This window comes from Pseudorasbora parva, chromosome 5, assembly GCF_024679245.1.
Source record: "Pseudorasbora parva isolate DD20220531a chromosome 5, ASM2467924v1, whole genome shotgun sequence".
NCBI classification, from domain to species: Eukaryota; Metazoa; Chordata; class Actinopteri; order Cypriniformes; family Gobionidae; genus Pseudorasbora; species Pseudorasbora parva.
The window spans coordinates 41,918,880-41,972,838 of NC_090176.1; the positions used below are offsets into that span (position 1 = coordinate 41,918,880).

Sequence of the window (53,959 nt, forward strand, 5' to 3'; positions counted from 1 at the left end):
GTATGAACAAAAATGTGATGATGGTTCAAGGCTTATGTATATTTGTAAATCGTTTTACTATAGGCAAATTATCTGCCCTGAGTAGCAGTCAGTTTTCACATAGACTATGTTAATATAATATGCTCTACAGACTGTTTTATATGTGCTGTGGGTGCTTAGATAAGTGAAGACTAGAATTTAAAACGTATTGCTTTAAAAAAAACTGTTAGGTTGCTCCATTCTATTCTTTAATGTTTTGAACGTTAATGGCCCCACCTAGCGTTGCATGTAGAAATGAATAGCCATGATGAAATGCCCAATGCAAACGATCTTCAACTAAATACTTTTAAACACAACCAAAATTAAATGCAAGTCAGTAATTGATTACCAAAATGACACATTTAAATATTATCCTGTGAAAAATGAATCTTAATACCTTAAAACAGTTAGTGAATAGGGCTATAACACGAGCCACGACTACACCCTTAATTCATTTAAAACCACAACACACCTGCCCAGAGATCCACTCGCCCAACTCTAGGCTACTGTAGGCTAGTAAACGCAGGTGGTTATGGAGGACCAAACTACTCAAAATGAAATAATTTAATAATTAATTAATTTAACAAAACAACAATTAAATGTACAAGTTTATACTGAAATAATTACATTGTTAATTTAATAATTTATTTAATTAAATATGAATTAAATTATTAAATAAATAAATTTATTTTGTAAAATTACATGAAAACACAACAGTTATTGTTTAATATATCACACAATTACCTCTTCCACACACACTATGTTTAAAAATAAAAATAAAATAATTATTAAAAGTCCTTTTTCAAAAAGCCGTTTTTCATAATAATATGCTGCATTTACGAACTTGACAGTGACACGTATTTGACAAATCATGCATTTTCATAGCACGATTTTCCCAAAGATTTTTTTCATAGGCCTAATAATAGAGGACATTTCACAAATGCCAATCAACAGGCAGTGGGCGGTGCTTGGTGCTGATTGGTTTGAAGTTAAACCCTGCGTCCCAATTCGCATACTATCCATCCTAAATAGTATTCGAAAATAGAATTAGTATGTCCCAAATCGTAGTATGTTGAAAAGAGTATTCCAAAGATTCCCGGATGGTTTACTATTTCCGGTCCGAATTCACAGTATGGATCGATGGGCACTCTAACGGCTGATATTGCCCACAACCCACTGCGAGTTGGACGAGGATTCGATTAGAACTACAAACGCGGATAAAAAGCGTTAATAAACTACAAACATGACGGATGTGCGAGTTCGACGGTTAAGTAGAGAAGTTTAGATAAAGGGGTTTGAGTGACCAACTATCAATATTTAACCTGACAAAAATATATTTATTCAGTGTTGTCCACATTATATTTCACCTGCAGCAGCATTATGAACTTTTGTAATGACACGTTTGGCCATTAACTTTTAAGTGCATCATTATATTTAAACTTCAAACAAATGAGGAGAGTCTCTGCATTAAAGACCCACAAATGGCAGATCAACGAGCGGCTACATTTCTCTCCGATACGGTAGGAGATTAAACTGAATGTGGAGGATTTGAACTGTGACGAATCTGACGATGATTGACAGGGCAGATAAACGGTGACGGGATGCACGTAACTAAGCGACAGAGTCCGTTAAAGATGGCGAAGTAGTATGTCCCGAAACTTGCATACTTTTCTGCTACACACTCAAAAGTATATACTTTTTCTTCACAAAAAGAGTACATACTTTTAGGACGTAGTATAAGTAGGCGAATTGGGACGCAGCAGTTGACAGACATGACAGATCGATCCGTGTGTGGTTTGATGACATCACGGAACACCAAAGGTGCTTCTAATTTCTTATTTGTGACTGAAAATGTATTTTGATTCTATTGAATTTTCTCAAAACCTGAAAACTATGAGAACTGTGGCTGCGTTTAAGGCAGTGCGTTTTTATCTTGATCAATTCCTACTGCCATAGGCCTATTAATTTCCAATCAATTCCCCAATTAATTTCTCCTTGCCACTTGCCTGACCCAGACAGAAAAAAGTAATCAATCTGAAAGGATTATCCAATCAGCGCCAAGCACCGCCCACTGACTGTTGATTGGCATTTGTGAAATGTCCTCTATTATTATGAAAAAAATCTTTGGGAAAATCGTGCTTTGGAAATGCATGATTTTGATTTGTCAAATAGGCATCATTCGTAAATGCAGCATAATTATTATGAAAAACAGCTTTTTGCAAAAGTACATTTAATAATGAAAAAAATGATTTTTAAACATAATAGGGTTTTTGTGTGTTCGTGTGGAAGAGTTCATTGTGAAATATATTAAACAAAAAAAAATTGTGTTTTCATGTATTTTTATAAAATAAATAGATACATGCATTTAATTATTTTAATTAATATTTAATTAACAATTATTGAATTATTAAATTAATAAACAAATTGTTGAATTAATTATTTCTGAATAATTGGTAATAAACTGCTGCATTTAAATGTTGTTTTCTGAATTCAATATTTATTTAATTATTTCATTTTGAGTAATTTGGTCCTCAAAGATAGTCGGTCGGTAATTAATTGATATGATTAGCCTTTTACTTGACTAAGTTATCAAACTGCTAATAATGGGTTGGTAATGTTACACAAAAACCATGTTCCCATTCACCATCTCAGTCATGGCAAAGTTTATCAGAAAGTCAGTGGGGAAAAACATATAGTTCATCGTAATATACATCATATAGGCCTACATAATTCACACACTACATTGCTAAATATACCCGATTTCAACAGAAAAAATATACTGGGATAAGCTGGCTTCTCTTGAGACTCCCCTGCTTCAGAGGAGCTGTGCTAAATATGCCCGATATGCTAAAGCCCGCCCATACATTGTCCCGGTGTTCGCGAGGCGTGTGTTTGTATAGCAATCGCTCCAGCGGCCGTGCTCAGCTCCACAACACTCGTTCCTGCTCTGCTTTACACTACAGTAGCGTTAATAACCGCATCCATGAACATGATTTCTGCCCGTGTCCTATTTTCCACCGGCTGTGAGGTGAAGACCACATGTCCCAAGATACTGCGCTCACACTTGGCGTCATCAAACTACACCTTTGTTTACAATAGGCGCCCTCCAGTGGACGGAAAGTTCCATAGTGCACCTTTAATAATAAAAAAGTATACCTATATATGCTGTAGCCACATTGGAAAAGCGGTTTGGAAAAGCAGCGGGCGCCATCTTGTGGTCAGACGCGGGAATTAATTCGACACACGGCACATCATGGATATTCTCTAGCTTTTGAGCTTTCATCAGTTGTACACTAATTATTCCAGTGAATTGTGGGATTGAATGAGTGCACTCAGAATGGCTGCAACTTACAGCCATTCCACCTGTAACCTCAAATAGTGCCCTATTTAAGGGTATTTAAGGTGATTTCAGACATAGCCCAAGTTTGATATTGTCTTTGATAAACTGCAGTTTTAAACAGGAAATACTCAGCAATAATGTTGTCGTGTTGACTTATGAATTTGGTCATTTGTAGTAAAGCATATACATAAAAACTCCACATATACTACATATAAACAATACAAACTTGATTTCCACCACAATGGGTCTTTAACTTTATTTTATCATGGGAACACAAACATTTTGCTAGAGAAGGCAAATCCATTGACAACTTATTTTTTCCTCCTGTCTCATATGTCTTTTTTTTCTCCCATCACCATGTCCCCCTGGGGGCTCTGTAGTTTTCCAAAAATAGAAAGAGATATATTGGGTTGTTTACTGTTCACAAAAAAATTATAAAAAATTGATAGAACACTCAAGAAAAGTTGTTTTCAAATTTTATTGAAAGATTTTGATAAACAAGGGAAAATTGCAGCACTTTATTTGGATATTTCAGTAAAAGGCAAGAACTGTGAAACGCTACTTTTTTAATACAACATAGCAAACGACTAAAACTCTCAAAAGCATTTCCATTTATTTGTGAATGTTTCCCAATAATTCATACTGTTCATGAATACAGTGTATCTATTACATATGTTGAAGTTACTTTCCATCCCAAACCCTCTTTTGATCGTCTTTGGCCCTGCATGTTTTAATTACATGCCTTAACCTCACTTTAATCTGTATCCCACGAAACAAGAATAATAAAAAACAACACAAAGGATATCTATACAAGGATATACAGTAGTACACAAATGCAAAAGTAAATACCAAATTACTGTGCAAGAAATGTAAGTTGTAACAACATGGGTGAATTACATGGGTGTCTAGCCTGTTGCAGTTAATTTTGTTTCTTTTTTTTTTTTAATAAAGCGCGTGTGTTTGATCATAATTTTAGAGCAATATTCAAGAATTAAATAAATTATTATGTAGCCTAATGGATAGTAAACCATGTAGAATGGGATGCAATGTGCAAAAATGGCACTAAATATTTATTTAAATATTGTTTTTTAAATGAATGACTTATAAGCCTCTCATTTTCAAACACATTAAAAGAAAAGATATTTAATGGTTTCATTATATCATTTGGTATTTTTTTGTATTTAAATAGTGGTGTAGTTAAGTATTATACAGTATTTTGCTTATATGTTGTTTCTAAGTGGTTACCTGCAAAAAAGAAAAGAAAAAAAATCAGTTAGTCAGCAGTCACTTGATAAACACTCAACTGGATACAAATCACATGGCCCATGCTATTGGTATCAAGTTCTTATTAAAACAAGTCCAGACTCCATGTCTAAGAATAGGCATCAGAAACATCTCCTATATTCAGAGTTAAGGTAATGATATATATACAGTATATATGTACAGTATATAAACCAATATAAATGTAAATTTCAACTCTGTAACATATAAACATGCATATTGTCTATAACAAAATTATGACTTACTCATGGATACGCAGATTTGCAGTGCTTTTGGTTTTTCCTGTGACAAAGCACACAATGCCGCTCATGTCTGCGGATGTTTGTTTAAGAGTGAGCCTGTGAACGGTTCCCATTTTCTCCACCACAACTTTAGGACCAGGAAGCAGTGCCTCTCCTTTCAGGGTCCACGTAGGTGCCTTGGCCACAGGCAGGGAGACTTCACATTCAAAGCATGCATCTGCAGGAGCAGTTACATCCACATCCTGCAGCTCTCGCACCATCAGGACTGACTGAGCTGTTTAAACAGGGAGAAAGTGCTAATCCACAATGGCATGATGTGTTATATTATGCCAGTTATGTACATGAAATGTTTTACCCTGCAGTACAATGTAGACCACAGACAGTCCTTTTCTCGTTATAAACCAAAAACAAACAATCAAGCCGTTTTCTTTTAAAATAGCATGCTATTAATATCTGAAACGCTTTTCTATTTGCAAAATCAAACTCAGAAACTTGCAGGTAGGTTTAGCTGTTTTGCTGTCATCACACAGATTGAAATCCTTTATGGTTGTCAATCACATTTATTTTTCCATATTTTAAACACACACACACACACACACACACACACACACACACACACACACACACACACACACACACACACACACACACACACACACACACACACACACACACACACACACACACACACACACACACATTCAAGTGTTCAATTTCAATATTTTACTATTGCCAATGCTATGACTGACAGTAAAAAACATGCTTACACACAATGTTTCTGTTCAAGTTCAATGACACACACATCAGTTATATCGACAAAGTCAGTGTTGAATAAAAAGCTTTCAAAATATTTTTTTTGTCATAATCCTTATTTCATTATGTAACATATCACCCCAGTGGATATCATAATGTTACATCTCACTATGTTACAACTAACTCGGACTAGGGTGAATTGTAACTTTCCACTCCTCGTGTCTGAAACTAAACCATGCATTTTCTGTTTGTGTCGCAAAGATAATAGTTATCAAATTTAATAGCAGACACTTGTAAGTAGTTTGAATCACATTTTGAACACACTGGCTTAAAAGTACTTTTCCAAGAAAATATATAGACAGAAAGGTCAAAAATGTTACAACTATCCCAGGTCTCCTATGAATCCTTATTGAACACAGTGGCTCGTGATGACACATTGATGTCTTAAGACACGATACTATCGGTTTGTGCGAGAATCCGAACAGTATTTATATATACATTTTTTTTTTTTACCTCTATGTACAACAGCCATGAGTGTGCCATCATTAATTACTAATATTAAGTAATATATTAAGTATATTAATACACAAAAAGTGTGTGTGTGTGTGTGTGTGTGTGTGTGTGTGTGTGTGTGTGTGTGTGTGTGTGTGTGTGTGTGTGTGTGTGTGTGTGTGTGTGTGTGTGTGTGTGACTCTTACAACTAACCCAGAGTCATGTAGCCATGAACTAGCTCACCTACAACTAACAGCTAAAACATTAGCACTAACAACTTGAGTGAAATGAAAAAATATGTCTAATGAAAAAATATCTACACAGACACACAATAAACATAATTTAAATTGGATGAGTTTAACAAAAATAAACAAAGTAAAAAAAGTTACTTTCTTACATCAAATTTTTATTTATTTGTTTGACTCTAACATCTAGGCTACTATGTCTGCAACAGAGCTATACTTTATGGAGAATATGCTAAGTGAATTAGGTGATTTGTAACTAGTTCCTGATTGGACAGATTGGAGTTGTTACAACTGACCTGTTACAACCATCCCCGGTCTCCCTATATGTATGTATTTTTACTCTCATGGCTCTCATACTCTAAAATGTTACCATTGACATGCATTATACGGCTGGCACACTGCAACGGTTGGAGTTAAAAATCTTAATTTGTGTTCTACTGAAGAAACAAAGACACCTACATCTTGGATACCTTGGGTGTAAGCAGATAAACGCCAAATTTTCTTTTTGGGTGAACTATCTATTTAAATGCCATTTAAATGCCTTAATTGAACTAGGCTATAGGGCATTTCAAAGCCTAATCCTGGTTTAGTCGCCCTGTCTGTGAAACCAGGACATTATACTAAATTACACTTTATTTTTATTTAAATTGGTTTTTTAATAATGAAGAAAAAAAGTGTCTCCATTGTTTGTGGAAGTACAGTCCATGATACAATCCGCGTACTGTAATGAATGTGTAAAAGGAAGGGAGACATCGCCACCTGCCGGTTATAGTAGTAACTGCATTTAAAATTTGGATGCGTAATTGCAGGTGGCTGTGACGACGGTAAGTTGGACGCCCAGAGGTCCTGAGATTTCTTATTTTAAAGTAGTTCTAAAAGCAAAATCCTTGATTGAATGTGCTCCGAACATTTTGAGAAGTATGTGTCAGGTATTTGGTATAGAATAATACTGAATATTAAGACAGCGCGGTAATTTTTCACGGGACTAGATGTGTCTGTGAGACGGTTTCGTGACTGATTCATCTTGTTGCTAAGTGCTAACTAAAATACTACTTTGTTTTTTATTGAGAATACCCCACATAACAGCGAAGTGAGTGACTGATTGATTTATTGAAGTTGTCAAAACATTTGGAAGACTTCTTTACTGTGCTGATTTTTCTTCTAGACATTTATTAGTAGCCTAAGTAAAGAACATCAAGGTATTGTTGATATAGTGAGGAATGCATATAATATACATTTCTTTCGAATAATAATACAAATAATAGAGATAAATTAACTTATACAACAAAAATTGTTTATCCATCGGTTTCACAGACAAGGCATAGGTATAATTCACTAAAAATTATGTCATTACTCACCCAAATTGTTCCAAACCTAAAATTCACTCTTTTTTTTCTTTTTTTCAATGTTTGGTTACCAACATTAATCAAAATATCTTTTGTGTTCAATTTCTCTGAAAGTAAAAAATGATGTACCCCCTCATCAACTATTGACCCTTCTTGTAACCCCTTGCTGGTTTGCCAAACTGGATTTAACCGGATTGGTTTATCAACGGTTATTTTTGTTTCCTGTCCTCCTGAGTGAGAAATTGAGGTGATCTTCCTGAATAACTGTTTGTATTCACTTGTATATCAAGCAATTACTGTATAGACAAACATCTGTAGTTGCAACTTTTTAAAAAAAATGTTTGCTCTGCTAAAATTTCACATCTGCAAGGTTTGCTTACATTGCAGACAGAGTGAGAGATTCTATGTGGCTGCCGGCTATATTGAAGTATCATCTGCAACAGTGTTACAACAACAGCGTGACGTGTTTCAACAAAACCAGAGATAAAATCAGCTGCCACTGCCATACATACATTGTTGATTTATAATGGGAGCAGCACTGATGCCCCGTGTTTGACAGGAGGTGAGAATGCAATGTCCAACAGTGGGGACAGAAAGCATTTTTTCCCTTTAATATCACTTAGCAAACACAATATATTGTCTTCTGTTGAACCAGAATAGACCGTTTTTCTTCTTCCCACAGATGCATTCTGCTGCTCCTGCCACTTCCTAAATGTTTTGTTGTTAACTTGCTATTAAATAAATGTATCTAGACTTTGTTTAATGTCCATTAATTTCTTAAATATACACTTTTTATCTGTATATTATATATAATTTATTTAAATTAAATATACATAACATTTGATATAAAAAAACCTGAAAAAATAAATATTTATGAGGTAAAAATGAACCCAGCTTTTAGTCAAAATTAGTAGAAATCAGGATAAAGTGTGCAACCCAGGCTGCTGAGTTAAAATATGTAACCCAACATGCTTTACAAAGGTTACACAATGTTTGCTGGTAGTACTATGATTAAAATTGTTCTATACAATATTTACCCAGTGCTGGGTTGCCAATTTATTTGTAACCCAAATAGTTAAAGAGTGTAAGGCATGGTTATAAAAGCTTGAATGTCCTATAATGTACAAAGGTCAAATCCTGGCTTAATCTGAGCCCTGTCTGTGAAACCAGGCTGTGAAGTCAGAGGAGTGTCCAGTCCTGCAGATTTCAGCTCCAACCCTTAATTAAACACACCCGAACCAGCTAATCGAAGTCTTACTAGGCACACTGGAAACCAGTTCTAGGCAGCTGTGTTGAGGCAAGCTGGAGCTAAAATCTATAGGACAGTGATCCTCCAGGACTGAGGTTGGACACCCCTGCTATAAGTGAATTTGAAACATCACAATTATATATATAATATATACCCCATTACCATATCCGGACCATATTATTTTATGTTTTATTCTATATTCTGTATGAGAGAGCCTTGTTCCGTCTCCGGCACGACGACTCCGATCTTTCAAATATTCATATTCTTGTGTAATCGACGTGCCATACTCAATAAACCCGTCTCTTGCGTGATACCCAGAAATATCGAATATTCCGATCTACTATGATTTCTGACCTGTAAGGTTGCCAGAATAATAATCATACACTGCTAATAATAGGCCAGAGGAGAATTGGCACCCCGACTGAGCCAATCATTTCAATCATTTCAGGTTGTCGTGCGATTCTTGTATAATTAGTTTGAAAGGACTGAATTTGCCTCACCTTCAACAGTTAGTTTTCCTGAGGATGTGTAGTTTCCAACTTGAACACTATATGTGCCCTCATCCTCTAGCAACACCTGCTGAATCACAAGTTTTCGATAGCATCCTTCACTGCAGATCTCAAAGCGCTCTGAGGGCAGGATGACATTAGGTCCTTTATACCAGCGAATGCTGCAACGAGGATTGGTCACAGTGCAGTCCAGTATGACACGGGTTTTTTCTAGAGCCGTTTTATCCTGAAGTGGTTTCACAATGTTTGCTGGTAGTGCTGTGGAGATGAAAAGTTTTAGTTTTAAGCCTTTTGATTGTGATTTGTTTATATATATTTCTGATGTAATATGTTCAGTTATTTTATTGTTGCTCTGCCAACAATTGTATTAGAAGTTGTTGAAATTGTGTGTAGTGAACATGGACAATGAAATGCAGCATTACTTTTATATTAGTGATCATCACTCTTGGAATGGAACTTGTCTAACACAAAGCATAAACATTTTCAAAACATTAGCTGTTCAACAGTATGTAATTCTGTGCATACAAGGAACATTTATTGCTTTATGCTATTGCACATTTTATACAATTAATCACTGACTGTGTGTGTCAATTGTAAGATCATTCTCATCCCCCATAGGTATGATACTGAACTTTCAAAAACAAATGCATATAGTAACGTGAAAGTTAATTCTTGCACAGAATGAGAAAAAAAAATCAAACATATAGATGAAACAGTGCTTGGAAATACCTAATGTCTGGTTAGCCAGATTTCAAAATCGTTTAAAATGTCATAGCATCTAGTCATCTAAAGCCCTATTCGGACGGGATTAGATTAACATGGGGACATGGGGGTAAAGTCATTTTACCTCAGGACGTCTGTAATATTAATGGCCAATTTGCACGGGATAAGACATCTCAGTAAAACTAGCAGGAGTGGGAGGAGTAACTCGCTTTACGCACCTCCTTGACGTCATGTGCGTATGACGTTACCGTTATAACGTGAGCAAACAACACACAACCTGAGCGCCAGTCTGAACTCCGTCTCCAATATATGTGTGTTTTAATAAACAGTTAGGTCCAGTCTAACGATTCTGATTGGATTATGTTGGTAATAGACACTTTCTTAGAGCTAAAATTTGTTATGCCTCTAATAAGTGCTTTTGATCTTCTTTTTGCTTTAAATCATATGTGGAAAATACTGGACATTTTCCACAGATTTGTCCCACCACCTAGGCCTACATTGCAACCGAATGCTTCAAGCGCCTCCAAGGTCGCAAAATGCGCTTTTTTTAAAAACTTTTAAACAAGAAATGACGGCATTTTACCATACATTTTTACAGCAGGTCTATTCGAACGGGATTAGTATTACCCGAGGTCATTTTTCCAGACCTTTTTACAGAAGGTAAAAGTCTCGGTAATCTTTACTGACATTGTCCATAATGATTACCGAGATGGCACATTCGGACGGGACTAAAATCACCGAGAACCTCTGGTAATAATTACCTTACCCCCACGTCCCCATGTTAAAGGGGGGGTGAAACACTCAGTTTCAGTCAGTGTCATGTCAATCTTGAGTACCTATAGAGTAGCATTGCATCCTGCATATCTCCGAAAAGTCTTTATTTTTTTTATAATTATATAAGAAAGATGCGCTGTTCCGAGTCTTTCCGAAAAAAGCCGAGCGGGTGGGGGCGTGTCGTGTGAGCGGAGCTAAATAATGACGTGTGCAGCAGCGCGCTGCTATTGTGTTGAGTGCGTCGAGTGCGTCGTAAAGCTGTCATCCCTAACAGCGGGGAAAAAACTTTATTCAAAATAAAAATATGGCTTTTAATCAGATACAGCCATACATCTATGATCCGGAATCAGACCCAGAGGCTGCAGTTGAACAGGAGCAGCAGCAAAAACGACTAGAGCAGGACGTCTCTATGTGGTACGATAAACACTAACTATATAATATGCTTAGCGGCTTGTGTTATTTACATATTTATACTTGAATTATATCGTCGTATTTTTGTCTTTGAAGGTGTACATGTGGGAAGTGCAGTTGTGCACGTGTGTTTGTGTGTTTACGCGTGGTTTGTGTAGACAGGTTAAGTTAGTGTTTACATAGATAGACACGGAATAGTAGCGCATTTGAATGAAGAAGCGTGCTTATTTAGTTCAACATATTTCCCCCCTCTTTGTGTATTGTTGAGTGCTTTTACAATACACAAACATAAAGTTACACATATAGTGGCCAGCTAAACAAATGTACACGCACTACACATCGCATGCTCTATTGATCAATTTCTATATATAGTAATATATATAGTAACTATACGTGATCATGTTTGGGCTACTTGATGAGCATAGACACAGACATTTGAAGCAGTCTAACTCACCGCCCGCGGTTCTAACGTTGGGACTGCTCCATCCTTCAGCATTAGGCTATTGGAAAATCCTGTGTCGAGCTGGGCCTTGTGAAACAGTCGGCACCGAAATGCAGCGAACAGATATAAACATTCGCGCAACTCAGTTGCTGATCCGGAAAAGCAAATTACATCCACTGTTGCCTTACCGCGGGGTTTTGGGGGAATCTGTGCAGGACTGTCTTGGTCTGGCAACCAAAAACGCACTTTTTGATGTCATTGTTAATTGTGCACATTACCTGTGCAGCGCAGCCTACGAGCGCTTTGATGGGCATAGCCTGTTGCTTTCGCTCTCTCCCTCTCTCTCTCTCCCTCTCTCTCTCTCATACGCTTCTGGTAGAATTGTCCGTAAGGCCCATACAAGGAAATTCCGCCCCCACTAACGTCAATGGGGACGCATGATCGCAAAAAACTTGCCGAAACTTATGACTAACCGGAAGTAGTATTTTTGACAAAGAAATACTCCCATCAAACGTCCACCTTAACTTTTGAAACTTTGTCTATGTTTAGTATGGGATTCCATGTCTTTAACAGTGTAAAAAGATCAGTATGCATGAAACAGCATTTCCCCCTTTAAACTAATCCAGTCCGAATAGGGTTTATGTCTATCAAAGAGGGTGACAAGCTTTGGTTTTGTAGTGTGTGCTTGACTTAAACATACAGACCTTGCACCTCAAGGTAAGCTGTGGACTCAACATTCTTGGCAACAAACTTGATTTCTCCAGAGTCGTCTCCTTTAACATTGCATATGAGGAGGAAGTGCTTAGTCCCTAAGAAAACATGGTACAGAAAAGTCATGATCAGATATTGATATAAATAATCACTGGTTGAGTGATCAATTTTTGGAAAAGAGTCAAGTTTAGCAACGGGCGCTAGAATAACCTTCCTGGCGGATCTTAATGGTGCTTGTTGGTTTTATCTTCTCTCCGTTCTTAAACCACTCTCCTGGCACATCATCCAGTGTAACTTCACACATGAACACTGCATTTTGATCTTCTTGAATATCCAGATCGTCTAAGCTTTGTAGTATCTCAAGTTCCCGCTCTGTTGAAATGTTATTAAACATAAAAAGGTGTCGCATAATTCCATAATATATTACAAATTCAGTTAAAGCAGTAACCACTAGATGGTAGTGTTGTAGTTAGAATGAATTATTTCAGCAGAATTAAGATTTAGATTTAAATAATCAGTTTAGCACCTGGAAAGTATACAATCTGCAGGTAATTGTGATGATAATGTAACAGACTCTTTGTTATTACCATAGATTTCCACTGAACAGGATGTTGTAGCTTCCCCAGCATCACACACATATAAACCAGAGTCTCCCAGCTCACACTTCAGTATCTGTAGAAAGCACTTTCTTCCCAAAGAGTAAATACGATGATTTTTTCCTGGTTTGAGCTGAACTTCATTCTGAAAGTGAAAGACATCTGCTTTATTTTGTAGACAAAAAAATGACACTTCAAATAATAAATATAATAATAGTGATTTTTACACCAAGAGGGTGTGGTATGTGCTGTAATTTTACCTTTGTCCATTTTATGTCTACATTGTGTCGTGACAGCTCACATTCAAGGGTTAGACCAGACCCCTCTGGTTGCCTGATATCCTCAAGCTTTTTCAAGACTGATACTGGGATTTCTGAGGAGGCAAATGAGTTCGCATAAGGGAAAACATTAATTTTGATATAAAACATACATTGAACAAAAAAAAAAAAAAAACTGTAATTAGGTCAATATAGAAATTGAGCTACATATTCGTGCTGTGAATTGTAAGGTTGAAAATGGACAGGAGTAACTGCTGAGAGTAGCCGAGAGCATAAAAAATGTGGGCAGTTCTCGACTTTATACAAATATCAAGTAAAACCCGCAGGCTCCAGCCAATAAATGTGAAGTTTTACAGTTTGACATTTCATTTAGTAAGGTTAGGCAGTTTTTATTTACATGCTGTTTAATGTTTGATGATCAATCAAGCAAACTTTTATCGCTTGTTTCAGCTTCTTCTCCTGTATATTGATCTGGAGATTCTGTACTAGATGTCATAGCACCCCCAACTGTACTTTTTATTTATTTAATTAGATTAACTTTAATTAGAAGTTTATTAAATAAATTCCTATGTACACTACCGGTGGACTACACATTCAGATATGCAGAATTAGGAACATGTCTGTTTTCTATCAATATTCTAATCAATATTTTCAAAAAGTATATTTAATTGTCTACTCAATCAAAAGATTAAACAATTACAAGCCAAATATACTTTGAATACTTCATTATACTTTTAAATATCTCGATCAAAAGATTTACTTTTCTGTCAGTATAAGTCATTTTAAGTATTTCTGAGAAGTATATAAAAAGTTGACTGAAAGTATACTTATTTTTAGTTTAAAAGAAGTATAATTAGAACATTTATATAAAAGTATTTTTCGTAAGGGTAGGATATGTTGCAGTTTGCATGCTTTCATTGTTATACTGGCTAGTTTTACAGAAGTTCATAAAATTGGCATCAAATCTTTACATCATCAGGAAACAGAATTAACACACTTGCTACAGACACATCCCTAAATGCCGGGGTTTTGCGTAGTTTGCTTGGAGTTTTGCCACTGTAGTGAACATTTACTAAGTAACTTCATTAGACGTTGATCTGCTTATCAATGGAAAAAACATTTTAATCACATTTCAAAAGGCTGTGATCTTAAAAGCAAGTCACTATTTATTATTATTATTAATTATTATTTACCTCTGGTTGCCCTTGTTTGACTTTTGAGATCACATAGTCAACTGTGTACATGTCAATCTGTCTAGAACAACAGGAGCTTATCATTTAACCATACCTCAGCTTTGTGCTTAGAGGATTTTGAGAAGAGTCCTTTGTTGTAGTGGCATTTAACAAGTTATTGTCATCCTCAATGACAGCTCTGTGACTCCAAAGGATAAGCCCTATTGAGTGACTTGGCATAGAAGAGATTGCCTTACACCAGCACCTTATGCTTGTGAATGTTTGAAATGTTTCGGTAGCTGGAGTCTGATCATGTGATCCATATCTTTTTATATGTGTAACCTGACACATGGTAAAAGCAAAACTGTCTGCCCATGCCATTGTACTGTCATCAGCATCAGAAATTTACCAGTTTGAGAACTTACATCATTGCCCTGGACCCTCTTACCTCTCGCAACTAAGATAAACATTGCCAGATTTCAGCCCTTATAAGTTAGTCTTAATTGTTTTCAAGGGAAGTAAAAAACATAAAACAGATTACTGCAAGCATTGCCCTGTATGACTTGTCATAGTAATGTGAGTATTTGCATGACCTTTATGATTTTTTATGATTTTGGTCATTTCTTTGTTGTCATTTTGGATGTCTGTTATATATTGGGTTTCAGGTTCAGGTTAGCTGAGATACGTGTTGGGTTGTAGTGTGTTGGAGAGGTGTGTGATTGATAATGGCTGGATCACTTGCAGCATCTTTATTGGTGATTTCTGTAAATGTTGCACAACTAGTTTTCTAAACTAACTCTTCTCAGGTTTTCTCTAACCTTGCAAACTGAGAGTTGTTATGCCCCAAACGTATGCCATTGGTATAGGAACCAGCAGTTGATGTGGCACACAGCTGAAATAAACTTAGTAATGTTTTAACCCTCATGTGGTGTTCAAAACCCTATAACACCTGAGGTGTTCCCAGTCAAAAATGACAGGCCCATAAAAATAGCTAATAAATCACTCATTATACCATATTTTCACCCAATCTTGAATTCAATCTTTTTGTCAACTTGTTCTCTTTCAATTAGGACTGGTTTTATATTTCTGTTTGCATCTGATTGCATGGGCCTCATTTATCTGAGAGTAGGCATTTCATTTTTTGAGTAATTTAAAACAATTTTTTGAATAATTTTGGAAATATTAAATAAAATCTGATGAAAATTGGTATTGTTGATCACACTAGTCTACTCTAATGTTTCACCAGGAATTTTGTTTTAAAGCTTTTATTTTGTAAAAAATATGACACATAGTCACACTTGTGGTGTTCCCGGTCAAAAATGACCGGCCTATAAAAAATAGCTTATAAATCACTCATTATACCATATTTTCACCCAATCTTGGATTCAATCTATTTTTCAACTTGTTTTCTTTCAATTAGGACTGGTTTTATATTTCTGTTTGCATCTGATTAATCGTGGGCTTCATTTATCTGAGAGTAGGCATGGTCAAAAATGGTCACAATAGCTGACCATTGAAAGTGAATGGGAGAGACTTAAAATAACAGAACAGTTTAATTTTCAGGAGCATGTTCATTATTTTCATGTACACATATGAGCATATGTGCTTGCAAACATCGAGCCCTTGGACCTGTGCATGTATCAATACATTTTTACACACGCTACCCAGACACACATGTTAAAACACACAAACTTTGAGTATTACACACATTCTTTTCCACAGAGAGAAATTTGATCCTACCCTGACCTGCATCTAATATACATTTATCCATCTGACGTTACCACACACACACACACACACACACACACACACACACACACACACACACACACACACACACAAAACACAAACTGGCCGTGACCCTGCTTCAAAAGAATCTTTCTTTCATGTTCTTTTTTCATCACAGCTTCCAGACAAAATATTATGACATGTTGTTTTGGAACTGTGAGGTTCTCACACAGAACTAGACAATATTTACAATTTATATATGCCTGTGCTTTTGCATGATGTATATTTGTATAAAATGGTACATTGTCACACTTGTGTGTGTGTGTGTGTGTGTGTGTGTGTGTGTGTGTGTGTGTGTGTGTGTGTGTGTGTGTGTGTGTGTTGTAATGTCAGATGGATAAATGTATATTAGATGCAGGTTAGGGTAGGATCAAATTTCTCTCTGTGGAAAAGAATGTGTGTAATACTCAAAGTTTGTGTGTTTTAACGTGTGTGTGTCTGGGTAGCGTGTGTATAAATGTAGCGATACATGCACAGGTCCAAGGGCTCGATGTTTGCAAGCACATATGCTCATATGTGTACATGAAAATAATGAACATGTTCCTGAAAACTAAATTGTTCTGTTATTTTAAGTCTCTCCCATTCACTTTCAGTGGTCGGCTATTGTGACCATTTTTGACCATGCCTACTCTCAGATAAATGAAGCCCACGATTAATCAGATGCAAACAGAAATATAAAACCAGTCTTAATTGAAAGAGAACATGTTGACAAAAAGATTGAATCCAAGATTGGGTGAAAATATGGTATAATGAGTGATTTATAAGCTATTTTTTATAGACCGGTCATTTTTGAACGGGAACACCACAAGTGTAACAAGGTAACAAAACTCCCACAAAAAAGTAAAAAAAATTCCCCCAAATTTTTGAGATTTAGTTATAATAATAAACTTAGTGACTTTGGGAACAAAGTCACTAAGTTTCAGTCCAAAGCGATAACATTAACTAGTATTTTCGGGGAAAAGAAAATCTTCTCCGGGTCAAATTGACCCGAACACCACATGAGGGAGCCACAGTGTTTGTAAATCAGCCAAATTACTTACTTTTACTCATCTTTTCACCTGAAACTGTATTAGGATTATATTTTAACATTGAATTCCACATTAGGATTTTTCATCTTAAATGATTGAAAAAGATAAATATACTTGAGCTAACACTGCATTAGATATAGTTTTCAGTGTCTTTAACACACATGTATTTTATACTGCACTTGCAGATTTTTACGTTTGTTTTTAAAAACATAAAGCATAAAAACAACATATGTGTTTTTTTTGTAGTGAAAAAACTATAAAAATAGTTTTAATTTGCACAGTACCTTTAACATCCAATCTTGCCAATGATCTGACATTGTCAACAGAGAATGTGTAGGTGCCAGTGTCATCCAAGGTCAGGTTGGAGATGGTAAGGCTGTGCACCCGTCCTTTTGCAGTCATACGCAAGTGGTTGTTGTTTTTGAGAGTGTGCCCATCCTTCTGCCATACACCCTCCACATTGCTATGCGACAGCTCCACCTCAAAAGATGCTGTCTCTCGCTCATGAGTTTGGATCTCAGTTAGACCTTTCCGAATCTTGATTTTCCGTGCTGCATAGATTGTTAAAGACAAAAAAAAGTTCAATGGTTCAATGGTGATTCAGTTAGAAATCAGTACCGTGTGGAAAAGAAAAAGAGTAATTAAGATGAAAGGGAAAGATTATGACAACATTTGCTGAATTAGTTGGGTCTGTTTTGTCCGCTTGGTGTTAGCAATACACTAAATCCTGCCTTCGATCAGGGCTATGCCAACATTTTTTTTAAAGTCTTCCAAAACAGACAGGCAGACAGGCATTCCCCGTGGAAAAGGGTGGTTTATTTTAGAGAGTTGGTGACACCACCCTAGATTTTGAAGGCCAGTGCATAAATTTAGCTGCAATGAAAACAGATCCAGATTCATAGTTGGTGCCAGGAACAGCCAAAGCACAGACTTTCTCTCATCACTTGCTCATTTGTATAACACAGCTTCATTGTCTTGAGCTATCCAGAAAGGAATGCTTATCACCAGTAATTAATTGTTTGCTTAAGAGCAAATTAATTTTATCATGGGAAGTTATGTTAAGCGATATCGAAAAGCTTGTTTGGTAAGCTTGATGTAGACGGCTAATAATCAAAGCAATGGTAATTAGTTAGTGAGTAAGAGACACATGTAACTTTTATCCTCCTCTCATAATATCTGTGTTTCACAGGGAACTAAGAGGAATTAAAAGGTTTCTCAGCCAGGACCTTCTACCAGCTCTTGATCTGGCTCTCATTTGACTTGCTTAATTGAATTATCATAGCTCTTCTGATCTAATGTCAATACAGATAGCTGTTCTCTGTTCCTCAGTAAGTGGTCTGCCAATCACCTGTTTGCTGCTGTCACACCATGTAAAGTAGCTGCCTCTTGCTCATATTACTCCTGGTTACTTGATTCAGTTTGTTTCAGACAACAACATCGCATCGGGCAGTAATGAGGGACCATCACCATAAGGAAATGCTAACAGCAGCACATAGTGAGAAAGAGATCAGCACATGCAGACTCACGTTCCACACTGAGCTTGGCTTGTGTGCGGTCATGGAGCGTTTCACAGCTGTAGGTGCCTCGGTCTAAAAGGGTGAGTTTGTGGATTGTGAGAGAGTGTTTTTTGCCACTCTGCTTTAGGGTGAATTTGGACCCTGGATGTATAACCACTCCTTGTCTCATCCACTGCACCTCCGCAGTCTCAAGGCTGACCTCCACCTCAAGCGTTGCCTCACCAAACTCCTCTGCAACCACCGGGTCCATGCTCTTTGTGAAAAGCACCTGTGCCTCTGAATACAGATCAGGGCAATTGATAAAATCTTCCCCCAAAGCAATTTGTAACACGTTATAAAGCTCTTATATTCTAAAACCAATGAGCAAAGCAACTTTATTTCATGTGCTTGAATCTCAGCTCCTCGTTCTACATAGCTATGTGCTGTAGTAACACTTGTCTCTGTCAGTTAAGAGTGGAATTCTAACTGGAGAAGCTGTTAAGCGCAAGCCATCATAAGCACCTTTTCAACAATTCAGGCATGCCTGAAAGGGTCATTATTAAAATCAAACATGTTGACATGACATTAAAGACCTGTGCAAGCTCTTAAAGAAAATACCACTCTCAACACTCCAAATACCATTTAGTAGAAAATTACTTATTTATTAATTTCTCACTTAATCTGTTTAATATTGACTTGTGTATTCATCTGTTTTAATCAAGCAAAGCAATGAATTAATGATGGATAATATTCTACCTTGGACCTGGAGGATAGCTCTGGAAATCACACCTTCAGCCTTAGCTGTCAACTTGCAGCAATCTGAGACTTGGCAGTTGTTGATATGCAGCATATGGCATAATCCATTACTTGAGATGTTGAACTTATCGTTTGATGAAACTGGCTGGCCATTCCTAAACCAGGCCAACTTCACATCCTCTGGAGACACCACACACTTAAATGTTGCGTCTTCTCCTTCCATAACCGTTATGTTGTGTAGCTCCGCTATAAATTCCACAATGCGAGGAACTTGGGGAAAAAAGTAGAAGGATGTTGGCACTAAAGTAATATGTGATTTTCCCCCTGATTTCAGGTTAAACTTTATGCATATCCACCATTGGTAGAATTTTACTTACTATTGACCACTACAGCAGCTGATGTCCTTTCATCTTTGGATTCACATGCATATTCTCCTGCATCATCCTCTGTGACGTTATGTATTGTCAGGCTTCTCATCCGACCATCAGCTCTGATTGTAAAATGTCTGTTTGGTGCAATCTCTTGGCTGTCCTTAAGCCACTGAACGTCGCCTTTTGACTTGTACAATTCACATTTTAAAACCACTTCACTACCTTTGAGTCCCACTACGTTTTCCAGTGGTTTGGAGAATTTTACTTTCATTGCTGATTACAAAACAGTAAAAACAACAATTTACCACAGACCTTGACAAGCAATCAGTTATCCGTGAATATAGAAATTGGTAGAAATGAATGGTTCATTCCTCAGTCTTACCTTTGACTTGGACACTAAAGTGCATCTCGTCTGATCCCACGTGACATGTGTACTCTCCAATATCACATCTCTTAAGGGGGTTAATGGTAAGGTAGTGCTTGTTACCATCACTTGTTGTGTGGAAACGATCCCCTCTGATTGGATCATGACCTCTGTGCCATTTCACTTGGGCATTGACCCTGTTAACAGTGGCACGTAGTGTTACACTGTCTTCTTCATAGGCTGAAATATTCGTTTTTTCTTCTTTTTTGATGAATTTGAATGGTGGTTCTATGAAAAAGAAATTATTGTGTTATTATTTTCTGTTTTACACTAGGGCTGCCCCCCACTAAAGATTGTTCTACTCTGGTCGTTCATTTAAGCCGTTAGTTGACTAATCACACGTTTAGTGTTTTCTGAGTCGGTGTCCGCTACAAAGATGAATTTAGTGATTCTAACTCATCATCTCCACAGTAATACGCCTATAGAAAAAAATTTACAAGAAAGAGAGTATTTGTTTTAGATTCTAAGACTCAGGCTTTCTATATATTTCTCATGTCTTTGAGGCAAGTAGCCTATTCGCTGAGTTTTGGTTAATTTATGTGCAATTAAGGGAAACAGAGGTGTCAGAAAGCACCATCCTCTTTGTTTTCTTTGTTTTACAAAAGCACATAAAGTATTGCTAGTACTTACATGTTTAAATGATTAGCCATATTTGAGGTTGATGGATGATACTCTAGCGTTTGGATTTCCTGCCAGACATACTGTAAATACCACAAGGATCCACCATTAACTATCTGTCCCTCACGGACTGCATGAGTTTGCCACTTTCTAAACTGAATTACTAATAAAATCTTGGTTGATTAAGCCTTAACGTTTAGGCCGGCGACACACTGCAAGCGTGGCATTTCTGTTGCGTGGTGGCTGTGGCATTCTCTGTCTTTGCACACGGCTCAAGCCGCGCCTGAGGCACCAGTGTAACGCAGGTAGTGTGCAAGCTCCAAACTGTTAACATGGGAGCCGAAATAAAAACGGACCTGCCACGTAGCCGAGACTCTCATGGCACGCTTACAGTGTGTCGCTGACCTTAGTGAACTATTAGGGGGCAACCATATTTTAAAAACAATGTTTTAGTTGATGCATATGAAATTGCTTTTTCTTGCATTTTCATTTTCTGCATTTTCTTTGCTACTGGTAAATGTACCTTGAACTGTTAGCCTAGTTATCATTTTGTCGTCAATGGCATCACAGAGATACTCTCCAGAGTCAGATGTCTGAAGTCCTGATATCACAAGCTTCCTCATTGTGTCTTTGCTTTCAATGTGTGTGCGTGAATCTTCTTGTAGTAAACATCCATTGCAGTACCACTGGACTATAGCATTTGCTCGTGATACCTCACATTCCAGGATAAGCTCATCTCCTGCCATTAAAATGTGTTGTTCTGGCTTCTCTGAATTTCCAACAATAGACACTGGGGCCTCTGCGCAAAAAGAAGTAGTTAAAAAAATGGATACGATTTTTAGGAGTACAAAAGCTTGTTGCTGGGGGAGTACCCTCAAAAGATACAGCTTTTATATACCTATTGGAATACTTCACTCTATTAAGGGGTTGGAGGGACTCTGGAAGCCATCAAAGGCAGGCGGGAGTTGATACTAGTGTGTCACGTGAACCGAAGCTCTCTGACTCTTCCATTCAGACCAGGGCTTATTGATTCATGTCTCTCTGCTTTTATTGTTATTTTTGTTATTATGCAACGATTATGATTATTTTGACTATTTTAATTTGTTTTATTTGTAAATCACTTTAAATTATCAATGTGTATGAAATGTGCTATATAAATGAACTTGTCTTGCCTATTAGTATGTAGATAAGGTACAAAAGTGTATTTTTGAAGATACTGCCCCAATGACAAGCTTTTGTATTCCTAACACATTTTGCATTTTTTTGTGTACATTGCCTTTTAACAAGTAGTACCTTGTACAGTAACCGTGAAGACAACTTTGTCATCTTGTGCATCACAAATGTACTCCCCTGAGTCCCTCATCTCAGCACTCAGGACAATCAAAGATCTGAATGTCCCTTCCTCTTCACAGATGAAATGGTCCTTTCCCTCAATCTTCTCATTGTCTTTAAGCCAACTGACCACCCCGTTAGCTCTTGAGATCTCACATTTTAACACAATCGCATCAGATACTACAAATTGGCGTTTCGTTTCTATGTCAGCTTTCCGCAGAATTGTCAGTGGTGGATCTGGAAGGACGAGTGTAGAATTTTAGTTGGTTGCAGTGATAGATTCAACAGTTTAAAAAAAAATCTCATTACCCCTGAAATGTACCTTTGATTTTCACTAGGAAATCCATTACATCATCTCTGGCATCACAGACATATTGCCCTGCATCATCAAAAGCTGCACAGTGAATAGTTAACTGTCGACTTGTGCCATCCTCTGTTATAGTAATGTTACTGTTCTCCTCAATCTCGTCTCCATCCTTCTTCCAGCTAACTTCAGCATTTGGTCGAGACACTTCACACTCAAGGACCACAATGTCTCCAACAAGTTTCTCTACTGCATAGGTCATTTTCCTTGGCCGAATAAATCGAACTGGTGGCTCTGCACAAAGAAATTAAGCCATTATAGACACTGAGAACTAAAAGTTATCTCAAATTACGAATGACTAAATCATGGGGTCTTTGGCATACCTGCAATATTTACAAAGAAGGTTACTGAGTCATCAGCGGTGTCACAGACATATTCTGCAGAGTCTTTGACGGTAGGTTTTGGGATAATAAGCCTCCTATAGACACCATCAACCTCCAGAATTAGGCTGTCACTCTCCTCCACTTCAAGACCATCTCGATACCAACGTACTGTGGCATTGGGTCTAGAAATTTCACAGCTCAAGACCATCCTCTCAGAAGTCTGTTGGCAAAGTTCCATTTGGGACTGGCTTGGAGAAACTATGCGCACCGGTGGTTCTTTAAGGGAAAACGCCATAAAAGTTAACAATTGACTTTATATTCTTAAAAGGTAGTTCACCCAAATATTAAAATTCTGTCATTAATCACTTACCCTCATGTCATTTGACACCTGTAAGACCTTTGTTCATCTTCGGAACACGAGCTATTTTTGATGAAATCCGATGGCTTAGAAAGGCCTCTATTGGCAGCAATGACATTTCCTCTCTCAAGACTCATAAAAGAAGACCATTAAAAAGTCCATTTCACGACAGTGGTTCTACAATATTTGTACTCTTTTTTTTGCACACAAAAACTTCTTGTTGCTTCAAAAAATTATTGTAGAACCACTGTAGTGACGTAATGGACTTTTTAATGAAGTCTTTAGTGCCTTTTATGGGTCTTGAGAAAGGAGATGTCATTGCTGCCAATGGTGGCCTTTTTGAGCCATCGGATTTCAACAAAAATAGCTTAATTTGTGTTCCGAAGACGAACAGAGGTCTTACAGGTGTTGAACGATATGAGGGTAAGTAATTAATGACAGAATTTTCATTTTTGGGCAAACTAACCCTTTAATGCATGTTCCTGATCTTATTTCACACAATTCATGCAAGTCACTAGTGAATAAGTAGTCTTATTCAATTGAATAACTTTCTGATTATTTTCCTTCCGGCTGACATCACAAATCCCTTTTATGTTGTACATGCTATATTTAAACCTGAATTTGATACCTTTTATGTTTAGATTGAAGAATATTGAATCATCAGCTGTGTCACAGACATATTCTCCAGAGTCCTCAACGCCACTGCGCAGAATTTTTAGCCGTCTATATGGACCCTCTGTCTTTAGCTTTATGTTTTCACTCTCTTGTAGTTTCTGTCCGTCCTTGAACCATGTCACTTTTCCATTTGGTCGTGAAAGTTCACAGCTGAGGACAATTTCTTCAGGAACATGGCGATCAAGGTGGACATCTTCCTTTGGATATACAATCATCACTGGAGGTTCTGTAAAGCAAAGAAAATAGCCTTGCAAATGTAATTTTATCAGAATTTTACTTGTTGGTAGAAACATAGATGCATTTACTCACCTCTTACATTAACTTTAAATATTAAGGCACTATCTCCAGCACGACAGGTGTATGTTCCAGAATCTGATAGCTGAGCTGATAGGATGATCAGCCTTCGTAAACTGTTTTCTGTCTCTATGAGGACATTGTCACTAGACTTTAATTCTACTCCATCCTTGTACCATTGTGCAGTAGCATCTGACCTGGACACTTGACAGCAAAGAAGTAGATTGTCTTGTTCCACAATATTTCTGTGCAGATCGTCTTCTGGTATGTAGGCAAATGTCACAGGAGGTGCTGCAATAAGAAGGAAGTTGACATTATTGTTTTGTTATGCTGCTTTTACTTAGTCACACAATAATGACATGTCAAACATGCAATTCAAGCATTGATGATGATTGCTTGGCCAGCCCTGTAGAACTCTTTCTCCACTCTAAAAGCCAGATGAAATACAAAGAAAAAGAGAATATAGTTAATGAAAGCTTTGTGAGAATGAAGTGCTGTTAAGCACAGATAGTAATGGTTACAAGGCATGCTTGACCAGCAAAAATGTTTTTATTATTATTTGTTTTTAAGTAAAGAGAACCAAGATGCTGGTTAAATAGCATCTAAGGATGGCAGTAGTTGGTAGAAAAATTGCAAACAAACTTGTGAAGCTTCAAAATATTCCTGCATTAGGGAAATGGTTAAGGAGCCCATATAAGCAGCAGAATGATCTGTTGAAAGGTAGAGAAGAATGCTTTCACCCAATGGAAACTGAATTCTACAAAGTTGATGTATTTGTTAGTTATATAACAGAATACTTTGGATATGGATAAAGGATATGTCACCTTTAACATCCACAAAAAATTCGCTGATATCATCAGCAGTATTACAACTGTAAAACCCAGAGTGGGATACATTTGCTGATTGGATAACCAGTGTCCTCATGGTGTGTTGTGATTTGATGTAAACCCCAGATTGAGGTAGGAGCTGTAATCCATCCTTGTACCATTGGACCAGGGCTGTAGGATCAGATATCTCACATTGGAGAATGATTGGCCAGCCTGCTTCAACGGACTTGTTCTTCTCAATCTCAGGAACAGCTGAGAACATCACTGGTGGAGCTAAGAGGATTTTTGTTCAGTCAAAATGCATGGAATTACCCCCCCAAAAAAGCCTTTTTAAGTTATATATCCAGGTAATCGATGAGAAATAATGAAATGAAGTAATGAAAAATATTAAAACTTACATATGGCTAATGGATGAGACACTTTGCTGAGGCTGTGTGTATATTATATATGAGTTGATCTCTCATGCTATTTGCTACTGTAGTTCTGAAGCATATTCTTCTGAACATATAACTTAATGAGCAGGTCTAAATCAGGTGACATCACCTATACAATATAGTGATATTGTATAGCAGTAAGCGTTTTGAAAGCGTTCCTTTACAATCCTTATTTATTGTTTGTCAGCAAAAGGGGTGAGAAGATTATAGTACTGTTTAACAAAAATGTAGTGTTTAACAAAATGGGGCATTGATTATTTGGTTATTAATGTTTTCTTTGTTAAAATCTGATAAGGGCAAACAGCATTTAGTGGATGAAGCGTTATTTGACACATTGTTAGTGGTTTTGAGAAAAAGTATATAGACTCAAAATCACCTGCAACATCCACCTTGAATGCTATCCGATCATCCACAGCCTCACAGCTGTACACGCCTGAGTGTTTGAGCTCAGCGGAATGGATGATCATTGTCTTCATAGTGCCCTCTGATTGAATATCAAGTCCACTTTCTTGTTGGAGTTCGACTCCATCTTTGAGCCAGGAAACTTGGGCAGTAGGGTCTGAGATTTCACACTGAAGTATAATGGGACAGCCTGCTTCAATAAACTTGTTCCTTGCAATTTCTGGGAGTGCTGAGAACCTAACAGGATGAGCTATAGACATTTGGAAAATGTAAATAAAATTGTAGATTATTGACAAATCAATTTGTGAAAAAAGTACAAATCTGTTGAAAAACATTTAAGCAGTCTTAACCTGCAGATGGGTTAGTAACAGGATTTGTCCAGTTATCAAGAAGTGAGAGAAGCAGGGTTTAAATAGATGGTAAAAGATGTTATAGGTGATGACATTTTTTCAGATAGCAAGTTATTAGAAATGTAAGGAATATATAGAGTATATAGGGCCATGAAAGAATACAAAGCATATAATTTTAATAGTTAATTTATGTGGTAGTGTTGTGAAAATCACCTTGAACGTCCACCTTGAATGATAGGGTATCACCTGGAACATGACAGGTGTAGTTTCCAGTATCAGACAGTTTTGCTGATTGAACAGTAAGTTTCCTCATATTTCCATCTGTTTGGAAAGGGTTTGGGGCCAGCTCTCTACCATCTTTACACCAGAGCACCTGAGCGGTTGCGTCTGGTAGCTCAGATTTCAGAGCAATTGGTGAGTCTACTTTGGTGGACTTGTTCTTCTCCACTTCTGAAATTGGGATTAACTTCAGTGATGGAGCTACAAAGTTGTGAATGGCATAGAGAAAGAACTGCATGATTTACTGGAAAATGACTGGCCATTATGTTGTTTTTCTTCTATTTATAAATGCGTGTGGTTGAGTGATTAGTTAATATGTCAAGCTGCTTTTGAGGGTTAAAGGCCAAACTATTTCCCTTCTGCTTCTGAATAACCACTTTCTATGGTTTAATTCAGAAGATTGCTTGACTTGATTAACACACATCTCATGTGGTGTCTTCATGATAGAAAGCATCAAATCACCTTTGATTTCCACATGGAATGTGATGGCATCATTATTTGTCTGGCAGCTGTATGTCCCGCTGTGACAGAATTCAGCAGTTTGCACAGAGAGTGTTCTCATTGCTCCCTCTTTCGCAGTGACAATACCATCTTGAGGAAGCACCTCATTCCCATCTTTGTACCACCAAACTTGCGCATCAGGGTCTGAGACTTCGCATTGCAGATTAAAGGATCTTCCTGACTCAATGCATTTGGTCCGTTGAGCCTCATGGACACTGGACAACATCACTGGAGGAGCTACAGACAATTTTGTACAGACACATTTACTTTTATATTTTGTCTTTGTATAAAACATACATTTAAATTTATAGTTTTTCTCAATTTGATTCTTAAGAATGAGCCAAACTATTTGACAATCATTCAGCCTGTTTGGCATGAACATGACTTCAAGAATATGCTGAAGATTAACTGTAATGATCAATAAAATGAAAATACAACACAGAAAACAGACATACTCAAACTTCAGAATATAAGATGAAAGATTAGTAGCGCAAGAGTAAAGGACAACATGGAAAGTTACAGATATTTAACAATGAAGACAAAACATGAAAAACAAACAAAAGACAAACAATCTTAAAACAAATTTAGTTTTGTTACCTATATACGAATCAGGCCTTTTCCTTTGTACATTTGTTAGTGATGGTACTGTAATTTCCTCAGTATACCATAAAATGCTTGTTATATATTATTATTAGTAATATATCAACAGGATAATTTTCAAATAGATATCTGAAGGAGACAATTACTGTATAAAAGGGAAATGTCAATGGGAAAACTATCTTGGATAGAAAGTCATTTCTTTACTGATGTTCAGTAGCGGTGCAACATCTTACAACAACCTATTAGTCTGGCATGTATTTGAACAAAAGATTCTACAAAGTTAGTGACAGTTGCATGATTGAAGTGGTTAGTTTGGTAATCGGATGGATTGAGCTGGCGTAGATGACTGATGAATCACCTGGTAGGTCCACTGCCAACTGGACGGTGACATCATTTGTCTCACAAGCATGTTCACCGGAGTGAGACGGCTCAGATGTTTTGACAATAAGAGTTTCCTCAGATTGGGTGATAACATCACATTGTTGGAGGTCCTCACCTTCCTTGTACCAGCACATCTCTGCCATTGTGCTTGATTCCACAGGTCGTGACAAAATAGCAATGCCTGTTTCATCATTTGACTCGCTCCTTTCAGTCTCACGAATAGCTGAAGTTTGCAAAGATGTAGCTAAGGGGGTTTAATTTAATATGTTTTAATGTAAGCAGATAGTTTAAACTAAACAGGTCATATTAAAAATAAATGTTTTTCTCATTGACATGTAACATGCATGACAGAGAAAAATATATATATTTTGCTTCATAGCCACAAGAAAAATAAGAGGGTATACTACATTAAAGTTTTTACGAGTATCAATTACTACTTCGATATGGTAAAAAAAAAAAAAAAGATCTATTGTTAGATTTTTTTTATTTTTTTTATGCTTGAATGACTGGAACTAATTATGTAGCAGTGTGACTAGTTTAAAATCACCTTTGACATCCACCTTAAATATTATGTCATCATCCTTTGATTGACCCAAGTCAGTGGCTGGAGCAATCAGTCTTCGTACACCTTCCTCCATTTCAAGAACATGTCCATTTTCAGAGTAAAATTGTATTCCTTCATGAACTGGAGTATCACCTTCAATAGGTCTGACAACTTCAGTGTCAAGTAGTTGCGTAAATGATTCTTCTTTATTACCAGGTTCTTCAGTTTTGAGGGGACAAAGCAATGTTTTATGAGTTATCTATCAAGAGTATAAGTGAATAAATTTGGATCGATTTGGGCACAGAACATTTAAGCAAAAAGCCAGACAAAGTTAGTTGCTTTTGTTGATTAATGCTGTGTTAAACATAGCTTTAAATCACCTTTCAGTTCCTCTCGATAAACAAATTCATCCTTGGTGTGAACATGTGCTTCTTGTAGACACATATTTGATGACTGGATGAGCTCTTTCTGTTTTGTAGGTTTATTGAATATCACCGTTGCTTCATTCTGTTGGCAGGATATATTTTTTTCTTGAGTTGCATAGTCAGAGCTCTCAGTTAGCAGTACACTGGAACAGTCTGCATCAATGGGCAAGCTCTCATCCATTCCACAAATTGGCGAGCAATTTGTCCACGAAGCTAGGGATATTTCAAGTTATATGAAAAAAGACATGTATTACAATTATGACACATTACATTGAATACTTTAAGTTAACTAAGCTAAAATGGCTTACTATAGGTTTGTATCTTAGTGTTTTTTATTACCTATATCAAAATGTTGTTCTTTCTACTAGAAGTTAGATTTGAGATGATACAATAGCATTTTTTTTAGTGAGATGATCTTTGTTAGATAAATAACAACATTTGGTGATGAATTTTACTAGTGAATAATGAAATGCAGCTACATTATAGAACAGTGCTGTTTTTTTGTTTTGTTTTTAAATTCAGTAAATGGATCCAAAAAGACGAATGACGTTAATTGGTTGTTAGGTGGTAAATGCCAATGGCATATATTTTGCTCTCATCATTATTTGCAGAATGATGGAGCTAACTATTTAAATCACCTTCAACATCCACCTTAAAAGCTAAGACATCTTGATCCATGTCACTCTCATGTGTTGTAATATGATTTGAGCCTTCATCTTCGGAAATTGAAGTACTGGTCTGGTTCATTGGTTGCAATTGTGGTTGCAACTGTTGTAGCTGAGGTTGCAGTTGTGGTTGTAGCCCTGGTTGTATCCGTGGTTGTAGCATTGGTTGTAACTGTGGTTTTAGAATTGGTTGCAGCATTGCTTTTAACTGTGGTTGTAGCATTGGTTGTGGCTCTGGTTCCTCTTCAGTCAGTCTGAAAGTTGCTGGAATGGACACTTTGGTCCCTTCTCCAGATTTTTCCGCTGTGAGTTTGTTCTCTTTTTCAGATTTGATCTCAGCCTCACTTCCTGATCTTCTCAGGAACTCTTCTATAGTTGAATGGTTTACACAAGGAAAAGTTGAAGTACTTTTCTGTCTTCGTAATCAGAAAAGCTTTTAAAGATGCAGTTTTATTGATTGGTTAATTTTTAAGATTATTTCAAGATTGTAAAAATGTAAGAGAGATGACCGTATCACATAGCGGTCTAAAAACAATTCAAACACATTGGTTATAACACATATTAAAAACAAAACATGATTACACAAGAAGTCAGATCACCAACTTGCATTCACTCATCCATTCATTCATTCTGTATTCTGGTTCTCTATAATACAGTCAACACAATACTGATGATGATTCAGAATGGAGCATGAACAAGATGACTCAAGCAAATGATGATGGTGTACAGTATACGTTTAAATGAAATGTGCTTCAATGAAGAATGAAGATTTGTAAGTCTATAGAATGAGTGTTAGTTTGGAAGAAGGGTTTGCAGACCAACTTTGATGTTGGATAAAGACATGATAGCATGGATTAGTTTTAGGAGCTATTTTGGGTAGGTAACCAAGATGCAGGGGACCAGCATCTCCAGGAAGAGCCATTGGATAGTTAAAACCGCCCTTGTTAGTGGCACAGAGGTGCTGGGTTAAGTGCTTGGGTTGAGGTAGCATTATATCACCTTTTATATCCACAGTGCACTGGGCAGAGTCAGCATAGTTCTCACCACTGAACACCTCATAGTGAGACAGTTCTGCTGTTAGGAAAGCCACAAAGAAAACAATAACTGACTTGCTTCAGTCATGTCAATGTTCCTAATTCAGAATGGCGTACAAATAAGTGGCAAACCACCTTGGTCCATTTCAAACTGGATGGGATCATCTGGTGTCTTTGGGCTGTTTACTTCACAAAGAGAAGCCTCAGGTGAGTGGATGATTAAAGTTCCTCTGGATGCATCTGAGTGATTTTCAGGATCAAATTCAGATTTAGATTCAAGTTCCAATTCAGCTGCAGGTTCAGACTGAGGAAGCACAACCTCCTCATCTTTGGTCTGGCTGACATATGGAGTGGGATCTGAGATCTCATAATGCTGTGCAGGAGGCTTCATTTCTTCACTCCATTTGGTCATCTCAACTTCAGGATCAGCCAAAAATGTTGGTGATGGCACTACGGATGACCATTGACAGAGGAATGCTTTATTCAGTGTAAGTGACTAGTTTTCAAAACGCAGAAAGACAGAACCAATTATGGCCACTGAAGCCAAGGGCATAAACAAGTAACATAGTCAGAATACATTTAAAGAGAATAGAAAAGCTACGTAAAGCACACAATTGTTAGTTGTCACACAAAAAACATTAAGAAGATTAGAAGCAAATATTTGAAAATCACCTTGGTCTTGTACATTAAACTGGATGACATCACCCGTTCTCACACAGTCGTACCATCCAGAGTTAGAAGGCTCTGCTTTCTTGACAGCTAACGTTCTCCTGGTACTCTCCAATTTGATATGAGGCTGACTTTTTGAGACGAGCTCTACACCATCCTTGTAACAACACACCTTGGCATTTGGATCTGAGATCTCACCGTGCATATCAGTAGAGTAGTCTGCTTCAACCATCTGGTTCTTCACAGTGTCTGGCAATGTTGAGAACATCACCGATGGGTCTAAAGGTGATCCGTTGCATTGTTAAAGAATATACAGAATTAATATCCTTCATTAAAAAGTTATCTAGACTGCCTAATCTGTGATTTCTCAGACCATCTGCCAAGAAGCAAGTTCAATAAAGAAATGCAAAACGTAATATCTGTATCACATCACTGCCCATAAATTGGATGCATGGTGAGAGGCATGTCCATAACAGCAATGCTAAGGAGACGCAGACAACAAAAAAGCTTGAATGTTAGTGTGCATCTAGTTTTGCAAATGTGTTACTGGATGTATAATTTTCTCAAAAAATCACTATTCACCTTTGATATCCACAGTGAACTGGACAGAGTCGTCAGATGTTTCACAGCTGTACAATCCAGAATGACTTGGCTCAGCTGGATTGACTACCAGTGTTCTTGCATCTCCCTCTGACTGAATATCCAAACCATTCTCTGGCTGGAGCTGTGTATTGTTGTGGAACCAACGGACATGGACTGTAGGATCTGAGACCTTACAGCGGAGTTCAAAGTGGCCACCAGCTTCAGCGCATATATTCTTCTCAGCTTCAGGAACAGCTGAGAATCTCACTGCTGCAGCTACAGATGATGGTTCAGAATCATCAAGAATTACAAGAAATGACCCAGATTAAAGGACATACTGCTTTAAGATAACATGTAATTTATCAACTGAATATACAAGAACATAATGACTGAAAAGATAATCCAAAAGTATAAAACTTAAGCAAAAAAAAAATTGAGACAGAGGTATTGTACAACATAAAGTCTTTGAAACATTACTAAAGAATGTGACATAAGCACAACACAGAAAGCAGTGATTGTAAGTGGCATAATTGCAAGAAGACATGCTGTTAATTTGTAAGTCAGGAATAAAGATGGCAAATCACCTCTTATCTCCACATGAAACTTGATGACATCATCCTTTGTTGAGCAGCTGTACACACCGGCATGAGATGGGCGTGCTGACTGAATACTGAGTGTTCTCATGCAGTCGTCTGATTTGATGTCTACTCCAGATTTTACAAGGAGCTGATCCCCATCTTTGTACCACTGGACCTGTGCAGTAGAGTCTGAAATCTCGCACTGCAGAATAATGGGGCAGCCTGGTTCAATGCACTGTCTCCTCTTAACCTCTGGGACAGCTGAGAACCTCACAGGTGGGGCTATGGATATTTTAGAGTGTTTTAAGTCCCATTTCATGATTTGAATAGTCATTTTTTTACATTTAAATTGAAATTAATTTGGACATCTGTACAGTCTTAATCAACATTGCCATTGTCTTGCCATTTGTTAGTTGTCTGGCAAAATGAAAATGTAAAAATATAAATCACCTTTAACATCCACATTGAAGTGGACTGCATCACCCCTTGTCTTGCAGCTATACACCCCTGAGTGGTAAAATTCAGCTGATTGGACAAAGAGTTCCCTCTTAATGCCCTCGGATTTGAAGTCTAGTCCACTTTGTGGCAGAAGTTTTGCACCATCTTTGTACCAGGAGACATGGGCCAGTGGATCTGAGAGCTCACATTTCAGTGCTATCGCTGAGCCTGCTTCAATGGATTTGTTCCTCTCACCCTCCGGAGGAACTGAGAACCTCACTGGTGGAGCTATATGTGTTTTCATTCAGCAGTATTTAGTAAACTTTAGAGACTTGCAAGTGCAAGATTTTTTTATTGGACATATTCATTTGATTTTGAGTCATAGGAATGACAATTTAAGACATGTCAACATTATGAAGCTGGTTAACAACTTTGAAGTAAGGAGAAATAAGAACAAAAATGACTCACCCTCAACCTCCACATTAAACCTGATGACGTCATCAATAGCGTCGCAGCTGTACACTCCTGAGTGGGAGAAATCCGCTGATTGGATGACGATCCTCCTCATTGTACCTTCTGATTGGATATGCAGACCTTCTATTGATTGAAGTTCAACACCATTCTTATACCAACGGACTGGAGCCTCAGGGTCTGACAGCTCACAGTAAAGTACTATAGGGTTGCCAACCTCCACAAATTTGTTTCGATCCATTTCAGAAAGTGGAGTGAATTTTACCAGTGGAGCTGATTAAGAGGAAAAGCCAGTGCAACACAACAACTGTTAATATCCTCATGAATATATATCAATCCAAAGAAATCAAAGTTAAATATTCACCTTGTATATACAAAGCAGCAGAATCTCGAATTCCGTAGGCAATGAAGGTGATCTCTGCTCCATTGTCTGTGTCTCGTACCCCACGAATACGTAGGGATTGGTGTGTACGTGAACGCCTAATGGAAAAACGTTCATCGTCTTGAAGCTGATTTCCATTTAGAAACCAAGTGCCTATAACTGACGCAGAGAGCTCAATGGTAAAGCAGGCATCCTGGCCCTCTGGTACTAAAGCATCTTGTAAAGGTGCTTGGATTCTGGCAACTGGAACTAGAAATTTTAGGAATTAGGTTTGTTAGTGCTTTTATTTTTATGCATACAATGGACTGCCTTATAAAGGAGCTTACCAAGATGAACTGCTCGAGGGAACTCTACATTTCCACTCCTTCCATATTTGTTGACACTGCATATCCGAAATCTGTAGTCTGCCTCGCATGGAACACTGTCCCCAAGAATCTCCACTGAGGTTGCAGAGTCTGTGGTCAAGCATTGCAGCCATTCTTGTGAGCCAACCTCTTGTCTCTCAATTATATACCCTGAAGGTGGATTCTTTCTTGAGTCTTGTGCAGGAAACCAGGAAAGAAGAGCTGCATTTGCCCGTTCTGTGTTTATCTGTACCCCGATAGGAGAGCTTGGTGGACAGTGCCTTGCCGCTGAAATTAGTAGAAAAGAAGAAGAGGTTACTTTAAAGTGAAAACATTTGGACATTCTGTAATATAAGTGTTTACATATTAATAATTCTGAACAAGAGTTGTCATACCTTTCACCCGTAACTGAGATGAAGTTTTTGATCTACCCACATAGAACATGACCAAACCAGAGTCTTGTGGCGTGGTGTTTACAAAGACCAAAATGTGTGTCCTTCCAAAAGATTTGAGAATGGTCTGATGGGTCTCCCTTAGCTCTGTTCCATCTTTGTACCAATGAATGTCCATTTCCTCCTCCTCCACCTCCACACAGAAAGCTGCATTTTCCCCCTCTAGAACATCAACTTTTCGTGGCAGCTTTCTTACTATAGTGCCTACAAGAGAGTACGTTTACATTTGATTGAAGTCTCTTAAGTTGTACAACTGCAAATGCTAATCGGCTTAATTTGTTTTCCCAGATAGATGATGGCAAATACACTATATTGCCAAAATGTTTTGGGAAACCTACATGCATATGCACTTTAATGACATCCCATTCTTAATGTAGGGGTTTAAATGAAGTTGGCCCACCCCTTGCTGCTATAATATTTTCAACTCTTCTGGGAAGGCTTTCCACAAGGTTTAGGAGTGTTTTTATGGGAATTTTTGACCATTATTCCTTAAGCGCATTTGTGAGGACAAACTTTCCACTTGGCACAATACTGTCAGGCAAGTCCCATTCTCCTGGCAACCACCAAACCCAGACTCGGCCATCAGATTGCCAGAAGTGTGATTCGTCACTCCAGAGAGCACATCTCCACTGCTCTAGAGTCACGTTGTGCTTTACACCACTGCACTTGCATTGCACTTGATGATGTAAAGCTTGGATACAGCTGCTCTGCCATGGAAACTGCCATGGCTCTCTATGCACTGTTCTTGAGCCAATCTGCAGGCCACACAAAGTTTGTAGGTCTGTAGCCACTGACTCTGAAAAAGTTGGCGACTTCTGCGCACTGTGCACCTCAGGTCAGATTTTACGTGGCTTGCCATTTAGTGTCTGAGTTGCTATTGGTCCCAATTGCTACCACTTTATTATAATACCACTAACAGTTGACCAGTTAACCATGCAATATTTATTAGTGAGGAAATTTCACAAATGTACTTATTGCACAGGTGGCAACCTATCATGGTACCATGCTTGAATTCACTGAGCTCCTGAGAGTGACCCATTCTTTTACAATTGTTTCTAAAAGCATGCCAAGTTGCTCGATTTTATATACATGTGGCCATGGAAGTGATTGAAATATCAGAATTCAATGATTTGGAGGGGTGTCCCAATACTTTTGGCAATATAGTGTAAATATGATTTTTTTGTTTTACCTTTGACTGCTACCTCTGCAATGCTTCTACCCCCATCAGCCATCTCGCATAAATAAATCCCATCGTCATCAACTCCAATATCACGAATGGTCAGACGGCGCTTTGTCCCCCACTCTTCCATCCCATATTTGGCTCCAGGCTGTAGTCGTCTGTCTTCTAAGTACCATGTGATTGGAACAGAGTCCTCAGGAACTTCACACTCAAGAACAGCCAAGTCTCTCTCCCATACTTGCAAGTCATTTAGTGGTTGCTTAAATCGAACAGGTGGCTCTGTTACAAACGGAAAGGACCCAAAAAGAATAGATCTGCATTATCTCAGAGATACATGATGCATTTACAAATTATCAAATACCGACCCCACTGACAATGACCAGCAAATGTTGTGTTTTGGATACTGATGTGCTGGTGTCCCCATCATGCTTTTTAACATGCTTAGACAGCAAGACTACCTTGATAAAACAACTTCACCAGACAAACCATGCTGGTCAAAAAGCATTTTTTGCTGGTGAAATGCATGACTATGCTGGATAATCTTTGAGAACAACACTAGCCTCGATCAGCATGGATTTTCATGCATGAAAATGTAAAGTAGTCTAGTTGCTTAATAGTGGCTTTAAAGTAATCTGTAATCAGAAATTGTTACTTTTTTAATTAATATATTACATTTTGGAAACCAATGTTTGCACTGTACTGCATTTTGTCTAATTTTCCAGTTTTTAAATATCTAAAAATTCTTGATGCAACCACTCTTAAGATATTTAGACTAGTTTTCAGATAAATGTAATCTGTAAAATGAGGGTATTTTGTGTAGTTCAATGATATACGTAAATAAAAAATCTGCCAGTGCAGTTAAGCTTATATTCAATATAACATTTATGAAAATGTATGCTTTATAAAAGTCTTTGGAAAAGTCTAACTAAATAAAATAAAAATAAATAACACGATTTATACTGGAAACACATGGAATATTACTTTAAGATTTGAAACTATATCCCTGATATTATTAATGTTTTTTTTTTCATCCTGTTTCGTGGTTGCATTAGTAGTCATACCTTTATTTTAGCCTTGATGAGCTTTATGGTGTTGTCTTATACAATATGGTCATGCAAAGCAATCAGTTTTGACTGTTTGATGGTCCATGTGAGAAATATGAGCTTGCCTCCAGAGATTTCTATCACCTCAGGCCTTTCAAAGCTGAAGTGACTTTGCAGATATAGGACTGGCTGGAATCTATTTCATGCTAATGAGTTTGGCCTGGTCAGGTAATTTTAAAGCTCCCATGATGCATTTCCTACAACTGAATCATCATAAAATGTACTGTTGATTAGGGAACCAAATACTCAACACAACAGATGGCAACTGTCTCCTTAATTGTGCAGGCCATATAAAGAGTGTGTCAAACTAATATATACTGTATAATGTTAAATATATAGTAAAAATTATGGTATGGTAAAACCATACAATCGTATTGGATTCGTGTTGTACTGCATCTATCATATTTCAAATGAGATAACTCTTACCTTTGACGATAAGGTGTACAGCACTCAGGGTTTGCCCTGCAGTGTTTGAAGCAGAACAGACATAAACTCCATTGTCCTGTTGTTTGCAGTAAAGAACTTTAAGTGTGAAGTAACCCTCTCTGTCTTCATACAAGAGATACCGTCTCCCAGACAAGATAAGTCTCCCATCTTTCCTCCATAATATTTCTGGTTTTGGCTTCCCGGTTACATAGCAACGAAACTTTGCATGTTTCCCTTCTGTCACTGCAAACATTTTCACTTTGGCTGAGTTTGGTAGTGGGTCATCTTTCAGCCTTGTTGCAACTTGCCTACCACTTCTCTGTTTTCCCTGATGTGCTTTCCAGTGGCCATTAGTGTATCCGTTACGGTTCCCTTCATCTTCGTGTCCTGGTCCGGCATCCACCAATAGCACAGCCCCAGCCAGACTCTCTCCAAATTCATTCCTAGCCTTACATGTGTACACCCCTCCATCTGGTGCTCTGGTCTTGAAAATTTTTAGCTGGAACCACCCTCCGTCCTGATAGCTGATGGTGAAATGTGTGCTCTCGAAAATCTCATTCAACTTCTTGCCATCCTTCTCCCACATGACTTCTGGTCTAGGGTTTCCCCACAGCTTACAGGAAAACATTGCATCCTCTCCTCGTCCAACCCTAGTTGAGAGGGGCTTGATGAGGAAGCGTGGCTTGTTTTCCTCCCGAAATTCCATCTCCTGTGCTTCACCTTCTACTTTCAAAGTGGCTGCTGCGTAAGTCTCTCCAATGGAGTTCTTGGCCTTACAGATGTATTGTCCACTGTCCTCCATTGTCACAGAAGTTATAATAAGGTTGTAGACATTGCCATCCTCAAACACCCGGTATCTGCCCTCTGGGTGAATCTTCTCATTGTTTCTCTCCCATATAACTGCTGGTCTGGGATCCCCACCAATCTGGCATTTCAGGACTGCATCTGTGCCACTCTGTACGACCACAGGACGAGGGTAGGCCAGGAACCGTGGGGCTCCACCAAACACATCCATCCCTGCTCACTTGCCAACCTCCACTCAGATTGACAGGCTACAGGCATTCAGTCTCTTTATTACTCTGAATTTTTTTGTTGTCCAGTTGTTTATCAAGTAAGACTCTAAATCATAAAAAAAAACATTTAATATATTATTTGAAAATAACCAGCTGTTTCAAACATTATAATACTACATGCATTACCAGGGTAATGGACCATTTAAAATCTAATATAGAAATAGAAAATCAAAATCTTTTAATTTCCAGTTCAAATCCTTCATTTGAATTGAGGTAGCAAACAGTACTGAATTTGAATATAAAGAAGAGCATTTTGTAACTTGTTTGATAGTTTTGAGATTTTTTTAAAGGTCTTAAAGAATTAGCTCACTTTAAAATGAAAATTACCCCGTGATTTACTCACCCTCAAGCCATCCTAACGGTGTAAATGGCATTCTTCTCTCTAATAAACACAATCAGAATTATATTTAATAAAATCCTGATGCTTCCACACTTCATAATGGCAGTGAAGGGGACCCACGAGTTTAAAGCTCAAAAAAGCTAATCTATCCATCATAAAAAATATCCATATTTAAAACCTTATAAAATAAAATATTTAGCTTCTGCCAGACCACATTCCATATTACGAAAAAAGGGTACCGGTAACTGTGTTTTGAACTGCAAGAGGTGTTACACTTTCTTCATAAGTTGAATATGGAAGGTGGTCTGGCAGAGGCTAAATATTTTACTTTGTAAAGTTTTAAATATGGATATTTTTCTAATAAAAACCCATGAATTCATTTCAGAAGGCCTTTATTAACCCTCAGAGCCGTGTGGAGTATGTTTAGGATGGACGGATGCACTTTATTGAGCTTCAAACTCATCGGCCCCCTTCACTGCCATTATAAAGCTTAGAATTCTGATTGTGTTCCTCAGAAAGAAGGAAGTCATATACAGTTAGAATGGCTTGATGGTAAGTAAATCATGGGCTAATTTTAATTTTAAAGTGAAAAAATCCTTTAAATCTTAACATTTATAGGCCTTGGAGATGGTCAGATAAAGTCAATTCTTCACGTTTGAATTCCACTAAACCTTGGTAAACAGTCTTATCAAATAACAAGTCTAGAGGCCACCAATATCTAAATACAGTAGTCAAACAGGAAATCATTTAACGTAAGTCATTTTATGTTACTTTGTTTATTGCATAATACTGCCTTCAACTGCACCTGGGAAGCCTTGTATCTAACAAATTAAAATGTACACATTACTTGTCTAAATCAAACTGCATTAGCTTTACTAAATGTTAAGCTCTGTTGTTTATAACAAATTCATTTGAAAGCTCTGATTTACTTCTTTTTGCCAACATGGAAACACCTCTTCCAATGTCACAACTCACTACAGGTAAATATAATTAGTTTGATATGATATAAATTGCATTATTATTAATTTTTTTTAAGCAGAATTATAATTGACACTGGATCTGACAATCATTTACAAAAGAGATATATCTGTGTTGGATCAACTTTTCAAAAATGTACACCTAACTTGACCTGTCATAGCAATAATTTTGTGTTAATTGTACTTCTCTTATATTTTCTCAGATAAACTTTTTTAACTTCATTGCTTTAGCTATTTTTCAAATCTTCAACAATCTGCTAAAGTATACCGACTGAGTTAGGGTGTTGGCATGTGCGCTAGTGGGATTCGATAGTGTGGGCTCTCCCCAGAGTGAAAGGATACTATTACACCAGAGTACTTAATGCCCAGAACTTTCTTAGAAATTATGCCTTGTGAGAGATGAGCTCTAGAGGTGAACCATCTTTTATCCCTATTGCAATAGCGACCACAACACATAACTAACACAGCTGGTGCTGTATTTCAATGGGAAAGTGCTTTATATAGTCTGCCCTAAATAAAGACCTGTAAGGGGGCATGTGTCAGGTATCACAAAGCGCACCACAGAACACGCGTGCACATACAACACAGGTCTCACACACTCACACAGGACACACCCCATAGGGACCTCTCAGTCAAAATATGCTATGCCTCTCACACCCCTTTAAGCAAATGCAGTGACGAATTTAGCTGTTAAATGTCATTGTCAAAATTAGTTTGTTTGTCATTCGTTTCAGGAAAAAAACACTTGCTATGTAGTATTAAGTGATATCTTCCTCTGTTGCATATGAAGTAATCCAGATCACCGCTTAATATTCCCTCATTTGATTCGTTTTTAATGTGTGGCTTCTCAATTTCAATCACACTGCAAGTTTGGCTTATGTGGAGTACAGGGGGATGTTTATTAGTCAGGACAGGTTTATCTGTTTTCGGATGGCACAACACATGAATCGCTAGTCTTGGGAATCTATGACGCACAGCTAACTTAAGGAAAATGATCTGGGTATAAGTATCCTCCTCAGTACCTTAAACGTCTGCTAGATATTCATCACACTACGCATAGAGGTTTGCTATGCTACAAACAAGACAACAAACAAGATATATGCAACACAAACTACGTTATAAGAATCTCCCTATGATTGAAGAGCTTTAGACACCAATTCTGTGTATTGACTGCATACTGTATATTGTCTTAAGAAAACAGGTGTTCAGAAGTTCCTCAATGTAATCAACATGGAGGAACACATAACAAAAAGAAAGTAAAAGCAAATTCTCTTAATGAATCTCCAACTGGTATTTGGTTTAAACTGGTAACTGGTAAAGATTTAAATGTATAACATCAACAATATTTTCCCTTAGGACTTTAAAAGGAGATTAACCTCCTGGCTGTGCTCCTAATTTAATAAGACTGACCTTTGACCTCAGGGAAACTGCACTTTGTAACATTAACATATCCTACCTCTCTCCAGTCCTCAGAGACAACTGTCAATATACATTCCGCTGCAAACAGCTTCTCCTGCTTCACTGGCCCTCACTTCCAGCTGTAGTTTTTTTTCCTTTTTTTTAACAGAATAATCCTTTTCCACTTCGGTAAGTTTGTTGCGGTATATTCTCCTCATTAACATCTAGTCAGTGTCACCTGCCCATTTTGCACCCTTTTAAGATGGTTTTAGCCTTATCAGACAGCTTTCCTTTGAACGCTTCACCAGTCCCACAATCTCTGTGGCGTTTAGTCCTGAGACACCCCTAGTGTTATTGTTCGTAGAAGACTGTTAAATGCTTTTGCAGCTGCTGCTGTCCCCTAAAAATACTGGCAGCCTTGATGACAGCAGTGAAGATAAGTCAGGCTCTCCATTCACTTGCTCGCAGTGGCTAAAGATAGGTTGGATTGCTCGTCCTGGCAGATTGCTTGACTTGAGACCTTGCAATAAAATCTAAGGAGAAGGACAGCAGCCTTCTGGCCTCCTGAAAAATTTCAGCATTTAGGTTCAGAACCTTTTGTTTATGGCAGCGGTGCCAGCATAGTCATCTGACTGCATTCAGACGCTGCGGAGGATTCCTGGTAATGGTCTTAATTTTATGGGATCTGTCATCAGCCTTAGTAGATGTGTAGCCCTACAAATGATTTAGATAAGTATACCGTTCACACATACTCTGTTTCTCTGTTTAAAAACAACGACAACAACATTTGATGTAAATGGCATTGTGACTGCCGTCAATTGGAGTAATCTTGACACAGCTGATGGTGTTATTTTGAAATGCATTATGGATTTCATTGTCAGAGAAGGTACAGCAAAGTGTCCTTAAATAAGCCACACAACTGTGGAAAATATCTAAAAACGAAGCATTCAGAGAAAAGATCCAGGGGGTGCTGTGTGCATGTGTGATAAGGCTTATGAATGTGTGAGGGTGAACACAGAGAGCAGTGACCCCTCAGCTGTTTAGAGGCTCACGTCTCATAGGCTCAACGCCGCCTCCTCTGATTTCAGCCATTGGAAGTAATCTGATCTTACCCTGAACCCTGAAACCAGCATCCTGGCAGTGAAACGGTTTGTACAAGCCACTTTGTGAAAACCTGCAGGGATTAGCGGTCCTCTTTTTGAAACTTCTAAACTCCCCCAGCTGCTAAAGAAGATATTAGCAAGTGCATCGTTTCTTTGTGTGTTGCAACCTGTTGCAAAAGGAAAAATTGTAAAAACAACATTGAGAGTCTGTTAATAGCTATGCTTTGCTGATAAAGACCCAGTAAAGTCACAAGACGAGACTATTTGTCTTCTGCATTTTTTATCAACTGGAAGTTTGTATACTAGATATTAAGGTCCAATCCCATTTCTACCCCTTCCCTTTCCCATTCCCATACCCCTTCCCTTTGCGCATTCACGTGAAGGGGTAGGGGTGTCTCGATTTCTCTTTTGGCTGGAGTGGTAGGAGTAAGGGGAAGGACCAGATAGCCCCTCAAGCAAAGATTTTTCAGGGGGCACACTTCAAACAAAAGAGGTATGAGGAAGTACTCTGCATACACCGACTACCGTGTTGCTAGAATGCGTGTAGGGATGTTGCCACTTGGTATTCAATCACTTGTGTGTTGCCTGGCTGCCAGTTTCTCCATAGCTTGCAAAACACTCTGAGTGATGTGAATACATTAATAATACAGTTAAATGAAATATCTGTTCATGCTTCATACTGCAGTCTATATTTGCATCACATGTTGTCTGTATCTAAATCTTGCGTTACTAAGGCAACAACTAACTTATTTGTATTACATTGCAAAGAGCTCTGTTATCGCAGCACCACATTAGAAAGTTAAACCTTATCTGTAACTGCTGGCTTGAATCACCATAGACTGGAACGGTTAACAAACAAAGAGAAAGTTTGGCCCGATGGAAAAGCTCCTCCACCAGTCTCGTATGTTCTGTATTATTCAGTATCGTTTAGGAAACGCAAAGGCTTTTCAAACTAAAAAAGAGCACTTTTCTTAAGTACAAAAAAACATTGGGTTATCTACATACTCGCGCCTGATTTCCGTTAGATATGTGCACTTAATTGCTGTTCATGCTGGTTAAATGTTACAGGGCACTAATAAAAGAAATGGTATGATTACGTATGATGATGTGTAATGTAGTGGTGTCCCATTTCTTAGGGGAATATTTTCACACTTACGCCTTGCCACTCTGTTTCAAGGGGAAAGTGTAGGGGTAGGCGAAGGGGTATAAAATAGAATTGGGATTTGGCCTAATGTGATTTGTAGGTATTAGGAGGAAAGAGTAAGACATTACTGAGTCATGAATATATCATTACTGAGTCATGAATATATGTGGTCTGTTTACTTGGAAGAAAAAGTTGATATGTGCAATCAATTTTTGGGATTGACAACCTCATTTACTTACAGCCACAGCAACCGTGACTAAGACATATAAAAAATGGCATTGTATATATGAAACTGAAAAGTCTTACCACTTTTGATACAAGTGGCCAATTGCGTTCATCCATCAAATCTTCATTAAATGACTGTAGCTCTTATATGTGTGTGGAGAGCAGTGCATTTTAGATGTGTGTAAAACACAAAACTGATGCTCCGGTGGAGAACAGTGACTGTTATCTAAAATCTTCAGTTACCGAAAGCTAAACCACAAATAAAACCCTGCAACACAGTAGAAACCTGCAGCCACACTCTTTGCAATGTATGAAATGAACTAGTTGTCCTGTCCGGTTCCGTTCACATAGCACAGGTTTTCTGAGAATGCAGTTGTGCTGTAACCTGCACTACGTGAATGGAACCGCACTGGACAGCTATTGTCTGTTACATCATACAGTGCAAGAGCAGGGCCGTACCCACCATTGAGGTCCCCGAGGTCCGGACCTCGGTAATTCTCCGAAGTGTACATAATAGAAGTTGCAAAATAATAATTAAGGCGGCGTGTACAAACAGGTGTTCTCGCCTCGCCTGGCGTATGTTTTCAATTGTTTCCAATGGATGCGCCGCACTTTTCAATAGCGCCAACAGCTGGCAGGTTTTGTCCATTTTTACGCATTGAGCGTCCACAGTTCAACTTTGGGTGAACATCAATGTCCAATCACAGTGGAGGAGAGGCAGGACAAATGCCACAACCGGCACTTCGAATAACGACCGCAAGAGTGCTTAATAATCAGGGATGCAAACTAATAACGTTTTCTTTACCTGGTTTTCTTGGAAGCCTTCGGTAAATTTACATTTACAACTTTGTTTTTACCGATTCAGACGAAAATGAAAAGACTGCTTCAAACAAAGCTCAGCTTTGAAAAGAGAAAATATACAGAGCAAGAGAAGGAGACTGGGGAAAAAAGAAAGAGAGAAGATGATGGTGATGAGACAGAAAGAGGAGGTAGCCCACTGTGCTCAGAATAGAAAAAGCATTAGCCTACAGTATATTCCTAATTGCTACACATAATGTGATTCTTGTCTGTGAAATCCAGGCTAAACTCTCATCATCTAATATTGAGATTAGGAGCATCACATTTTGATTACACTCATTGGTTATATTTTCACATTGATTTCTATCTTTGACATGATCTTACTCATTCAACATTAAATATATCAAGGTTATATGTTCAAATAATGTTCTTTACATAATGTAAATCACAAAAATTTACTTTAGCTAGGTTTTCAAAGACAGAGTCACACATATGTCGTCTTTGGCTCAATTTAACAACGAAAAAGATTTTCTGATTTTCTAATTTGGAGTCAATTTTTTTTGCAACATTTAACCAGATTCTCATTTATAAAAATCTGTTGTCTTCTTAAAATAATTTATACTGCACACTGACATGGTTTTAAAGCTACAGTTAGCTGATTCTTTGATTTTCTTTTGTCTTAAAATGCATGTAAAGGAGTGAAATGTTTTTTTTTCAAACCCTCCAAAATTCATATTTGGACCTCGGTATTTAGAAAATCCAGGGTACGGCCCTGTGCAAGAGAGACGCTCTGTTGAGGGGTTTTGTGTGTGCACAACTCAAACGCAGTGTCAGGATGTGAGTACAACATTTTAAGGGTCCAGCAAGCACATTCACATTGAAGCTTCTTTTGGTTAATGAAGTTTTGCTGGATTAATTTTTGGCTCAATTGGACTCGTTGTCATGTCAAACTTTTCAGTTTTATGGATGTCGCGTCTTTGATATTACTTTAGTTACTGGTAAGAGAATACAGTACAGACAAGGCTGTGTGAACGGAACATTTCAAGACTCACACCTGTAAGTTAGTGTGGTTGTCTTGTCAATCCCAAAAATGGTCAGTGTGAACGTATAGCCTATAAAACCTGGAACTTGTAGAAACATTTTTCTTTCTCTTTAATTTACAACATGTCAAATAAGTTTTCCTGAGTTTGCGATCAATTACATAGGCTATATGAAATATGTATCAGAACGTTTTAGAATGAGTTTGAACTTTTAGAGTTGCAATATGATAAATGATTTGTTATTTATGGTTCTCTGAGGAGCACTAAATGGCTCGCTCCTTCCCTCTGCTGGCAGGATTACAGCTGTCATTATCCAGTTATCTTATTTTATGTAATTTTAACAATTTTGTCTGAAAACCTTTCGCTCTACCTCATGATTCCTTCACCAAAACAATAAAATATGAATCTGTCTATGATGTTTCTTCCCTATATAATAATCATAGAAATTTGTTTGCTGGTTATCAAAATAAGAAATTGTCACAGAGTTCTTGTCTGAGTAGAGGTAGTCTATCTTAGGAAAGTGTCATCACTACTTTATATCGTCTTTCTTCTGACTGGCTCAGACATGTTGTAAGATCTTGGCTGCATGCCTGCTATAACTATCCAAATGTATTTCTAGCCATTTGTTTACAAAGGTGGCCACTGGTCTGACAAATTATATCTCCTTTTCTTAGAAAACATTAGTTTATCTGTAACCAAGCATATGATAGACAGAGGCACAGAGATGAAGATATGTCAAAAAGTGTAAAAGGCATCTACTCACTGTTTTAAATGGTTTAATGTTTATGCTATTTTATAGGGTCTTCATTTTGTTTTGGAGGTCTCCTACAACATGTTTACATGCATCAAAGTAAAAAAAAAAAAAACACTTTAAAGGGGGGGTGAAATGCTGTTTCAAGCATACTGAGCTTTTTACACTGTTAAAGACTTGGATTCCCATCCTAAACAGACAAAGTTTCAAAAACTAATGTTGGACGTTTGATAGAGTATTTCTGTGTCAAAAATACTCCTTTCGGTTTCACCCCCCCTTTAAAGGTCCCGTTCTTCGCGTGTTTTCAAAGCTTTGATTATGCTTACAGTGTGCAATATAACATGAGTTCATGTTTCGTGTGTAAAAAAACAGTATTTTTCACACAATTGACTTATCTGTATACAACGCTGTTTTCTCTGTCCTAAAAACGGCCTGATTATTTCCTTGTTCTATGAAGTCCCTCCTTCAGAAACACGTAACGAGTTCTGATTGGGCCAGCGCTTCCCGTGTTGTGATTGGACAGCAGCTAAGCGCACTTTGCCGGGAAAGGTCCCGCCTCTTACCATAACGGGGAGATGCAAGCGCTGAATGTGCGCTCTTCTCCACGTGGGAGAGAAACAAGACCACGCCCCCTATTTTGCGTGTTCTTGTGGGTGGAGGGTTAGTCAACAAACGGTTCTAGTGACGTCATTACATCCCTGCACTTCCTGCTGTAGTCCAAACCGGCCGTTCGCTGTAGGCTTTAAAAGGGAACTTCTGTTAAATAAAATATCTCGCTTGGCATTGAACTTTGAGCATTATAATTGTACAGGTATTATTTATGCTCTAACAGCAGCATTACACACTAACTAAAGTTTGAAAGATGGAATCGCGAAGAACAGGACCTTTAATTTTCTCATAACATTGCACATCACCGAATTTTTCAAACCAGCCGGTAACAAAGCGCCCTACCATAACTGAATTTTAGCTCCAGAGGCTTCTTAAAGCTCAGTGATTGTACACACTGTAAAGTAACTCAGTGATATGATACTCATTTTGAGGTTCATCATGAAATGTTGCAAATGTAATTTCTCACCATCAGTATTAACAAGTCTACGTCTATCTACAAACTGATGTGTATATTTCAAATTTATTTTATTGCACATGTGGGAGCTGCTAGCCTGACAAACCAGACCCACATCACGATGTTTGGTCTGGAAACTCACCATAGACAGGGCTCAATCCGAGGGGCGGGATAAACGGTTGTCTTTTAAACTCCCTCTGCACGCGATAGGATAGCGCTACAACCAACCAGAGCAACGAAGGTGAAGCAGAGCTCGCTGACTGTTTAAACATTCGCCGTATCCGGTCTGCAAAACTCCGAACACATCTTCCCTTTTTAAGAATGACTTCAGTGCCGTTCTTTGTTCTTCTCTCAGAGAAAAGCTTAACTCCAAGTCTTCCAGAATCACGGTCAAAGCTCATTCAAAAGACAGCTGTTCGCCCTCTTCTATGTTTACTAGTAGCATGCAAGCGCAACTCTGCCGTCATCATGTTAAGCCCCGCCCACCGACTCTATACACGATAGGGGTGTCCATGGTTAACCGATTGACCGATTAACCGTTAAAAATTGCGTAACCGAGTGAAACATTTTGCTCGGTTAAGTGGCTTCAATGACGTGCCTTGAATTTAGTTGTAATATATGTTTGCATCCCTAGAGACCGCCAGAGCGCTCCCAGACATTTGTAATATCCACAAGAAGAAGTCATGACCAGCTTTCTAAGCGGGCAAAGAAAGCGGGCAAAGAAAGTGTGGGAGCACTTTAAAAATGAGAGTGACGGGGCAAAATGTAAGTATCGCAATGCAGTGCTTACCGCATTTTTCAGGCTATAAGTTGCTCCGGAGTATGAGTCGCATCAGTCAAAATATGCGTCATGAAGAGGAAAATAACACACGTCGCACTGGACTAAAAGTCGCATTAGGGCAGAAGCAGAGCGCGAGCCGCGCGCGCTGTTCATAACGGATCAGAAGAAAGAAAGTTTGAAGTGAGAAACTTGTGAATGACTAGAGAAAAGCAGACGTTACTTTAACTGTAATGAAGAAAACAAAAAAGCTAATCGCAGACTGAGAGCAAGATGGCCAGAGCTGAAGGGACGAGTCCACAGATGCTTGAACTCTCTGCCGGGAGAGGCTCAGTCAAACTAGAGTCAACAGCGAGTCAAACGCTGTGTCTGTGTGAATCGTTCTCGGCTGCATATTTTACTAACGTTACATGCCCTAATCATGCAGGCGCCCTCGCGGCCACTCGCATTGCTCGTGAACTGGAGCGCATCTCATCCTAATTTAACGAAACTCAGCGTACGCCTCGCAGACATGAAATAGATCTTAAGAAACTTGAAATGTCTTTTAACAATTTAAAACGAAAAGAAATAGGCTACTCTCTGATTATGTAATCCATGATGTGCATTTCTCTATATAGGCGCGTTCACTACAGAGATGGTGGTCGTCAAATTAATAAGATAAAAATAACCCTGACGCACACTATGGTTAACCGAGTATTAACCGCTAAGGGCCTCGGTTAACGGTTAATGAAAAACTTGAAAACGTGCAGCCCTAATACACGATGTGATTGGCCTGACCAGAGTTTGGTTTTTACAGCTCAGAAGTGTATTGAGAGTTGCTAGATGACACTCGCGGCAGATTAGATTTGCTGCCGCTAGGGTGCGTCTAGATTTCTAGGCTAGGGAACTGCATTATTAACTGTATCAATGACGAGAATATAACATTAAATATAATATAAAAACAAATTTTTCTCCAGCCTTACTCAAAGTAGTAAGAATGGGCGACCAAGGCTCATCGATGCACGTAGAGAGTGAAGGCTGGTCCGTGTGGTCCGATAAAACACACGAGCTGCTGTAGCTCAAACTGTTCAAGTTAAAAGGTAAAAAAAAGGGCAAATTTTGCAGTACAATTGACTTGGATGTTTAAGTTATTTCAACTTAGATTATGTTAAACTGACTTTAAAAAATGAATTACATTTTGTATAACTTATAAACTTATTTTGATGAGTTAAAACAATGTATAAAAAAATATGTTGTCATAACTTATTGAACATATAATTTTTTACAGTGTATCAGAATACACAGTGCATCACAATTTGTTGCATATGGGGCAGCATAGCCACAGACCAGTCAGGGTCCCGTGCTGACTTCTGTCCACTGCAGAAAGCACCAACAGTGAGCATCAGAGCTGGACCAACGGGACAAGATGCTCTATGGGAAGAAGGTAAGCTAGCAGAGGCAGTGTGATGTTTTGGGCAATGTTCTGCTGGGAAACTTTGGGTCCTGCCATCCATGTGAATGTTACTTTGACACGTACCACCTACCTAAGGATTGTTGCAGACTATGTACACCCTTTAATGGAAACGGTATTTCATGGTGGCTGTGGCCTCTTTCAGCAGGATAATACTCCCTGCTTTAAAGCAAAACATTTTGGAGCACAACAAGTTTTAGGTGTTGACTTGGCCTCCAAACTCCCCAGATCTCAATCCAATCGAACATCTGTGGGATGTGCTGAACAAACAAGTCTCATCCATGGAAGTCCCACCTCACAACCTACATGACTTAAAGGATCTGCTGCTAAGATCTTAGTGCCAGATAACACAGCACACCTTTAGCGGTTTGGTGGAGTGAGTCCATGCCTCTTGTTATCTCATTATTGGTTTAATTTGCCCCACCTGTGTTCCCTCATTCCCTGCCTCATTTGTTCCCTTTTATAAGCTCCTTGTGTTTGTCAGTCTTTGTCAGATCGGTGTACTGTCTACGTCTCCCGCATGTTTTCAGTTTTATGGTTTTCTAGTTTATGTTTATGGAGGGCTCCTTCGGTTATGGATCCGGTGGATCGGTGTTCCCAGTTCTGGTGGATTGTGTTCCGGTGGTCCCAGTTCTGGTAGATCGTATTCCGGGGGTCCCTGTGCCGGTGGTCCCAGTTCCGGCGACTTGTGTACCGGTGGTCCCAATTCCGGTGGATCGTGTTCCGGTGGTCCCAATTCCAGTGGGTCGCGTTCCGGTAGTTACGGACTTCCGGTTTCCACATTATTTTAAAGTGGAAAATATGTTTTTTCACTTTTAAATAATGGTCCAGATCACCAGTAGTCCTTGAAGAGTGATTGGGTACTTGAGTAATTAGTGATGCATTTTATTACTTTATTCAGAGTAAAAAAGGACAATTTTTAAGAACTACTAGTGATCTAACAATGTTTTCCACTTTAAAATAATGGTCCAGATCACTAGAAGTTCCTGCATAATGACTAGGTAACACTTAAGTAATTAGTGATGCATTTTATGACCACATTGAGAGTAAAAAAAAAGAGACAATTTCTCACATCTCAGCCATGTTAATGTTGTGATTAAGTAATTATATAATAATTAAGTAATTAATTTGTAATTCTTTATAATTTTTCCTTGTTACCTATTAGTTATTAGTGACGCCAGTCTCATTCAGTAACTATTAATTACCTAATAAGGAACTATCTTAGTCCTGAATTCAATATTACTTTCTGATTAGTCCTTTGTTGTTACGTGACATGAATATTATTAAATAATTTTTAATGTGGTATAAATGTTATCACAGATTTTATAAGTGTAGAAATTAATCTAATGAATATGTAAAATGTTTCTTCTAAAATTCTGCTAATTTTTTTTAGTAATTTGCCCAGGGACGTTATGATAAATTATAGTGTGCAGTGGGCTGGTTTTCATGGGTGCATATGATCTGATTGTCATTAGACGTTGAGACTCGAAGACTAAAATAAGCTTATAAACTACTAAATCTAAAGCACAGATACTTTCCCCAGGCTCCAAATACTTTCTCAGATTGCCTCCTGAAACATGAATGGACATGAATGATGAACGTGTATAGCAGCACATCTTTAGGGATGTCAGAAAGTGTCTGATTATTTGTGAAACTATGCATGTCTCTCTTATTCGTTGCACTTCTGTGTTGCTGGTGAATATGTTTGACTTTGACATTGTTCAAAGCATTGTCTGAAAGAATGTTCTAGGTGGCCAGCTGAAAAAGAGATCTATCCAGGTAACTAAAAAATGTGTTTGTGTTGATTAGACGTTCTATTAATGTGGTCGTTTCTTTTGATGTCACTTTATCTGGTTTATGCATTTCAGACAACGAAGAGTTAACCAATCCAGCAGCCGGTTTCTTGACATGACAGTGTTTACCTGTGTATCACTAAGTCAGAGTGACAGAAGCCTGGCATGGCATATCAGTTTCCATAGGTCCCAAGCTATTTGTTTTTTCTACATCAACCTCACTTTTTCCTCATGATTTAAAATTGAGCCTGGCAAGTCTATTCCTATACAACCTCACTGATCTACAGCAGAGTCAATCTATCATTTAATATTACTACCTCCTAAAATTTATCCTGTTCTTCTGCTGTGTTGAAAGAAAACAGGCAGGTGATGCTTGTATATCAGACAATTTCATGGTCCTGGCAATGGCTACGAATGAATTCACACAAGGTTAGAATGCTGCCTGGATGCTAAAGGTCTGAAGTACCCTGTCTCTACTTGCTTGTTTGTGTGTGTGTGTTTGCTAGGAAACGTTTCAGCTGGAAGGTTGTCTGACTGCAGAGTCATTACGGACTGTCTGCTTAAATACTCACTTGTTTAAACATGTTCACAATTAAAGCACAGTCGGTTTAATCTGAACAAAGACTAATGTTTTTAATGCTCTGTGGATAAAGTAGGCCAGTTTGTTCACAAATGAAGAATTGATACTACTGCAGTTCTTTCGGCAACCACTGTGTGGTGACAAAGAATCAGAATTTGTGCATATTTGTCAGACTTGAAATCTTTACTTGCATTGACACACAATTGTTTGGTCAGAGGAGAACTAGTACCCTGACTGGTTTCTCCCAAGGTTTTTTCTCTCTCTCTTTCTTCATTCTTTAACCATGGACGTTGGGTTCCTTGCACTGTTGTCTCTGACTTGTTTAGTTGGGGACACTTAAAGGTGCACTATGTAGTATTTTTGCAGTAAAACATCCAAAACCCACCAGGGCAGTGTTATATATTTTGTTCAGTTGAGTTCTTACAATGTCCCAAATGTTTCCAACTATTTGTAAAATGTGAGAAAACTGCTATTTTAACCAAGGAGCCGGGACGTCTGAGGGAGTCGCCTGTCAACAGCGTCATCTGCGTTACCCTCGGTTTCCGGTTTTATTTGGCAGAAGCGCTTTACTCTTAGCAGTGTGAACAAGTGTCACAGCAGCCGCTGAGCAAACGCACAGAGTAACGTAATAACATCATTTTAAACAAACTTAAATGTATCTGATATGATAAACAAAACTCTGTTACCTCATACTCATGAGCGGAAATAGCGGAGGTGTCTGTGTCCCGTCATAATAAAAGTCACGTTGCTCGCGAGCCATGTGTTTGCGTAACATTCGCTCCAGCGGCCTTGCTCAACTCCTTAAACATTCGGTTCAGCTCTGCTTCATACTATAGTAACGGTAATAACCGCATCTATGAAAATGATTTCTATGCCGATTCTTTTCCACTGTCTGCGAGGTGAAAACCACGTCCCGATATTCTGAGCTAAAACTTGACGTCATCAAACTACGGCTTTGTTTTGAATAGGCGCCCCTATTATGCTATTTTAAAGGCTCTTTTTTTTGTAGGTCTCCTACAACAGGTTTACATGTGTCAAAGGTAAAATAATAATAATAATAATTTGCATAATATACATTACACATCACCAAATTTGTCAATCATTCTCAAACAGTTATTGAACGGAACTGAATCGACACCAAACTGACTTCAGCTGAACAATACTGTCTTTTTAATGCAGCATAATTGAATTTGGTTTGCATAATTGATCATTATTTTCCTTTTTATCACTATAAAGCTGCTTTGAAGCAATCTGTGTTGTATACAGCATTATATAATCAAAGGTGTCCTAACTTGACTTCAGTTAATTTGCTTTTAGTCTAGGTGCCAAATGGCTTCCACCCTTACAGATGGAAAATGACCTGACTGGAAGGTGTCAGGAATTTTGATGGCCTTGTGAGCCCTGGACAGCACTAACTGCTTGCCTCTAGCCACAAGAGATGAGGTATAGGGTGGTAGCTGAAGGTATGCTGGCCTACATGTGTGAACAAGGCAGTCAGCAGGAGCACCTGGAACCAAATTATGCAGATTCCAATCAGCTTCCATTGAGTGTTCATGACCTTTTTTCCTGTTTTCTGTTTTGTTGAAATCACAATAATTCTGTTTCTCTTTTGAGTTCTAGTTTAGTTCCTCATAAGCTTTATCCGTTTGAGTGTTGTTGCTCACTCTGAAAATGATTCAGAAATGGTTTGTGGTTCTTTGCAGATAAACTTATTTGTACGATATGATAAATTGACAAGCAATAAACACTCCCATGTAATGTCAGATTCGGCACTCAAGTAAAAATTCAATTGCTTGGTTGTTATTACAATAGCGTTTGCTGAATTGCCCTAACCAAAGCTAAAGACAAACTCAAGTGTATTTCTGAATTTATATACAGTAGCACATAATTTATTAAAACCTGCACATTCTTGTTCTTGAGGCACAATGTAGTTCTTGTTTCAGAGTGTTTGGCATTATGTTAATACCCAA

At 38.0% G+C, this 53,959-nt stretch overlaps 1 protein-coding gene and 1 long non-coding RNA gene across 4 annotated transcripts; one reads left to right on the forward strand and one right to left on the reverse strand.

The window, feature by feature from the left end:
* Nucleotides 1-2,501: 2,501 nt before the first annotated feature.
* On the reverse strand, nucleotides 2,502-41,597 carry obsl1b (obscurin like cytoskeletal adaptor 1b). 3 transcript variants are annotated; one of them, XM_067444384.1, is made up of 34 exons: nucleotides 41,323-41,597; nucleotides 37,477-38,595; nucleotides 35,957-36,226; nucleotides 34,711-34,971; nucleotides 34,298-34,603; nucleotides 33,954-34,220; nucleotides 33,587-33,862; nucleotides 33,131-33,406; nucleotides 32,687-32,962; nucleotides 32,103-32,378; nucleotides 31,524-31,799; nucleotides 30,987-31,301; nucleotides 30,817-30,891; nucleotides 27,164-27,439; nucleotides 26,636-26,902; nucleotides 26,047-26,322; nucleotides 24,425-24,700; nucleotides 24,069-24,341; nucleotides 23,083-23,358; nucleotides 22,718-22,993; nucleotides 22,357-22,632; nucleotides 21,587-21,862; nucleotides 20,404-20,673; nucleotides 20,028-20,294; nucleotides 19,651-19,920; nucleotides 18,925-19,191; nucleotides 17,683-17,949; nucleotides 13,393-13,505; nucleotides 13,124-13,277; nucleotides 12,747-12,908; nucleotides 12,530-12,634; nucleotides 9,467-9,733; nucleotides 4,885-5,155; nucleotides 2,502-4,603 (listed from the first exon to the last, which is right to left on the reverse strand). In XM_067444384.1, exons 2-34 carry the CDS (start codon nucleotides 38,489-38,491, stop codon nucleotides 4,600-4,602), a joined length of 8,778 nt encoding a protein of 2,925 aa, XP_067300485.1. In that variant the 5' UTR covers nucleotides 38,492-38,595; nucleotides 41,323-41,597; the 3' UTR covers nucleotides 2,502-4,599. The 3 variants fall into 3 exon arrangements, with proteins under 3 accessions (XP_067300485.1, XP_067300486.1, XP_067300487.1); XM_067444385.1 differs by lacking the exons at nucleotides 30,817-30,891; nucleotides 30,987-31,301; nucleotides 31,524-31,799; XM_067444386.1 differs by lacking the exons at nucleotides 26,047-26,322; nucleotides 26,636-26,902; nucleotides 27,164-27,439; ... (1 more) ...; nucleotides 30,987-31,301; nucleotides 31,524-31,799 and having other exon boundaries at nucleotides 2,503-4,603.
* On the forward strand, nucleotides 7,227-8,466 carry LOC137075619 (uncharacterized). The gene is made up of 3 exons (XR_010905066.1): nucleotides 7,227-7,964; nucleotides 8,105-8,279; nucleotides 8,400-8,466. It is a non-coding gene; the product is annotated as an uncharacterized lncRNA (long non-coding RNA).
* Nucleotides 41,598-53,959: the final 12,362 nt, after the last annotated feature.

Bases quoted from the DNA above. Each gene is read 5' to 3' on its own strand.
- obsl1b (XM_067444384.1), bottom strand. From the start codon at position 38,491: ATGGATGTGTTTGGTGGAGCCCCACGGTTCCTGGCCTACCCTCGTCCT. The intron at 26,323-26,635 runs GTGATTTTCACA...AAATGTCTATAG, and splicing joins ATTCAAGGTGGACGTTCAAG to CTCATCCTGTTAGGTTCTCA. The intron at 24,342-24,424 runs GTGAGTAAATGC...TTTGCTTTACAG, and splicing joins ATTTAAAGTTAATGTAAGAG to AACCTCCAGTGATGATTGTA.